Here is a 61,645-nt window from a genome sequence, read left to right on the forward strand (position 1 = left end):
AGAGAGGAACAGGAGCCAAAAACATACAAGCAAACAAAAAAGAATGCTAGGGGAACTTGCCGTTGGAGTGGAGAGATGAGAGCCTATGAAATGGAGAAAAACAGAAAGGGGAAGAGGAAGAAAAGAAAAGAATGAATAAATAAAAATCAGTAAGGTTAAAGAACTGCAAAGTTCCCAGGGATTCCACCGGTGCAGCTATGCGGTCTGGAGAAGTCACTCTCATGTGTTGCAGTACAGCCTGGCTAGAAGGCATAGAGGTATACAACAGCAGGTGTTCAGGGAACAGAAAGAGAAGGAAGATATAGAGAGACGAGAAACTGAGCAATGAAGAAAGACAAAAACGGAAAAAGAGGGAAAAGAAAACAAAACAAATTTAAAAAAAAAAAGAAGATAGGCCCCCCCAAAAAAAGGAAAAAAAAAAAAAACCAACAAAAAAAGAAACGCCCTCAGGGCTCCCTCTGCACGTCTGTGGAAGCTAAGGGTGAGTCTCCTTGCCACCCAGCTCCACCTGGCCAGAAAGGGCTCCCAACTCAAGAAAAGGAAATGAAAACAAACAAACAATTCTAAACAAAGAAACAAACAAAAGCCCTGGGATCCCACCAGCCTGTCAGCCCAGACCTGGAAGCAGCTCCACACTTGAACGGAGCTCCGCAGACCCTCAGGAAGAAGCAAAGATGGCTCACGGAGCCAGGTATTCGAGCGAAAAGAGGGGGAGGTGGCGAGAGGCAAGGAAGAAATCAAAAGAAGCAGAAAAAAGTAACACCAGCAGCCAACAAATGGCACTCAGACAGCCACCTGTTCGGGTGTGTGGAATCCAAGCAGCCAGTGTTTCCCGGTCAAGAGATTGTGGCCGCAGGAAACAGAGGAGGCCGAGTCGGGGTGAAGAAGGGTGGGGGGTGGGAAAGCCTATATTACAAATACTGGCTGTTTTGTCTCCCGCTGGACACTCCGTGAGGCTGCTTTCTCGTACCCCCTGTTTGCTGGTCTCTGATAGGAGTCCATGATGGCAGATCTTGCTGAGTTAGCTGGTAGGGGACCTCTGCATGAATCTCTCCTTGCTCTCCATTCTCTGTCAGTTTTCTCACTCCATTTGGTGCTTGGCTGAGTTCTTTATCTCTTCATTTGATGTTTTAGGGTTTCAGGATTGTTGTATTCTCTGTTCGGCTTAGTTTTTCAGATCTTTGCTGTGGAGGGACAGCGTGGTGCTTCTGCCTAGAGCGCCATTTTGCCGGAACTTGTCAATTATCTTTTAAAGAAATTTTATAATGAGGAAGAAAACTCTTTAATATTTTCCCACAGTTACTGGTTTTTGCTCTCTTCTTACCTTTGTATAGGCTAAAACAGATGTTAGCTGTTCTGTAGGCATATCTTTCTGGAAAGTTTTCATTTCTGTAGAGATGTTATTCTGCTTCTTATTCTATTTTTTCTGTATAGTAACTTTGTATGGGATATGACCTTTGTACTCTCTGTTGCTCAGTTTTTAGGTGAAATTGGCTTTTCTGAACTTTTAGAATAAGGCTGGAATCAGGAAGGGTTTTCTAACTTCACAGATGTCTGTCTTCTGTTGTTTTTGTGTAATGTTCAAAAAACATGGTGGCTTGCTTTCTGGGATTTCTTGGTTCTGTTTTCACCCCTACTTTGGTCTAGATATCTCTTTCCTTCATCTGTGTTACCCCTTCCTGCTCAGTTTTTATTTAAATTCCAGCGATGTGTCCTGCTCCACGTTGCTTCTTTGTATTGTGGGGCTGTTATAGTTACCCAGTGTTGTAGAGGGCAAAGCTCTCCCAATTTTATGTGTTCTTCTTGAATTGGTCTGCCATCTTTTCCAATAAGACACCTGTTTGGTATATTGGGGTCTCTTGTTCTTAGTCCCTTCAAATGATGCCCTCTTTCTCTCTCTCTTCTTTTCCTGAACAAGTACCAATACAAAGCAGTCTTGTGATCATTGGTGATTAAGGGAAATCAATCCAATCCAATTCTATCCTGTTCCACTTTTGTTCTGACACCAACTGCAAATTCAGTACTTCTTCCTCTGACCCTCACCACGAGAGCTAGGTCAGAGTTCACAAGGTAAAGGGCACAGTTCCCTCCAGACTGGCAAATTTGTCTAAGACTTGAGATACCAGCTATAAGTTTGGGGGCCTCCACAGCTCCCTCACTTCTGACCTGCTAGCTGTACATTTGAGGTTTTCCCACTACCCTTTCAGGAAGCTAGCCATAAACTCAAGGGTCCCCAGGGCCCCCCACTTCTAATCCGCTGGCTCCCACTACTCCCTTGGGCTTGATAAATTGCTAAACTGAGTCATAGAGCTTAGGAAAGTGCTTAACATACAATTACAGTTTTATTATAGCAAAAAGGATACAAGTGACCTGTAGGGCAAGGTCTGGAAGGATCCCTGACACAGAGCTTCCATGTCTAATAAAATGGATGTGCCACTTTCCCAAGCACTGATATCTTTCATCAATCAGGAAGCTCATGGAGATTCAGTGTCCACAGCTCTTATATTGGGGTCTCATTACATAGGCATGATTGATTGTATCTTTACTCTCATGGTTGAACCAAACCACCAGCCTCCCTCCCCTGAGGTTTGGTTGATATATTCTGGCCTGGCCAGCCCTCACCGAACAGTCACCTCATTAGCATAACCTGTTAGGTAGGTGTGGTTTGGAGCCGTTATAGATAACAAAGACACTTCCCCTTGCCATCTAGTGGATTCCAACTCATAGCAACCCTATAGGACAGAGTAGAACTGCCCCATAGGTTTTCCAAGGAGGGGCTGGTGGTTTCCAACCTACCTTTTGATTAGCAGCCTAAGCTTTTAACCACTGTGCCACCAGGGCTCCAAAGACACTTTAATCAGGCGGAAATTCCAGTGTTTTAGAGATTTTCTCTCAGGAACCAAGGACAAAGACGAAATTCTTTGGGTGAAGTTAATTGTAAACCCCAACTGGTGGCACAGTGGTTAAGAGCTTGGCTACTAACCAAAAGGTCAGCAGTTCAAATCCACCAGCTGCTCCTTGGAAACCCTATGGGGCAGTTCTACTCTGTCCTGTAGGGTCACTCGACTATGAGTCGGAACCTATGTGATGGCAGTGGGTTTGGTTTTTTTGGGTTTTGATATTGTCCCACAGGTCACACAGGCCTGCTCTTTTTTTTTTTCAGCCTTTTTACTCTCTTGTGCCTCAGTTTAGACAGTTTCTATTGCCTTGTCTTAAGGTTCACCAATCTTTTCTTCTTCAATGTCTAAGCTGCCGTTAAGCTCTTTCAGTACTTTCTTTTTTTAATTTCAGATGTTGTATTTTTCACACTAAAAGGTTCAAGTGGTTCTTCTATATATCTTTGATTTCTTTTCTCATTATGTTCATGTATTCCTTTAAATCCTTAAATAAGTATAAAGTCCTTCTCTGTTAATTTTATTATTTCTATTAAATCTGAGTCTGTTTCTAATGACTAATTTTCCTCCTGGTTATGTGTCACATTATCCTGATTTTTTTGCATGACTGGTAATTTTTTATTGGTTGGTAGACATTGTGATTATTATATTATTTGTGTCTCGATTCTTTTGTCTTGCTTGAATGAGCATAAATATTTTTCTGGCAAGTTATTTACTTGCAGATCAACTTAATCCTTCCAAGGTGTAGTTAGGCTTTGCTGGAGTGCATATAGAGTAGTCTTTACTGTAGACCTTCTTCCCAGCCCAGAATTCCATCCCAGGAGAGAGACATCAAGAAGGGGCTTGGGCTCAGGAGCTTCCTACCCTGGAGTTTCCCAGACCAGTGTCTCACTACTTCTGGGAATGACATTTTCACATCTGGTTCTGGGCCACTGGCCCTTCAGGCTTCCCTCAGAAAGCCAAAGGCCTGCCTATCCTTCATGCTAGGCCTTCTGGGAAGACTCTTTCCTGGAGTTTCAGCTGCTGCAGTCTTCAGGACAGAGGCCGTTGATGTTGATGGTCTCAGGTTTCTGCCAGGTAGATGGAGCAGGTTCTCCCACCAGGAGAGCCAGCTTTATAGTCTTGAGTGGCATAGGCCTGAGGCAAGAGCCTAGACACTCTGGTCCAACAGGGCCTTTCACTGGCACTGGGAGAGAGCTGCTGAATACACCATCATCACTACCCTCCCCGCCCCAATCCCCACCTCCCCAAATTCTAAGAACTTGGAAAGAAGGCCAGAGCAGATAATAAATATTTAACATAATATTCAACATATTTGGTATACTAATGGATCCCTTCAAGGATTAATAAAAGCCAGGGATGCTCACCATAGTGTCTCTCTCTTACACACACACATCTTTGCATACCTCCAGTTCATGATTCTTCTGCTGTCTCAGGCTGCCTTCCCCCAGGGGTGGAGTGGTGGGGATAAGGCTAATCTGTTTGTAGGCAGATGTTATATACTGCATTGTCAACTTGCACATATTTTATGTAAACGGCCTATCTACGGGAAACTTTCAGAACAAAACAACAAGTAAAAGGGTGAGATAATTCAATTGTAGAAAACAATTGGTTATATAGCTGCATAGGTCAGTGGTTTATTTGGACAGCTGAAAAACCAGTGGACTTTGCTCTTTTCTTCCCACGGAGAGCAGGGACATTAAGCAATGGCGTTTGCTATAGGGCCAAAGAGGGATCAGTGATCTGTTTGTTTTGGCCCCAGGAGCACTGAACTCTGCTCAGTTTAACCACCTGCCTTTCACGGGCCCTCCTGAAGATCTCAGGACTTGGCTTCTCTTGGTGAAAGATCATTAGGAAATGAAATTCCTAAATATCCTAGGAAGAAAAACAAGAGCAACACTTTTGCTGAAATGGATGGTGAAAGCCAGCTGTGTAAGGAATGGGCACAGGATGTTGGGGAGAGCTCAGGACAGGAAGGAAGTCCAGAACCTTAGGGTCTGGCTTTACCTGGCCATCTGGGTAGCCTACCAGTTATATCCTTTGGCCAGGCCTCAATTTTCCCATCTGTGAAATGAGATAGCTGCACTAAATAGTCTTTTGGGGTGTGTTTTGCTGAAGGGCCCATTAGCAATGGAGGGAGCCAGAAGGAAGTCACGTGGAGCCACTTCATGAACTCAGAGAGTGTGTATTCAGTACTTAATCCATGCTAACTGTTCTGTAATAATGGCGGACGTCATTACCGTTTATTGGCAACTACTGCATGTCAGGAAGGATCAGTGCTTTATGGCAATGTGGATAATCTTCATCACAGCCTGCAAGGTAGATATTTGTATTCCCATTACGAATGAGTAAACAAAGGCTATAAACAAGTAACACATCCAGCATCATGCAGCTTCTAAACCCGCTGCTGTCGAGTCGATTCCAACTCATAGCGACCCTAAGTGACCCTAAATGCAGCTTCTAAGTGACCCAGAATTCCAGCCTAGGAATTTCAACTTTAATTCCACACACATTTCATTAACCCACAGATTACATCTGATAATACTCAGTCCCTGTCCTTAAGAACGGACAGGTGAGTAGGAATGCACAGGTGATAATATACAGAGGAAAACACACTGCTGAATCTGCCTGCAGCATTCTGTACGATGCATTGTCAAGGATCCAGTGGTCAGCGCCCTCGCAGTGCTCCCTGATGTAGTGTGACCTGAGGGGCTGGATCCAGGGGGCTGTGTACACAGGACTGGAAGGGGGGAGATGTTGGTAGTGACACAAAATAGGAAGGAGAATAGTAATTTCCTGGGTACTGTACTAGGGGATTTACTTTAATAACTAACTTAGTTCTCACAATAACCCCATGAAGTAGGTATTATTCTTTCCATTTTCTAGATGGTTGTCACCATTTTACAATCAATATACTTATAATTGATTCAGGCAAGAATCATCAACTAGTGAGTGGAAATTAATTTTAAGAAGAAAATAGTAAATTTACACTGGAGAACTTGTCAGACACCCCCTTAACCAAGCAAACAAAGTTAACAGCACCAAAACCGGGTCAAATCAGTACTGTGCTCCTTTTAATATGACACACTGGGAAGAACACAGCATCACTTCTGCGATATTCCTGCCAAAAATGCACAATCTAAGTCTAATCATGAAGTATCAACACACAAAGCCAAACTGAGGAATTTTCTACAAAATATCTATCCTGTGTGCTTTCAAAGTGCCAAGGTAACAAAAATCAAGAAAAAGTGAAGAAATGTCTTGTTAAAGGAGATTAAAGAACCATGAAAACCAAATGCAGCATGCTGTCTGGGACAGAAAGAAAAAGATTTTTTTTTTTTTGTAATTAAGGATGTTATTGGCTTGACAGCAACCAAAAATAACAACAATTGGTAAAATTTGAGTGGAATACATGAATTAGATAGTAGTCATAGTAATAATATATTAACATTAATTTCCTGGTTTTATTGGTTGTGGTTATGTTTGACAGTATCCTTGTCATTTAAGAAATATACCCAAAGTATTTATGGGAAAAGGCGCATTGTGTCTATGTTTACCACTTATTCACAAAGAATTTCAAAAAATTATGTATGTATAAACATATATATTCAAAAAATTATATATATAATATGTATATACGGAGAGAGAGAGAGAAAGGAGGGAAGGAGAGAGTGTTAAAGCAAATATGGTAAAAAGTTAACAATTGCGGAACCTGGATGAAAGGAATATGGGTGTTCTTTGTACTATTCTTGCAACTTTTCATGTATTTGAAATTATTAAGGAAAAAAAAAGTCTTCAATACCTTCAAGCAACCCACAATCTAATTAGGAGAAAAGATATGAAAAGTGATATCTAAGTAACAGTACAAGAGCTGTCTTGAACTAGTTCATAACTAACAGCCATGTAAAGGAAGCACAAGTTTGAAGCTATCAGTCATCACGAGGGGTAGAAAGAGCTTTCTGGAAGAAGAGATTCTGGGTCTTAATGAAGGGGCAGGGAGCAGAAATCCCTGCTTCCTTTATCCACAGAGGCCAAAGTCCTGTAAATGGCCTCAAGGATTCCCACTGGTCCTCCTCTCTTTCTTGGTTTTTCTTTCCCCCCATCCAACTCCATCCATTCATTCCTTCCATAAACATTAAGTGTCTATTCTGTACCATGCACTGTTCTAAGCACTGGGGACACAGCAGTGAATAGAATAAAGTGTTTGCTCTTCATGGAATTCATGTTCTAGGTGGGGGGATAGTCAATAAAAAATTCATAATAAGTGAAATATGTAGGATATGAGGTGGCTATAAGTGCAATGGAGAAAAATAACTGAGTGAGGGGCTGAGGAAAATCTGTGAGAGAGTGATTGCAATTTTAAGTCAGGTGATCTGTGAAGGCCAATTGATTAGGTGAAAGACCTGCAGACAGAGAGGAGAAGGGCCTTGTGGAGAAATAGTGCTCCAGCAGAAGGAACCCCAGTGTAGAGACCTTGAAGTAGGATCATGAGCGCTGTGTACGGGCAACTGCTGGTGGCTGGAATGGCGCAACCCAAGGGGAGGGAAGCAGGAGAAGAGGGCCGAGATAATGAGGGAAAATATGGAGAAGTTGTACAGACCTTGCAGGACTTTGACTTTTGGCATAGAAATTGAAAAGGAAGCAGTAGACTCTTTCTATTTGCAGATGACATACTTGGATTCCTGACAGACTCAAAAGCAACAATGGAAAAATGCTTCAAACAATAAGAAAATTTAGTAATGTGTCAGGATATAACATTAACATAAAGATATTGATAGTTTTCATTTATAATAGAATATTTAATAGAAGATAAAACTCCATTTACAATAGCAACAACAGCAGAAGCAGCAGCAACAACAACAATAGTAATAGCACTTAGATATAAACTGAAAGAATGTGCAATCGTATTAGGAAAACCATAAAACATTGCTTAAAGATGCAAAAGTAAATTTTAACAAATTAACAAAGGAAAAGATATACTTCTTTTTAGCTAGAAAGACTCAACATCATGAGATACTGAATTCTCCCTAAATTTGACTTAATTCAATGTGCTATTAATAAAAATAATATCAGATTTTTGTTTTCCTGGGGCTAGACAAATGCAAAATAAACATTATATGAGAGAAAAAGCAAGCAAGAATACATGATAAAAATAGGAAAATCCCAAAAATAATAGTCAGGAAAACAATTTACAGGAGCTAACTCTATCAGATATTAAAGCTTATTATAAAACCTCAATAATTAAAACAATATGGTATTGATGAATGAAGCATCAGATCAACCAATGGAATATAACAAAAAAATCTAGACATACATACAGGCATATATGGAAACTTAGTATATGATAAGGTGGCATCTCAAATCACTGGGGAAAAAGTGAACTTTTAAATAAATATATTAAAAGACAAAACTAGGCATATTCTTCACATTAATTACCAGGATTAATTCCAAGTAGATCAGAGATCTAAACATATAAAATTAATCTAGTACATTAATCCATGTACTAGAAGAAAACATGGTGAATTCCCTCAATTACCTGAGAATGGAGAATCCAGAGTCAATAAAGGAAAGGATTAATAAAATAAATTACATAAATATAAGAAAACTTCTGCATAGAAAAACAAAACAAAACCAAAAACAATATAAATAAAATCAAAATACAAAAGAGGAAAAAATATTTGCAACTTACATCACATAGAAACAGTTACTATCTCTAATATATAAAAAAATTCTAAAAATGGAGACAAAAAGAATGACACCCTAATAGAAAAATGGGCATAAATATGAACAGTCAACAGGAAAAAATACAAATAGTCCTTAAACATATGAAAAAATGCTTAACATTTCTTGAAATAAGAGAAATACAAATTTAACTAAAAGACGATACAATTTCTTGCCTATTAAATTGGCATAAATCCAAAGATTTGGCACTTGTATTGTTGAGAGACTATGGAGAAAAAGGTACATTCATACATTGTTTATGAGAATGCCAAACAGTACAACCTCTATGAAGAATTCAGCAATATCTAGCAATATTATATATGCATTTACCAGTTGATGCAATAATTTCACTTCCAATAACTTAGCCCAGTAAACACAAGATTCTTTTCTTGGGGCATGATTTAAAATAACAAAAGAAACAACTGAAAAGGCCATCAGTGGGAGACTGGTTGAATAAACTGTTGTATTTCTAAACAATGAAGTACTACTGAACTCTAAAAGGAGTGAGCAATGCTTTTATATACTGATGTGAAATAACCTTAAGAATATCCTAAGTGAACAAGGCAGGTATAGAACAGTACATAGTATAGCATGCTATGTTTTGTGTAAGAAAAGAAGGAAATTTTAAAAAATGCATATATATCTATATATTTTTTTCAACAAGAATCACAAGGTAATCAGAAACTAATAAAGATGTTACCCATGGTAGGTGGGAGGGAGATAGGGTAGAGATGATAGGGATTGAATCTGACTGCTTTTCATATGACTTTTGAGCCATGTAAACGTTTTACATAACTGAAAAATTAAATTAAAAACAAACTGCAACAAATGAACCTAGCCATAAATCAAACTGGTGGAATAATCACACAGGAGAAACAATTATTTCCGATGATATTAAACACTGTATTTTGACTGTGCATCTCTGGTGGGATAGAGCCTAAGAAAAAAGAGTATCACAGAAAAAACTTACACTGCATTGCTATTAACGTTAGTATTAATATTTTGATACTATCATTTATATGCTATAGAATGAAGCCAATATGTAATTATATTAATATCACAAACTCAAATTTTCAGTAAGAGAGAGATACACTTAAAATAAAAAAAGTTAAATAAAAACTTAAATTTGAATTGGAAATGTAAGTATAAACTTATGATTTATTTTTCTCTTCCTGAAAAAAAATACATACTTCCTGTTTTTGTCCACTGAAGATATGAGCACCACAAGCCCAATAATTGTGGTCTCTAAATAGCATTTCCCATCTGAAGGAGCCAGAACTCCTTGGGAAAGTGCCTGATTCCAAGATTGGAGTAGAAAATGTGCTAGATGGGCCTGTGGTATTTTGTTGTGCAGAAAACAAGGTAGTGATCAAAGACTGCTAGGATCATATCAAACATACACAGGAGCCAACTTGAAGGAATCACTGGTCAAAAAGTAGAAAATTTAAGCATTAAAAAAGAGAAATTACTGACGTCATTTATTATGAATGATTTCATAATAAAACAATAGCAACAAAACTCACTGGTCACCAGTGGAAATTTCTAAGACATCATTCATTCTGAAAATTGATAAAGGGAAAGAATTGAAAATTTAGACAAGAATAGGTAAATATATAGACATTAATTGTTATTAGTAGTTAACGGGTGGGGGAGAGGGAGAGAGGGAATCATTCTCTGGAAAATAGTGAGGTTTTGTCTATGGTGATGGAAAAATTGACTTTGATTAAGGACAATGGTTCCACAATTTGACGGATGTAACTGGTATTACTAAATGGTATACCAAAAAAAGGGTGAAATGGCAAATGTTGTGTTACAAATAATTTTACAGCAACAATAGAAACAACAAAACCTAAAATGGGGGGTGGGCGCTGCAGCTGTTGATACTACTTAGGTACAATCAAACCTTTATGGGATTAGTTTTCTTGGTTCGTGGCTTAGGGTCATGGTTTTGTGGGACAATCTAGTCATTCGGCCTAATATAGTTCTTAGTGTTTCTGGTCTACCTCCTAGTTCTGTGAGTAGTGTCTGGGGTCTTAAAAGCCCATTCAAAACACAATTGGTCTCTATGCACCTGGAGCAGCAGTGAAAGAAGGAGACCCAGGAATTAGAGAAGGAACTGGACTGCAGATCTAATTACCTCTGAAAAACTACCTCCTTTGCCATGAGACCAGAGGAAACGGATGGTGGCTAGCTACTATTACCAAATATTTTTATCAAAGATTCTATAGAAGAATCAAAAGGGGGGAAATGTAGAACAGAATTTCAAATTCTCATGGATTCCAGACTTTCTGGACACAGGAAGGCTGGATGAACCCCTGAAACTATTGTCCTGAGATAATCTTTAAACATTAAACCAAAAATATCCCCTAAAGTCTTCTTAAAACCAAACAATAGTTCAGTAAAAAATGTCTACCTTGAGCACTATGCTCTTTTAAGAACGATCTATATGGGATCAAAGTGCCTTGAATCTATAAATTAATTTGAGAATTGACATCTTTACAATATTGGATCTTCTACTCTAAGTTCAGGGTAATAGCCTTCCATTTACCTAGAGTTTCTTTAATTTCTCTCAGGAATATTTTATAGCTTGCTGCATAAAAGTTTTAGACATCTTTTGATAGATTTATTCCTAGGCATTTGCTATTCTTATGCTATTTTACACAGTACTTTCATGTTTTTTATTCTGTATTTGAAATACAATTGATTTTTGTATATTTACTTTATAGCCAGCAATCTTTCCTAACTCACTTATTCTAATGCTTAATCTGTAGTTTCTTTAGGATTTTATACATATATAATCATATCATCTGTGAAAATGACAGCTTCATGTTTTCCTTTTCAAAGCTTAGGCATTTTATTTCTTTTCCTTGCCTGACTGAAATTGCCAGTAGAAGTGTTAAGTAGAAATTATACGAATAGACATTCTGGTTTTAGTCTTGATTTCAAAGAGAAAGCTTTCATTCAACATTCCACTACTGTTAAGACTTCTGTAGGTATATATATATATATATATATATATACACTCTTTATCAGAGTAAGGAAGTTTCCTAGGGTTTCCTAGGATAAGTTTGCTGAGACGTCTTATGAATGGATGTTGAATTTTTACCAATTGATATGTCATTTAATTGTTATGTTTACTGGTAATACTGTCCCTATATTGATTGATATGATCATAAAATTTTTCTCCTTTATTCTGTTAATATGGTCATTTACACTGATTGATTTTTCAAAAAATAACTTGCATTCCTGGAATAAGCCCAACTTGGTAATGGTTTATTATCTTTTTTAGTTATTGCTGGATTCAATTTGATAATCTTTTGTTTGGGATTTTTGCATATCTGTTCATAAAAGATATTGTCTGATAATTTTCCTTTGTCGTGGTGTCCTTGTTGATTTTTGCTTTCAAAGCATACAGGCCTCAAGAAAATAGTTGGGGAATATTCCTTCATTTTCTATTACCTGGAAGATTATGTGTAAGATTGGTGTTATTACTTCTTAAATATTTGGTAGAATTCACTGGTAAAGCTGTCTGAGAAGGATATTCTTATAAATTTCCCTGGGAAGAGAATGGGAACCTTGAGAATATTGCATTGTCAAGAATTCCTGAGGGGTGGAAAAGAGAGACAGAGGTGGTGTCGTGTGACATTTCAAATGGCCTGGCATTTTCCTAAAAGGACTCTGCCCTTAGTTCCCACCTACCTCGCCATTTTCCCCCTTCACCCAGCAGGCCTGGAGGTATCCGGCATAAGGAGCATCAGCTCTGAGGCTGCCTGGTCACATCCTCCTGATGATCCAGATCCGTGTTCAGAGGAGAAGGCCCTGGTGCAGGGCACAGGGTATTGAGGGTGCAGAGGGGAATGAGAGGCCAAGGAGGGGCTGCTTCAAGCAGACAGAGGCTTTTTGTTTAGAGGCTCTTTGTTTGCTCTGCTTCTTTGTAAGTTGGGCAATATTTGGAAACAAATATTGGTTCAGAGGGCCACTGCCTTCCTGCCCACCCCCTTTTGGCTAGTTTCCCCAGCCCCCCTGCACGTACACACAAGTTCAGCTCTTTCTACAAGAGGCCAACCCTGTGGCTAAAATTTAAGTTTCATTCTGTTTGTGGTGGAAGACGCTCAAGGAGATGGATTGACACAGTGGCTGCAACAATGGGCTCAAACAGCAACGATTGTGAGGATGATGCAGGACGGGGCAGTGTTTCGTTCTGCTGTACGTAGGGTCACTATGAATCGGAACTGACTTGACAGCACCTTATAACAACAACATGGTGGAAGATTTGGGTCATGACTTGGGTTTGTCTGGAACTGGAAGCGCTCTTCACTTCTCTCTCTCTCACTCTCTCTGTCCTCCTTCCTCCCACCCTCCTTCCTCTCCTCTTCTGAATAAATAAAGAGTAGATTGTTATCAAGGAGGCAGCTGTGGTCTAGAGAAGACTGGAACCCAGGAGATTTGAGTTCAGGTCCCAGAGCTCTGTGAAAGAGGACCCATTGTTTTACTGTGGTGTCCGCATCTGAAAGATGGAGGCACTGATCGTATCTTGTAGTGTTGCTTGTCAAGATCACATGCTGTGCTTTGGAAGAAAGCCTCAGAACAGTGCCTGAACATGGAAGGGGCTAAAAGCATGCTACTTTCCTTCTAGCTAGGTTTAATAAAGCCAGTCCATGCCTGAGGACACTCAGACCGCTTAGACCAGTTCCTCTGCACAAGGAAACCCCTGGGCTGAGTGACTATGGAGAAATGGCAGTGCTGGGATTGCTGGGTCTGCTTCTCTCTCAATGTGACCCCAGATCAGCCCCTTAGCCTGTGTGTGTAAAGGTTTACTAGGAGGGGCAGTGTCCCTTGGTAGATAGGTATGCACAATGTAGAACCATATTCTGAATCACTAGCTCACCTTTTAATCTTTCTGGGCCTCAGTTTCCTCATCTCGTCTGTAAAATAGGGATAATAATGCATCTACCTTAAAGGGCTGTGGTAAGCACTAAGTAAAACTGTGACAGCAAGTCAGTGCTAGCCATCATTAGCTGTAAAATAGAGATGATGTTTCCTGACTCCAGTGTCTCAGGTCTAGAATTAAGCACTGTAAAATGAAAGCACTGCTACAGGTGTCACAGGCCACCTAGGAAATGAAGCATTGTGTTGTTACCTCAAACTGAACAAAAAATAAAATGGCAGAAAGGACACTTGTCCTAGGCCCATCGTCAGCTAAAATATGAGGTAGAATCAATGACCATCTAGTCAGATTGGATAATAAGTAATTTTTGAAAAGCCCTAAAATTATCATGACTATTTGAAATATGGATTTACACCACCCACCAGGAACCCTCCCTTTCCCTGAGTGTACATTGTGCTTGAGATATTAATTTATGGCCTATCAGGCATCATAAGCAAAAGGACATTTAAATACCAGTCTATTTCATCTTTAGCTCATCCTTTTAATAATTTCTATTCCTTGTGCATGATTGAAATGTACACAATATATTAGTAAACAACAAAACACAACATAACAGAAGGCACAAGCTCAATATTTTTACTGACAAGGAAGTGCAATCAAATCGGTTTGGAGATCACTTGGCTGGAGGGGAGACAGGGATGACCAGGGGGTTGAGAACAGGCCACATCCTCCCCTGGTTCCTTCGTTGTGCTTACCTGGCACTTCGTTCTGAGTCTGTGTCTTGACACATTCCTCAGGGAACTCTTAGCTTCTTGTGGGAGGGAATTGTCTCTCCTGCGGCTCTTCCCGTAGCAAAGTGTCTGACACAGGCCTGTGGACAAGGAACGTTTCTAGGCCAAGGAGCCTTAGCTCAGGGGGTGCAAGGAGAGGGAGCTGCCCCTCATGACCGTTAAGAGTGGAGGAGCAGAATTTCCCAATGCCCAGGGAGGAGTGAAAGGTGTTGGGCCTGACATCCTTGACCTTGAACCCAGCTTTATTCTCCTCCCACATCTTCTCCTTGAAGGTCATTTTCAGGTCGGAATCAACTTGATGGCAAGGGGTTTGGTTTTTTTTTTGTTTTGGTGGGAGCCTGTGGTGCAGTGGTTAAGCGTTTGGCTGCTAAGCAAAAGGTCTGGCAGTTTGAATCCACCCCCTGCTCCTTGGAAACCCTATGGGGCAGTTCTACTCTGTCCGATAGGGTCTGATGGGTCATAATCGACCCAACAGCAACGGGTTTTATTTATTTATTTACTTATTTTGGTTAGTCCTCCCTGAGATCTGGGGCAATTAACTTTCCTCTCCGGTTCTCAGGGTCTCCATACGTGGAATGAGAGAAAGACTAGCTCTGGCATGCCGGGGACTCAGGAGCAAAGCAGCTGCTGCCGGCAGCTCGCTTTAGCCACATTTCTGGCACAGAGCAAACGCGCAGTCTCAAGGGGTTGATCTGATTTGTTTTGATTTGATTTTCCTTCCAGTCAGCATTTTTGATGGATCCCATCTGCGGGGCTGTCCCAGGGCTCAGGAAATGAGATGACCAGCGGGGGTGAGGAAGGAAGTGCGAGGGGGGTAGGAGCGATTGGGTAACCAGGCGGCGCGCAAACAAGGCGAGGTCAAAGAGTGTGCTCAGCCGGAGCCCCGACCAGATATAAAGAGGCGCGGGCGCGCAGGGGAGGCAGCACAGAAGCGGGGTCCATCTGTGCTCGCTGCTCAGCGTCGAAGACCCAGGAGGATGAGGCTCACCGTCAGCGCCCTGCTGGCCTGCGGGATCCTGGGTGAGTTGGGCAAAGGCCCGCAGACTTGCTGGCCCTTGGGCGCCCCTTGCTCATCCGCAGCTTGCGGGGCGCCCCTGTACCGGATCAGTGCTCTGCGTTGTGGCTGGAAGCCGGGTGCTTTTCATTCGTCCCTCGCCGCCACACCTCCACTCAGTCTTCTTTATCCGCACCTCGCAATACTGCTCTGAACTGCTGTACCCGTGAGCGCCGTTGTGAGCTCCACCTTGAGTCTCTTTACACCTTTTCACTGCTCTCTCCTCCTCCTCCTCCTCATTCTTGCCTCCTCCTCATCCTCCTCCATGTCCAATAAATCTTGCAGCGGTACAATGCAACAAATGAGAACAATTCTAATCACAGTTTATCAAATCCCTTCCAGCTGCCTCCGCAGTAAAGTCCACAGTCCTTAGCTTGGCATTCAAAGCCTCACTGATCTGACTCTACCTCCCGTGGCAGTCTGATCTCCCGTGGGTGCCCTTGGCACAGATGATGCCTCACTGAGGAAACAAGTGCAGCCAGGTGGTTCAGAGCATGGGATTTGAAGTCAGACTTCTTGGGTCCAAATCCTGAATCCACCACTTGCTGTGTCCCACAGGGTTGGGGCTTCTTTGTTCCTCCAGCCCCCACGAGTGAGAGGGATAATAATAGCACTCACCTGGGGTGGGGGTGGGGGTGGGTCAGGTGCGGGGTCAATGAGATCCTGGATGCCAGGCACTAGGGGAGTGTGCTGCACACACGTGCTGTGGGACTGGCACTGGAAGGCCTCTCCCGCCACCACCGCCTCCTGACATGGTCTCGTTCCCTTTTTCCTCTAACTTCTCCCTGCCACCGGGTGCATTTTTCACACGTTTGGAGCCTTCTGTGTTTAGTGATTTGCCTGATGAACTGTAAACTCCTTGAGAGATGGCCCCGCTTATTTGCCTTTGACCCCCTCAAGGTACCTCACAGGGCTGCTCAAAGGAAGTGCGTGACCAAGAGACAAATTCCTGCTGATGGACCTGGGAGGGGTGGTGTTTCTGAGGGTCTGCCACTGATTCAGGATGCCTCCTCTGATTTTCCATGGGACGAGGCCGGGTAAAGGGGGTTGGGGCAGTCAGTCCCCTGTGGGTCCCTCTTGTTCGCTCCTGGAGAACTCTTGGTCTCCCCCTTGCCCGCTTTGTGCTTTGTGGCTTTTTATCAGATTCCCTGAGTCAGCCCTGCTGTGAATGGGTTGCCTCACAGAGAGTGGAGATGACAGAGGGCTATGGGGACAGCACCAGTGCTCATGTGATAGGGAATAAATACATCTGCAACCACATGGATTTTAATAGCTATAGACATGGCTGGCTTTAGCCTTTTCTCTAAAGGGCAGCCAAAATGACTGGTGAAAACTGAGGGAGAGGTGGGTGGAAACGGAGAGAAGACCTTTGAGTATAGGAGTTGCTACTTATTCCTGGAACAGAAGATGACAGAGGATGGTCATAGGCAAATTCATGATCTTTCCAATCATTTATCCCCAACTAGGAGCCCTGGTGGCAGAGTGATTAAGAGCTCAGCAGCTAACCAAAAGGTCAGCTGTTTGAATCCACCAACTGCTCCTTGGAAACCCTATGGGGCATTTCTACTCTGTCCTATAGGGTTGCTATAAATCAGAATCTACTTGATGGTAACAGGTTTACTGACCAGGGATCCCTGGTGACACAGTGGTTAAAGTGCTCAGCTGCTAACCAAAGGGTTGGACGTTCGAACCCACCAGCCTCTCTGTGGGAGAAATTCCATAAAGAGTTACAGCATTAGAAACCCTATGGGGCAGTTCTACTCTGTTCTGTAGGGTTGCTGTGAGTCAGAATTGACCCAATGGCAATGGGTTTTACTGACCAGGGAAGAAAGTAACTTGGAATGTTATCTTCTTTTGTCCCTTGAGGATATCCTAGTGAACAAAGCAGCAGACCTCAAGTCTGGAGACCTGGTTTCTAGGCCTGGCTTGGCCACTAACAATCTGGGTGACCTTGGGTAAAGCATCAACTTCCCTGACCCCAGTTCCTACCCTGCTGGCTTCCTACCATTGTGGGATAGAGCCAATGAGTTGAGGCGCTGGAAATGCTGCATGCACGCCGAGGCTTACGTTCCATGACAGGCCAGGGGTATGATGGTGATGGGAGGAGGCAAGGAGAATCCAGAGGACCAGATTGTTGTCTGCAATTGAGAGCTGATGGTCAAGCCAGCATCCCTCCGGTCATCACAGGGTGGTCAGCTGGAAACTAGGAGGCCAATAGGGTGCCTTCCTCATGGGCCAGCCTGGGAATGCAGTGGAACTTGTGCCCTGCAGTGTTTGTGTATTGGGAGTGGGAGGAGGATGGGACAGAGGGGATGTGGCATCCTGGCAGGACCCTTCAGAGGGTGGTGCTGTCTTTCCCACCGGCACGGGGCATGGGTCCCTTATACCTCTGGCTTCTCTCTCCTAGGGCTGTGTCTGGCTTCCTCTGACAAAACTGTGAGATGGTGCACCACGTCAAAACTGGAGCATGACAAATGCAATGATATGAGAAATGTGCTTCCAGTCTTGTGTGTGAAGACAAATTCCTACTATGATTGCATCCAGGCCATTGTAGTAAGTAACTGCTGCCTAAAGGAAAGTGGAAGAAAATCCATAGTTTCTCTTTCTTCTTCACCTATCATTTTGGAACAATTCATTGCTCACTGGTAGGGGACTGATGTGTGGGGCTGTCAAACTCAATGCTAATAAAATCACTTCAAAAATAGAAATAGGAGAGATCTTTAATAAGTCTTACAGCAAAAGTCGACATAGTCTATGAGTTGAAATCGACTTGATGGCACTGGGTAATGAGTATGTTCTCCAAATTGAGGGGGAGAAAGCCCGAGCATATCTGCTATCAAAGTTATCATATAACATTACTTTGGAAGTTCTTGATACATCTTAGGAAAGTAGGATGGCGCAGGGAAGAAGAAGACCAAAGTGTCTAGTTGCAGGTGATGGCTAAGCCCTTTGTTTTCTAGGTTAATCAAAATACAATTCACTCACCCAACGTATCTGAACATGTGTCAGACTGTGCTAGGCAATGGGTCTGCAGTGGTGAATTTAAACATGCATGGTCCTTACACTCAAAGAGCATACAGTCTAGTCAAGAGAGAAGAAAAACACGCAAACATCTAATTTTAAATTGTGTGATGTACAATGAAGGGAAACAGTGGGGTGCTCTGACAGAGACTCACAGAGGGAACCTTTCTTGCCTAGATGGTCAGGGATAGGCTCTCTGAGAGGGCAGCAATTATGCTGAGACCAAGGCATGAGCATGGTTAGGCTCTGCAAAGAGCTACAGGGTAGAGTACTCCAGGCAGTAACCAACACCAAATGCAAGGGGACTGAGGCCAGGGAGAAACAAACTTATTTGTGGGGCTAGAGGCAAGCCAGGGCTATGGGAGCAAAATGAGCAAGAGACTGGCAGGAGGTAAGATGGGGAAGTAAACACAGCCAGATGGAACCGGTTTTACCTCAAGGAATCAATGCTTTGGTATAAAGAACTGGTCTGGAATGTTGTGTGTGTATGTTTTAATTGGACATCAATGCCTATTACAGCTTAATTATAACCCTTGATTCATTAAACACTTTCAACTTTGGTCCATGTATGCCACTCTCTTAATGTTCAATTTATGTTAGTATAAAATAATATTATCCATGAACTTACTGCCAAAACTTGATCATTGTCAATAGCTTACATCCAGGAATACTATGTGGCAGCATTGCATTCTACGTGAATGGCACCCCTTGGGGTAGTGTAACCCGTTAGTGATTCCAACTCACAGTGACCCTGTAGGACAGAGTAGAACTGCCCCATAGGGTTTCCAAGGCTGTAATCTTTACAGAAGCAGACTGCCACATCTTTCTCCCGCGGAGTGGCTGGTGGGTTCTAACCACCAACCTATTGGTTGTCAGCTGAGCATTTTAACCACTGTGCCACCGGGGCTCCTCTCCAAGACATGTATAATCAAACCCAAACCAAACTCACTGCTGTTGAGTCGGTTCCACTCATAGCGACCCTATAGGACAGAGTAGAGCTGTCCCACAGGGTATCCAAGGAGTGGCTGGTGGATTCAAACTGCTGACTTCTTGGTTAGCAGCCGAGCTTTTAACCACTGCACCACCACGCCTCCTAGGTATGCCTAAATGATTGTATAGTTAAAAAAAATTTTTTTATAAATGTGGCATATTACTATGTGTAGTCTTCTGAGACACGATTTTTCTCCTTGGTGTTATGCCACTAAGATTCACCCATATAACTGAATATAGCTATCATTCATTGGTGGTGCAATGGTTAGGAGCTCAGCAGCTAACCAAAAGGTTAGCAGTTCAAATCCACCAGACCCTCCTTGGAAACCCTACAGGGCAGTTCTACTCTGTCCTTTAGGGTGGCTATGAGTTGGAATCGACTTGATGGCAATGGGTTTTTTGGTGTTATTCATTGGAGCCCTGGTGGCACAGTGATCAAGAGCTCGGCTCCTATAAGGTCACTATGAGTCAGAAGGGACTTGATGGCAAAGGGTTTGGTTTTTTGGTTTTATTGTTCATTACTTCCCACAGCTATACAGTAATCCATTATGTTAATATACCACAATGTATTTATTCATTTTCTGGTCAGTGCCCATTTCGATGGCTTTTAGCTTTTTGCTTTTATAAGTGGGTCTGCATTTAATATTCTTATACAAATCTCCTGGGGCACAAATATTAAGAGATTTTGTTGGGTATATATGTAGAAGCAGACTTGCTGTGCGACAGGGTATGTGAGTATTTGACTTTTAAGACAATGCCAAATTGTTTTTCAAAGTGGTTGCTCCAATTTCCACTCTCATCAGTAGTTTGTGAGAGGTTAATCCATGTCGTTCTATGTGCATTGGGTATTTTGTCATTTTGAAATTGTCCTTTCTATCTCCGGCAGTGCTTTTTGCCTTACACTCTATTATGTCTGATATTGACATACTACACTGGCATTTTTTTTTTTTCCCCTCCTATATCTTTTTCTGTCCCTTTATTTTCAGTCTCTGTGTTTGTATGCTTTAGGTGTGTCTTTTGAAAACAGCATATTGCTGGATTTTATTTATTCAAGCAATCTCATTTATTTCATTTAGTTCCTTAATGTTTATTGTGATAATTCATAAATTTGTATTTGTTTCTACCATATCACTTTATTTCCTAGTCCTGATATTCCCATGTTTCTGGTTTTTTTTTTTTTTTTTTTGCTCCTTTCTTGCCATTTTAAACTGAGTGTACGTGTGTGAATTTGTATTTTTCTCCTTTATTCTGCTTTTCTTCTCCCTATTTGTTTTGGAATTAAACACTGTATATTCTTTAATGGTTTTCCTTAAATATTTACTATATATATTTAGCTTTACAGAGTCTTAAAGTAAAATATTCCTGTCCCCCTTTCCAAACAATAAAAGGGCTTTGGAATACAATATCTCAGACCTCCCCCTTCCCTGTTTAGAAATTATTATCATCCAGTATTTTATTTCTATCTTTTCTTATCCCCACAATGTAGCTACCTTATACATATCTTTATATATATGTAGACGTGTGTGTTGAGAGAGAGAGGAAAAGAGAAAGAGAATGAACTTTTGTTTGATTTTCTGACATATTTGTAGCTTTCTCTGTTCACCATTCCTTTCTATATCTCAAATTATCCTTCTGGGATAATTTTTCTCCCGAAATACATTCTTTAGTTGACCCTTTAGAGTCAATCTCTTGGTGTTAAACTCCCCCAGTTGTATTTTTTCCTTTGTAACTGCATTTTCTTCCCCTTATTCTTGAATGGGTGGCATAAACATTAAGCGCTTGACTATTAACTGAAAGGTTGGTGGTTTGAACCCACCCAGAGGTGCCAGGGAAGAAAGTCCTGATGATCTGCTTTAGAAAGATCACAGTCATGAAAACTTTATGAAGTGCAGTTCTACTCTGCAACACATGGGGACACCATGAGTTGGAAACAACTTGATGGCAGCTGGGTTGGTTTCCTTTTATTCCTGAATAATATTTTTTACTATATATGCAATTCTGAGTTGAAAGTTATGATCACATGACTTCAAAATATTATTCCACTGTCTTCTGGCTTCCACTGTGGTTGAGAAGCCTGGTGTTTGTCAGTCATTCCTTTTATCTTTTCCTTCTGTCTGGCTGATTTTGCAATCTTATTGCCTTGGTCTAAAATGTTCTACAGATTCACTGTGATCGACCCAGGTGTGGAAATCTTTGTATTTATCCTGCTTAGGATATATTGTTTTCTGGATCTGTGGATTCATGTTTTTCACCAGTTCTGGAAAATTTGCAGCCATTTTTTCTTTAAATACTGTGTCTTCTCCATTGTCTCCATTTTCTTATTCTAGGGTTCTAAAAAAATAGATGTTAGCCTTTTTTAGTCTCTTCTCCATATCTTTTAGCCTGTCTTTCATAATTCCCGTCTCTGCACTCTTTTTGACAGCATTCTGGATAAATTCTTTAGATTTACCCTCCAGTTTACCAATTCTCACATTCTGTCTAATCTGCTGTGTAACACATCCAATGACTTAAAAAATTTATTTTGTTGTTGTTGTTGGGAATATACAGAGGTAAACATAAACCAATTCAACAGTTTCTACATGTATAATTCAGTGACGTTGATTACGTTCTTCAAGTTGTGCAACTATTCTCCTCTTCCTTTTCAGAGTTGTTCTTCCCGCATTAACATACTCACTGCCCCCTAAGATTCCTGTCTAAGCTTTCAAGTTGCTGTTGTCACTTTAATCCCATATAGATAGTTCTTAAAAGAGCATAATGTTCAAGGTGGACTTTTTTTTTACTATTAAGCTACTATTGTTTGGTTTTAAGAAGACTTCAGTGGATATTTTTGGTTTAAGGTTTAAAGATTTTCTTAGGGCAATAGTTTCAGGGGTTCGTCTAGCCTCCATGTGTACAAAAAGTCTGGAATCCATTAGAATTTGAAATTTTGTTCTGCATTTCTCCCCTTTTGATCAGGATTCTTCTATAGAATCTTTGATCAAAATGTTTGGTAATGGTAGCCAGGCACCATCTAGTTCTTCTGGTCTGATAGCAAAGGAGACAGTTTTTCATGGAAGCAATTAGCCTCCTCCTAGCCCCGGTGGCATAGTTGGTTATGCATTCGGCTGCTAGCTGAAAGATCAGTAGTTTGAATCCACCAACCACTCCTTGGAAACCCTATGGGGCTGTTCTACTCTGTCCTATAGGGTTGCTATGAGTCAGAATCGACTCGACGGCAACTTTTTTTTTTTTTTTTGGTATTCTTGACTCTTCTTCCTCTGTTGCTTCGGGTGAATAGAGACCAATTATTGTACCTTGGATAGCTGTTTGCAAGCTTTTAAGGCCCCAGGCACTACACAATGAACTAGGAGGTAGAACAGAAGCACTAAACATGTTATTAGGCCAATTAACTGGGATGTCCCATGAAGTCATGACTCTATACCTCCAAACCAAGGAACCAAATCTCATGAGGCTTTTGATTGTACATAAACAGTGTCAGCAGCTACTCTTTTTTTTTTTTTTATTGGTCTTTTTTGTAGGTATATCTATCACACAACTTTTGCCAATTCCTTTTTACAGGTGTACAACTTATTGATGGCTATGCAACCCTACCCTTAATCAACGTGATTTTTCCATCACTGTTAACCCACCCTTTCCCTCTCCCTCCTGCCTCAGGTAACCACTAATAAACTTTGATCTGTATACTTTTGCCTTTTCTTGTCTTTTTCTACAAGTGAGGTCATACGATATTTGTCTTTTTGTGATTAACTTATTTCAGTCAGCATAATGTCTTCAAGCTCCACGCATATTGTAGCGTACATCAGACTTTGTTTCTTCTACTGGCTGAGTAGTATTCCATTGTATGTATGTACCATATTTTGTTTATCTATTCATCTGTTGATGGGCATTTAGGTTGTTTCCACCTTTTGGCTGTTGTGAATAGTGCTTCAATGAACATTGGTTTACAAGTCTCTGCTTTCAAGTCTTCTGGGGCATCTATTGACTTTTGATTTCAGCAGCTATAATTTTCATTTCCAGAAATTCCATTTTTAAAAGTTTTTCTTTTTATTTCTGATAATTTAGTGTTCTATGCTTATCTCTGAAATTACCGCCTTCATTTCATACATGACACTGAACATTTCATACATAGCTGTTCTCTATTGCGTCTGACAGTTCCAGCCTCCAAAATCCTTGAGGGCCCAGATCTGTTGCTTAGTTGATGCCCACTCGTTGTGACTTACCTTCTTTTGGGTTTGGTTATGTTCATCTAGGAGACTGAGCTTGGTTTTAATCTTCCCCCTCACTACTCATTGAGGTTCCCCTTTGAATTCCTTTTTCTCCAGCCCTGGATCTCATGTTTTAGGCCTTGGCTACTTAGCTTCCTGAGCCCCTCAGGCCTCAGGGTATTCCCGCTTACGCTTATGGTGTCTTGGGCCAGACACCCTAGGCTCTTAACCACTCTCCCTAGCCTCACTGTTATGGGCAAAGCTCTTGTCTGTTTATTTTTATTTTGTGGGGTGTGTGTGTGTGTGTGTGTGTGTGTGTGTGTCTATGTAGAGTCTCTGAAGGTTTCTCCTACCTTTTGTGAGAGCAGCAAAGCCACAAAGATAGTATCCTCTCCAGGATTAGTTGTTATAGAGTGGAAGGGTCCTTCATATCTCCTAGTTGTTCATAATACTGAAAGTAGATGTATCAGTCAATAAAAAAAATTCTGTGTTTTGTCATATTAAAAATATGTTTTAAAGTATCTATATAAAATAAAAAGTGGCTCTCTTTAAGAATTCAGGTAAAGAGAGGACAAATTCTAGACCTAGTGGGAAGGTGGAGCCCTGATGATGCAATGGTTAAGAGCTATGGCTACAAATCAAAAGGTCAGCAGTTCAAATCCACCAGCCATTCCTTGGAAACCCCATGGGACAGTTGTAGTCTGTCCTATAGGGTCGCTATGAGTCAGAATCAACTTGATGGCACTTTTTTTTTTTTTTTGGTTTAGTAGTAAGGCAGCTAAATAGAGTCTCTGACGGTTTCTCCTACCTTTTGTGAGACCAGCAAAGCCACAAAGATAGTATCCTTTCCAGGATTAGTTTTTACAGAGCGGAAGGGTCCTTCATATCTCCTAGTTGTCTATAATACTGAAAGTAGATCTATCAGTCAATAAAAAAAACTATAATATTTAAAAAAAACTATAATATTTCAAGAGACTCATTGACTTAAAGGTGAGGGGGTTCATAGAAGCACAAAATCAAAGTAATATAACCAGCAAGTAACAGTCTAATATAAGAGATAAACCTATATGACCTGAATTCAAATCCCAGATGAACTCAGGCTTTCTAAGAATTATATAAATCTGAGAAACTCTGACATAATGTTTTGTTCTAAGTATTTTCCACAAACCACATACTTCAAAATAATCAGGGTCCAACTCCACATCTATTGAATTAGAATCATGGATGGGGGTGGAGGTGACCTGGGAATCTGTATTTTTAAGAAGTTTCACAGATGTAGAGTTGCCAGATATAGTAAATAAAAATACAGGAATTCCAGGTGAATTTGAATTTCAGATAAACAACAAAAATTGTTTTAGTATTTGTTCCATGCAATATTTGGGACATACATGTACAAAAAAAATTATCCATCGTTTATCTATTTTAGCTTGCAATCCTACCTAGACGAGTCTATACCCACTGAAGCCACGTTAGTCACTAAACTAACAAGATGTCCATCTCCACTGTTGTATCTTCCTGATAGTGCCAATTTTCCAGACTCCTGCTGTTCTATGGTGACATCCTTAATCCTGGCTTCCCATTCTCAATGTTGCCTCATTGTCACAATATGGCTGCTGCAGCTCTAACCATCACCTCTGTGTTCAGGAAGAATTTTAAAACAATGTTGTTGTTTTTTTTTTATCATACATTAAAATAAATTCCAGATAGAATCAATAGTTAAGCATAAAATTATATTATTAAAATACTAGGATGAATAGAATAGATTATCAGATATATGGAGGAATGAAGACAGCAACTGTAAGGCAACAGGATACATCATCACAAGGAATAATTTGAAAAATAAATGAAAATAAAATATTTTAAAAGGTAAAATGAAATAGAAATCAGCAGACTAAAATATATTTACATAAATCATGAGAAAATATTAGTATCTACGCTCTTTAAAGAAATCATTCAGCTTAACAGGAAATGCCTAAGAAAAATAGCATGAACATATTATTCATACAAAGAAACTATAATAACAAGGAAATGTCCTTTTTCATTAATAATTGTAATTGAATTAAAATACTGTAAAATTTTAAAAGGTTTTAAAAATCTAATAAAATAAACCTGTAATTCCACCTTATCAGATAACTACGTTCACTTCTGCATAGCTGATACTGAAGCGTACATACATTTTTATAAGATTTCATTTATTTTACATGATATAAAATTTTCAATTTCTACAAATGTTATTATTAAGTGGCTGTATGATTTTCAAAAACCCTGGACAATCACTAAACTCCAATGGTCTTCATGTTGGACTGCACTTAAAAATAAAGCAAATTTAATATGGTAAAATATGCAGTAAGTACCATTAAGATGTACCCGTTGACTCTATTTTTCCACTGATAGGATACTATCTCAAGAGAACAGTTTATCAGAAATAAATATAAAGTCAACAATGTTCGTTGTTGTTGTTGTGTGTGATCAAGTTGATTCTGACTCATAGTGACCATATATGACGGAGTAAAACTGCCTGAAAGGTTTCCTAGGCTGTAATCTTTACAGGAGCAGATCGCCAGGTCTTTTCTCCTGTGGAGCCCCTGATGAGTTCAAACTGCCAACCTGCTGGTTAGCAACCATTGTGCCACTAGGGCTCCTTAGAGATGGTCATTAGAGTGATGTAAATTGTAGCAAAACAATTAGAACCAACCATAATGGTTTAAAATTTCTGGAATATTATGGGCATTTATATACGTATATTTATCCATAGTATAATGGGTATAAACCAAACTCATTGCTGTCGAGTGGATTGCGACTCATAGAGACCCTATAAGACTGAGTAGAACTGCCCCATAGGGTTTCCAAGGAGTGGCTGGGGGATTCAAACTGCTGACCTTTTGGTTAGCAGCTGAGCTCTTAACCACTGTGCCACCAGTGCTCCATAATGGGTATAGATAGGCATAAAATAATGAAAATTATAGAGCTACTTAAAATAACAGTAACATTTGTAGAAATGGACAATTTTATGTCATGTACAATAAATGAAGTCTTATAAAAATTTATGTACACTTCAGTACCAGCTATGCAAAAATGAACATGATTATCTGGATAGATAGGATTATAAGCTTAGTTTATAAACCTTTAAAAATGTTACAATATTTTCATTTCAATTTAAAACATCAAAAAGAGAAAAAAATAGGAAGGAAAAACAAGAAATACAGTTCTCAAAGATAACAAAATTATTTTAAATATAAATAAATAAAAAGAGCACAAACAGGGAAATTATTTATTTGTTCGGGATTACCAGGGTAAAGAGAAAGTAATCCAACCCTTGTCTATGCAGGAGGAATAGGAACATGGTGGCCAAGTGTCCTCTTGAGGGAGGCGGGGTCAGCTGAAGTAGGCAGTGTCATGTGTGGGCTGGCCAATTTGAGGGTTCTTTTGGTCCCAGTCCCACGAAGCCCTGCCAGTCATCCCCATTTGCCTGGGTTTAGGTGACCCTTTGTGCTTGGCTGCTTATCTAAAGGTTTAAACCTATTCAGCAGCACTGTGGAAGAAAGACCTGGTGACCTGCTTTCGTAAAGATTACAGCCAAGAAAACTCTATGGAGCAGCTTTACTCTGTGACACATGGGGTTGCCATGAGTCAGAAGTGACTCAATAGCAACGAGTTTAACTTTTTGGTTTGGTCCTTGGAAGCAAAGGTTTCATTGTAGTCTGGTCTGTCCTCTTTCAGGAGAAGCGAGCAGATGCTGTGACTCTTGATGCAGGTTGGGTGTATGAGGCAGGCCTGGCCCCCCACAACCTGAAGCCTGTCGTGGCAGAGTTCCATGACTCAAAGAGTAAGTTCTCCCTGGGAAACTAAAAGGGAGATTTTTCTGTGTGGTAGACACTGAGTCTTGTCCCTTTCTGACAGGTAATGGAGATTCAGTGCATGCCTCTCAGTGGAGATTGTGGGGAATGAGGGGCCCTGCTGGCTGCCATATGCATAAATCAAGGGCTCTGTTGCACCAGGGCGGGTTGAGGGATGGTGCTCCTGACACTGACACCCTGGGCCTGGAAATGTGCTCACTGGAGAAACAGCATGCCATGTGCAGCCTGACACAAAGGCCACCAGGGTTTAGTGATGTATCTGGGGTTTTGAAGCCTCCAGAACCATTGGTACCACACACACACAGAGGAGAGACCACCCAGGAGTATGCACTAGGAACTCCAATAGTCTTGCAACTCTTCTGAGACCAGTGCAACCCTTCCTGGACCTGTGTCAGAAGATAGAAAACAATTGCAGGGAGTCAGGGAATGTGGGTATTGCCACATCCCCAGTTTCTTGGTGGGCTTGGATTGGTAAGTGTAGGCTGAGACACTACAGGCCCAGGGTAGGTACATGTGCATGTGGCCTTCTGGCCTGTGCGCTTGCCTGGAAGGTTATTACAAATGTTCCCTTTGTGGCCTACGAAGGTTTTTCTGATTCCTCCCTCCTTACCATCCACCCCAATATAAGTATGGCTTCTGGGTTCCCTTTCTCGGCTCAGGAGTCCAGTAGTGATGATCAATGTTTCTCCATGGCCCAGGCTGAGGGTCTTTCATTTACTCTGTCACTTTGCAGATCCACAAACTGGGTATTATGCGGTGGCCGTGGTGGTGAAGGATAGCGGCTTCCAGTTGAAGGATCTCCGAGGCAAGAGGTCCTGTCACACAGGCCTAGCCAGATCCGCTGGGTGGAATGTCCCCATTGGCAGGCTTCTCTGTGACTTGCCGGAGCCACGTGTGCCAATTGAGAATGGTAAGCTGGCAGGAGTTGCCGACACAGGTGACATTGGGGCGACACAGTCACTATCAGGTGAACATGTGTGATGAACTCTGGAGGGGGAGTGTGGGGAGAGGGGCGTTAAGCAGTTTTAAGCAGGCAGGGTCGCTGCAGCAGCAGCCCTTGGGAGGTAGCAGCTAAGTCTTTTCTTCTCTGAGCTCTCAACACCCTGGCAGAGGCAGTTGTGCAGGAGTGGGAGGAAAAGGCATCAGGGTTCCACAGAGGGTTTCAGTCTGGGCTGCGGTTGCTGGGCCCTGTTGTCTATTTCCCTGGAGTTCTTTCCTGCCTGTAGCTGATGCGTGTCACATTCTGCTGCAAGTTTCTCTGGTGGCCGCGCTCTTGGCCTGCACCCCTCCAGGCCTGTTCTCCCACCTCCCGGGCGTGGCTCCCAGAGACGACTTCTCTCTTACAGGGCAGGGTGGTGGGTGGGCTGACAGCCAACTGAGACAGGCCTCGGTGGGTAAAAGCACAGGACTGTTTCTTGGGGAGGAGAGGGAGAAAGGACTAACTTGTTCCTATTTCAGAACCCTTGATCTTGATGAGTTAACACAAGTAAAGCATAGCTGGGACTGAGTTTCCTGGTTTTGTTTTGGTCACGCTGTGTCCCCTAATGAGCCCAGGCTGGGAGATGGAATTGGCTGTGGCAAGGCTGGCTCATACCCTGATGTCCATCTCTCTGTGTTGAGTAGCAGTGGCCAACTTCTTCTCCGGCAGCTGTGTCCCCTGTGCGGATCGAAATAAGTTCCCCAACCTGTGTCAACTGTGTGCGGGGCCAGACAAGTGTGCCTGCAACTCCCATGAACGTTTTTTCGGCTACTCAGGCGCCTTCAAGTGAGTGAGACTGTCTGCTGTTCCATGGTGGCCAGACTGCCACATGGCCTCAGGCTGAGAGACCTCCCTGGCCCAAACCAAAGTCCGGTCTGCCGACAGGGGTGTTAAAGAAACGTAATCCATTTGCAGGGAGTCAGTGGTACAGCTTGGGAATCCTGCGACCAGGCCAGCGTTTGTTCTATTTCATCCTACCCCAAGGCATGCTAGGCTTGCACCCATGCCCACAGCAAGCCCCTCTCTCTCTGCCCAGAGCCCCAGAGCCTGGAAGGACAGGCGTGTCCCTAGTGTCCGGGCCCATTCTTCATTGACCCTCTCTCCGTCTCTACTGCAGCAGTGCCCCGTGCTCCATGCTCTGGCCTCTCCCCAGCCTCCCCTCACTGTCCCTATGCAGACAGCTCGCTTAGCTGATTTCTTGCTCCCTCTTTTTCTGTTAGTTATATCCTAAAGTTTATAGACTAGAAGCCAGCCAAGGGCACATTTCTACCCTCAGGGGATGCTATGCCTTTATCCTCCATTTCAGAAGCTTAAATCTTTTCTGTATTAAAATATCTTCAATTGCTGTTTGCTGTTTGGGAACACAAGATGAGGAACCTCCAGCTCTTGGGAGCTCATCTCCCCTCCTCACTAGCATCCTGGATGTCAATACTCCCATGTGCTGGCCTCACCATGTGAATAAGGGGGCTGCACAGAGGCCTCCCCCAGGCTCTGCCTAGAAAGAGCAGCCTTTGCCCCAGGGCTGGAATGTACGATCAGAGCCTCCTGCCCTGCAGGACAGGAGCCCTCCTAGTGTGTTTCTTTCCCACAGGTGTCTGCAGGAGGGTGTTGGAGATGTGGCCTTTGTCAAGTATGAGACCATACTTGGTAAGTGATGGGAACAGAATCCCGCAGGTCCCATCTGTACAGCAGGCATTCTTTTTTTTGTGCCCCCCTTTTTCATGCTCAGTAGTCAGATATGAACATATAGTCCCCTTCCTTTGTCATCACTTGGGTTTCTTTCTGGCGCAGAGGTGGGCACCTGTGGGCTCTCCCACCTGAATTCCTGGGCCTCTTTCCGTGGTTCGACCTCCTCAACAAGTGGCTGCACCACTGCACTGGGCATCAGAGCCTTCCTTGCTGTTAACCTCTTTACTTTAAACTGGCTGTGGGTCTTGAGCAAGTCAATTTCCTTCTATATTCTCTGGCCCTTAATGATTGCTCTGGGCCCCCCAGCTCACAAATCCCGTGATTCAATAGGAATTGCAAGAGCGGGGAGGGGTTACCACAGCTCATGACTTCTGCCTGCAGAGAAGCTCATCTGGCTTTTCCTCCTCCAGAAACCCTCCCAAACAAGGCCGACAGGGATCGGTATGAGCTACTCTGCCCAGACAACACCCGGAAACCCGTGGACGAATACAAGGAATGCTTCCTGGCCCGTATCCCTTCTCACGCCGTTGTGGCCCGAAGTGTGGATGGCAAAGAGGACTTGATCTGGGAGCTTCTCAACAAGGCACAGGTATCCCCATCTCCCATTTGCTGTCCTCCCCTCCTGCTTTGTGGACCTGTTTGGATTTGGGGGTTTTCTTCCTTGCCTTCTTGCCACTGTAGAAGTTCTTCTGTGCTCAGGACACAGCAGGAACCACACCACACGTCACCTGTTTCTCTAAAAGTACTGGCAAGTACTCCTCACAGAGCAGCAGAGTCCTGCCCAGCATTACCATCAGCTAGGTCCCTTCTTCTTGGGCCGGTGATGTCTGAAGAGGCTCCTTATTGCTCTGTTCCATTCTTTTCCATCTAAACCAGGCCTTCATGGCCAAGTGCAAACACTCCCTCCCCTATAAAGCCCTCCAAAACACCCCCAGAAGGAAACAACCTCTCTCCCAATTTCTCTCAGCCTGATTGCCATGGGTGCTACAAGCGCAGCATGCTTTACTCCCCTAGAGCAGTGGACTGCCAGGCCTGAGCCAACATCCTCTTGAGCAGCCCACCCATCTGTCCATCAAGAGTTTAAGTGGCAAGCACACAGTGCCAGCCTCTGAATGAGACACACGTCTTGATCTCCAGGCACTCTCAACTCAGTCAGGGAGACAGGCCCAGAAACACGTTCAGGGAAATAGGATGTGGCATGGGTCTAGGAGGGTTGAGAGTAGAGAAGTCCCGTGTGGGCAAAAGCTGGTTGGCTGCCTTCTCTCCTGGCACCTTAAAAAAGTTTCATAGTTTTGAATTCTGTTTTCTAGGGTTTTTCTCTTCTCTTTGGTACCATTTTTCAGCCTCCCTGTACACTGTTGCCATTCACCATTGTGTTTTACCACGAACAGGAGCAGTTTGGCAAAGACAAGTCAGGAGAGTTCCATCTCTTCAGTTCCCCTCATGGGAAGAACTTGCTGTTTAAGGACTCTGCTGAAGGGTTTCTAAAGGTCCCCCCTGCGATGGATGCCTGGCTGTACCTGGGATATGAGTATGTCACTGCCATTCGCAATCTAAAGGAAGGCAAATGTAAGTACTCAGGAAGGACCTGGTGACCACAGGAGCTTGGGAAACCTGGCAGGGGCGGGGACCAGTGATAGAATCTTCCCAGGCTTCAGAGTGCCTCACCTGACATGACTTTATCTGCCCTGCCTGTGCAGTCCAGTGCTAGACTGATGCTAAATGGTGTTAGTTATTATAAGGTGGGCCTGGACATTAACAGACAGGTTTGGAGGAAATCCATATTTAAAATAAATTGAATTCAGACCAGCACTGTTTCCCTTGTATAAATCAGGGTCACCATGCTCACTTTGTGAAGCTGATTAGCCTCATCCGAAGTAAGTAAAATGGAGTGAAATCGCTACACACTTGCACAACTCCAGCCAGTATTATGGTCAGCCTGTGCCACAGAGAGAAAGGTTGATCCCACTCTTGAATTTCCTTGGGTCTTTGAGGGTTTGTTTGGTTGTTCATTTATTCCGTTCATTTATTGAACATCTAGTCATAAGCTGGAGTCCCTGGGTAGTGCAAATGGTTAAATGCTCGACTACTAGCCAAAAGGTTGGTGGTTCAAATCCACCTGGAGGTGCCTTGGAAGGCAAGCCTGGCGATCTGCTTCTGAAAGGTCACAGCCTTGAAAACCATATGGAGCAGTTCTACTCTGTACACATGTGGTTGTCATGAGTCAGAGCCAGCAATTAACAACAATCATAAACTGTGCTGGGTGCTGGGCATACAATGATGAGTAAAACATAGATTCTGCTGGAATGGAAATTTCAACTAGTAGGGAAGACAGATGTTTAATGAATAGTCACAGTATTGAGGAACCAATTACAAAATAAGATATCTGCTCAAAAGAAGAAAACAAAACAAACATCATGATCCTATGAGAATGTAAAACAAAGAAAAAACAGTTCTACACCTGGGGTTCACGTAAGGGTTCCCTGAAGAAGTGACTCTTGAGTTGAGTCTGAACAATGAGCAGGTGTCTGTTTATTCAGCAGACATTTGTTAAGCTGACCATGTGTGAGGCACTGCCCTAAACAATGAAAAGGCCATGATGGACAAGACAGACAGGGCCCTTGCTCTGTTGGAGCTGATGTCCTCCTTCAGGGAAACAAACAATCAATAAACAAGAAAAGAGCAGGTGTTTAAGTGCTAATTTAAAAAGAAGAAGAAGAAAAAAAAAAAAAAAAAAACCACCCAACAACAACAGCCTGAAGTGAGAGTACCCACAGATTGGGGAGGAAAGTTGGCTTCTCAGAAGAAATAATTTTAAGCTAAATCTAAATGATAAGAAGCCAGCTGAGAGATTTTGTCTTGACTTCATTTAGAGATAATTAATTTCTCAAATGGGATCTATTTGTTTATGGTTGGAAAATGCCAGCATTTGCTTGAAGAGAGTAGCATTAATAACCACCAAGCAACTTGGGCCTCTTCTGGTCTCTGACTCTCTGTCTTATGCCATAGGCCCTGAGGATGAAGGATGCAGGAAGGTGAAGTGGTGTGCAGTGAGCCACCACGAGAGGGCCAAGTGTGATGAATGGAGTGTTAACAGTGCAGGGAAAATAGAGTGTGAGTCAGCAGAGTCCACTGAAGACTGCATTGCCAAGATCATGGTATGTCACTCCTTTGCAGCATCCCTGTCATTGCTGCCTGCTTGTCCCTAACGCTCAGTGGGTGTTCCAGGCAATGATGTAGAAACCCTGATTCCCAGGAATCTGGCCCTCACTCAGGATGAGCAGACCCGTGTGGGCACAGCCCCACAGGCAGGCTCAGCACCTTTAAGCACGTGGCTTTCTAGGACGCCTTCAGGGCTCATTCTGGTATATTAGCATAAGATGGGCAGGCAATCTGAGCAGTGTTGTGCTTTGGAGAGTCTGGACCATGGTGTGGGTGTGCCTGAGAGGCAGCCGTGACAGTGTGATAAGGACCCATGTTGATTGTGAAAGAGGCTGAAAGTTTTGTTTCATTGATCAAAAGAGTATTTCATGCTTGCTTTTGGAGAATTTTGAAAATCCTGAATAATATGAAGGAGAAAATAAAAATCCTTTGTAATCTTATCCTGTTAATAGGGATCATATTATACAGACATTATCTAGTCAGCCTTTCCCAGGTCATAAATCATTCTTAGAAAATATGATCTTTAAATGTTGCATTGTATTCCATAGTGTAGAGGTACTACAATTTATTTAGCCATTTCTCCATTATTGAGCATTTTGCTTGATTCTATCATTTTGCTATTATAAGCCATTCTTGCACATTTTTGCCCACTTATACATTTTGCTCAAATAGTTGCCAACATATCTAATTATTCCTTTATGGTGTATTCCTAGAGAATCCATTACTATGTCCAAGGGAAAGCTTGGCAATCTTGTTGAATCTAAGCATCTCTGAAATTCAGGGCTTTTTAGCTAATCATTTGGGTGTATTTGATTCATTCATTGAGTAACCCATGTGTGTACCAGGCACTGAAATAGCCCTCGGCCAATGATGGGAAGATTGTGGGTTGGAGCCCCCGTCAGGAGGCACTCTATTCCACAGACACAGACTAGAGTCCCTGACTTCACCCTGTCTTTCTGTTGCACAAATTGAGTGTTGGTATCAAAAATGTGCTGTAGGAGCGTCTTTGGCAGTGTGTCCTGTGACAGGACAGAAGGACTGAATGTGCTGTGGGTCTCTGCTCTTGAATAAGCCAAGCATGTCACCTAGAGTTGATCACCAGTTTGTGATGGTTTGAGTGAAAATGAGAGTACATCTTCTAGTCTGGGTTGCTTGCCTGATCCTTTGGGAGGTTCAGTATAAACAACTACTATCTTCCTGGGCCTACATGACCTGTGATGTGAAGGCTGCTTCAAAGAAGCAGCTGGAAGGGTAGATGGGACAAGAACCAATCTCTTTTCATCTTTTGCTTTGTGTTTGCAGAAAGGAGAAGCTGATGCCATGAGCTTGGATGGAGGATTCATCTACACAGCGGGCAAGTGTGGTTTGGTGCCTGTCCTGGCAGAGAACTACAGTAAGTGGAGACGAGTGTCTCTGGTTTTATTCTCTCTGGGCCATAGAGTGAGAAGATGGGAAAATCACAGGCCTAATTCATACACAGCTGCCGGGATCACTCTCCCTGCTGCCTCCCAGGCTCTGGGTTCCACCATCTCTAATCCTTACAGTCATCCTCAAAGATGGGGGTTATTGTACCCTTCCACCAGTGAAGGAATGGGGGCTCTCTGCTGTTAAGTTCCTCCATAAATGTGACCCCGACAAAGAGGACAGCTGAGGTTCCCAGCAAGTTTTCCTGCTTCCAAAGCTCATGCTTTTCCAACCATCTTGTGGCAGGGATGCAGATATAGCTTGCAACAACCCCCTGTGGCCACAGGGTAGACAGAGCAGGAAACTTGAAATTCAGTTTGTGGCTAAATTCTAGAGGCAAGCTGAAATGAATTTGCATAATCCAAAGCCTCATCTTGTTGGGAATTGATGATATGTAGATAGCTTTCTCCTGGCTCTTTTTACTGTAAGGTAGCTGTAGTCTGAGAAAGGCATGATTTTTAATCTATAACTGAGTACTTAAGGGCTTCTTCATTTTCTTTTCTCCAGAAGGTGACCCTGGTTGTACGTTGGATGACTCAGGTGAGTTGGGACTGATAACATCAGGAGTTAAAAGGTAAATTCCTTTCACCTAAAACACAATTTTTTTTAAAAAAAGTAAATTCCCATGGTTGGGGAAGGGGATAAGGTAAGTTTAAAATTCAAATACAGGAAGATAGGCAATAGAAGAGATCCATTTTAAAATGCAAAAGAGTCATGAGAGGACAGTAATTAATAATGATGATTACTCTTTTAGACTTGCCATGATTTCTACACAGCGTTTCTCACTTAATGCTATAAAATAGGTATTATCACCTCTAAGGATGCATAAGAGGCCTCTAGGGCTCAGAGAGTTTATGAATTGTCTAAGATCATATATCCAGGAAGGCGACACAGGCCCTTTCCCCGCTGCCTTGCATTACATGAGACCTGCACATCATTAGATGAAACTTAGCACCAGCCAAGGAAACTTGCTTATTTGTACCTTGCATGACTGAGGGGAGAGCCTCACACAGGCAGGTATCTAGGAGCATGAAATTAGCCTGACCCCGCAACCAGGGCCAGGGCTGTAGCTGGGGTGGGTCTGGAGAGGTGGGGGGATCAGGTCAGGAAGTCTTACAACAAAGTGAGCCCTGGTCCCCAGAGTGCCTGTGCTCAGATCCCTGCAGGCCATGTTCCACACAACATCCAAGTCTGTCCATGTCACTTCTCCCAATTAAACCCTCCCAGCCTCTGCCCATCACTCCAGGAGCCAAGCTCTTTAGCAGAATATAGAAAGGCTTGTTCTTCTTCCATGGATAATAAGGCTTCTCTTTTTTTTCTATTGGAAACTGTTTCCTGAATTAATTAAATGGAAAACTGAAATCATGGCTTGATATCACATTCCCAGTTCTAAGGACTAGCATGTGTTTGCTGCTGAAGATGGCAGCTGACTTGATTTTGACATTTTCCACTTTGCGTATTTGTTTTGGTGCAAAACTATATTCTCCTTGTCAGAAAATGTCTGGCCCTCCTATTCCCTGTAGTTTATTGGTCTTTTACTACTCTATCTCAATACATGTTAACTTATAAAATGTTGGAGTTACATTTATTGTTCAGTATCAATTCCTCTGATATTCCACAGTGGCGGGAGAATTGCTAGTTTATATCTTCAGTGGTTTTATGCATTTGGGGAGGAGTTTATATACGAGCAATTGCTCTAATGATAATACCTTCTTCTTATTATTATTTTTTAAATTCAGATAAATCTCCCCCTGAGAGAGTGCAGCAGCTGTCTCTTTGCCTTTTATCTAACCTCAGTCAGTTATTGCAAGGGGCTACTCAAAGACAGAATGAAGAATTCAGAATATTTTTGCTTCTCTAAGGAGATAGTAGGCTTTACTTGGAGATAGACACCCTGGAGGACCCACAGACATTGATGCTTCGTTTTTGTTACCTTTCTTGTAAGGGTATCTTGCTGTGGCAGTGGTTAAGACATCAAATCCTAGTATCACCTGGAAGTCTCTGAAAGACAAAAAGTCCTGCCACACTGCAGTGGGCAGGAACGCCGGCTGGAACATCCCCATGGGCCTGATCTACAACGAGACCAAATCCTGTGCATTTGGTAAGAGAAGCTTGGGCGGGAGCTGTGGTCAGGGCCATTGATAAGAGAGATAATGGGAGGAGAGAGGTATAGTACTACATGGTGTGGGCCCTGAAGTAAAGATGGGGTAAAAAGGAACCTCAATGAAATATCAAAACAGGATGGGAAGTCTGGAGAGCTGTGGAGCTGAATCAGGATGGTTCATTTTGGTTGTACATAATGGCTTAAACGAATATACATTTACTTTCATCTCTCATGAAAATGACCAGAAGTGGGCAGTACAGGCCTGGTATGGTCATAAGAAACCTAGACTCCTCTCTTTCTGCTCCATCATTCTTAGCTGGAGGCATTCATCTTCAAGTCACATGATGGTTGCCATCATATCCATGTTCCAGGAAGCCCCAGTGACCAAGGCCAAGGGCAAATGGAAGTGTGTACCAGCTGCTGTCACTTTTAAAGGAGCTTTTCAGGAAGTAACCAGATTATCTCAAATAACTTGTAATTGCCCAAAGCTTAGATACATAGCCACACCTAGTTGTAAAAGGAGCTGAGAAATACAGTCTTGTATTTTGGTATGTTTCTGCCCCCAAATAAAACTAGGTTTTTTCTGCTAAGGAAAAAGAGGAAATGGATAATGGGTAGAGAGCTAGCAATCCCTGCGACTTAGTTTGTGTGATCCTCGGGTCTCTTTAAGTGTCTCAGCTCAGAGGTCCCTTCCAAGGGTGGAAATCAGTTTTTTCTCTGTGCCCTCTGAATATATCTTCAGGTATGAGCTTATTTCTACCCCCCTTAAAGCTCTAGGCATTAAGTTCGCCACAGATAAATGTTTTCCAGCTGTTTGGTTGTACGTTAGTTTCCTTAGTACTTCCTCTCTCCTACCTCCAAATTTGGGCAACTCTTTAAAATAGAGACCTCTAAAGCCCGTTATGAAGCGGTCAAGCCCTGTGAGTGCAGGGACCTGGAGAAAGCATATCTCTGCTGGGGGTGTTCTGTGACACCAGTTGGATATGAAGTCTGGTAGGGCAGACATTCAGAAAGCTCTGGCTCCCCACCAGCAGGGGGCACCACCTCTGCTTTCCTGAGCTTCTTGTTTTACAGCCCTGGGAGAGCAGCTGAGCTTCAAGGAAAATTCCCCATCCCTTTCCCAAACTTGGAGGAGGAGCACTGGTGCGCAAAGGTTAAAGTGCTCTGCTGCTAACTGAAAGGCTGGCAGTTCAAACACACCAGCCCACTATGAAAGAAAGAGTGGCAGTCTGCTTCTGTAAATCTTTGTTGTTGTTAGGTGCCATCAAGTTGCTTCCAACTCATAGTGACCCTGTGTACAACAGGACGAAACACTGCCCAGTCCTTCGCCAATCCTCACAATCATTGCTATGTTTGAGACCACTGTTTCAGCCACTGTGTCAATCCGTCTTGTTGACGGTCCTCCTCTTTTTCACTGACCCTCTACTTTACCAAGCATAATGTCCTTCTCCAGGGACTGGTCCCTCCTGATAATATGTCCAAAGTATGTGAGACAAAGTCTTGCCATCCTTGCCTTCTAAGGAGCATTCTGCCAGATTTGTTCATTCTTCTGGCAGTCCATGGTATATTCAATATTCTTTGCCAACACCATAATTCAAAGGCATCAATTCTTCTTTTGTCCTCCTTATTCATTGTTCAGCTTGTGCATGCATATGAGGCAATTGAAAATACCATGGCTTGGGTCAGGCACACCTTAGTCCTCAAAGTGACATCTTTGCTTTTTAACACTTTAAAGAGGTCTTTTGCAGCAGATTTGTCCAATGCAATGAGTCCTTTGATTTCTTGACTGCTGCTTCCATAGGCATTGATTGTGGATACAAGTAAAAGAAGACCTTGACAACTTCAGTCTTTTCTCCATTTATCATGATGTTGCTTATTGGTCCAGTTGTGAGGATTTTTGTTTTCTTTATGTAGAGGCACAGTCCATACTGAAGCTGGTAGCCTTGGAAACCCTGTGGGGCAGTTCTACTCTGCCCTATAGGGTTGCTATGAGTTGGAATTGATGGGAACGGGTTTGGTTTGGTTTTGGTTCCCAAGCCTGAAGTCCTAGTAGTGGCTCTTCTAATGAATAGAGGGGAAGGAGACATCTGAACTCAGGTGGTGTAGTCTCAGGGAGTGATGCCTTTGGTTTTCATCCGTTTTATGTCGTTTCCATTTTGTCATTTTTTAGGTTAAATCATGACACTATCAGGGTGCTCAAAGGAATCCCCTCCACCCTGAATTGTAATGGTCACTGACTCCTTTTCACACCTTCAATTCAGTTTGCTTTTAACGCCCACAGCCTGGCAAGTCCTGAGTTGGTGTAGCAGGTCACAGAATCAGTATGTTCTACCTCTCCTGGGCCCTACAGCCCCGTTACATGTTAGATAAAGGCTGCTCATATTGGCTCAGGTAGCAGGAGCTGACTTCTTGTTGTCTTTCTGCCCAGATAAGTTTTTCAGTGAAAGCTGTGCACCTGGCTCTGAACCAGATTCCAACCTCTGTGCTCTGTGTGCTGGTTCACAATCAAACAAGTGTGCTCCCAACAACAAGGAGAAATACTATGGCTACACTGGAGCTTTCAAGTGAGTCTCTTAATTCTGACATGAATATAATACCCCAGCCTTGATCAGATTTCTTTTTTAGGAACTGAGGCTGAGATTATTACGTTTCTAGCCTGTTGGTGCTACATGTGTTAGGGACCAGCTTTTGCAACCAAATGCAGAGATGTGTGTTAAGGGGTATCTGGCCTCTCCACGGCACAGGCTGCCAGGTCCAGCAGTCAGACACAGTGGAGATAGGCAGTATGGATAAGTTCAGAGGTCCTCAACAGGTGGCTCTCCTGAATGACAGATGTGTCACTCTGACCTGCTCTCTTCTTTCTCCCCCTGTCTGGAACTCCGCAGGTGTCTGGTTGAGAAGGGAGATGTGGCCTTTGTGAAGAAGCAGACAGTCCTGGATAACACTGGCAGTATGTGCATATGCTCCTCTTTCCCCGTAAAATCTGGATCACTAAGATTCAGGTCACTAGGATTCACTTGTATTCAGGGGTGACTTCATGAAAGTACTATGAACTCTGTCATGCTCCAGAGCCCTAATTCTCAACCTGTTTGACTCAGTGAAAAGAGAAGTCTTCATCTGCATAGGCAGAGTGGTGACGACTGTGGGGTTCACAGTGGCCTTAAATTCTCTCCCACGCACACTCCCAAAGCTACAGGCATTTTGCCCCCTTACTCCTTAATATTTCAGTGCATATTTCCTAAGAACAAGGACATTCTCTTATATACCTACTGTAAAATTACCAACTTCAAAAAATTTCATATTAACATTGATTTAATACTCATCAAGTCCACAGTCCAAATTCAAATTTTGTGAATTATCCTGATAAGGTCCTTTATAGCTATTTTATATATTTCCTGGCTCTGCACACTGAGGTGGCCTAGAGACAATGGTACACCAGTGAGAATAAGCACCAAGATTTTGGTTTCTAAATAACTTCTCCACTAAAAGGAGCTGGACTTCTTGGAAAAATAGTTGATTCCATGGCTGAGGCAGAAAATATATAAAGTGAGCCTGGATCATCATGTTGAAGTGCTCAAAGAATGATGGTGACATGTCAAAGCACACAGGAGCCAATCTGAAGGACCTCCCACTGGCCACATCTGGTACATTTTGAGCATTAAAATAAGTAGTAATAGTGGTGATAGATAATAACCCATTAGATAAAATAAGAATACCTGAGTCCATACTGATTGTCTTAGTGATCTAGTGCTGCTACAACAGAAATACCACAAGTGGATGGTGTTAACAAAGAGAAGTTTATTTCCTCATAGTCAAAGTAGGCTAAAAGTCCAAATTCAGGACATGCTCTGCTCCCGGCACTGCTTTCTTGATGGTATGAGGTCTGCCTGTCTCACTGCTCACTTCTGTCTTTTATATCTCAAGAGATTGCCTCAGGACACAATCCAGTCTTGTAGATCTGCGTTACTAACACAACTGCCACCATCCTCCCTCATTAACATCTTAGAGGCAGGTTTACAACATACAGGAAAATCACACAGTACCAGGAATCATGGCCTAGCCAAATTGATACACACATTTTTTGGGGGTCATAATTCAAACCACGACACTGATTAAACAAATGAGAGAGAAAGCTCTTGCTCATGGTAGAATGCTAACCAATAAATGTAGAAGGAATGACAAAGAAAATCATCATTTGGCAGCCAATGTAGTAATGATTGATTCAGGCAAGAATCATCAACGGGTACTGAAACTAGCTGGTGAAAGTTGGACAGCCATGACACTGAAAAAACTCAAAATACTAATCATACTGCACATCCCACATTCGACCCTTCAGAATTACTAGTTTCAGAACTAGTCAGTAGTTTGAATCCACCAGCCACTCTGCAGGAGAGAGATGTGGCAATCTGCTTCCACAAAGACTATTGTTGTTAGGTTCTGTTGAGTTGGTTTCAACTCATAGTGACCCTATGTACAACAGAATGAAACACTGCCCAGTCCTGTGCCATCCTCACAGGATGGCTTTACCAAGCATGATGTCCTTCTCCAGGGACTGGTCCCCCGATAACATGTCCAAAGCACGTAAGATGAAGTCTCACCATCCTCCCTTCTAAGGAGCATTCCGTCTGTACCTATTCCAAGACAGATTTGTTCATTCTTCTGGCAGTCCATGGTATATTCAATATTCTTCACCGACACCATAATTCAAAGGCATCAATTTTTCTTCAGTCTTCCTTATTCATTGTCCAGCTTTCACTTGCATATGAGGTGACTGAAAATACCATGACTTGGGTCAGGCACACCTTAGTCCTCAAAGTGACATCTTTGCTTTTTAACACTTTAAAGAGGACTTTTGCAGCAGGTTTGCCCAATGTAATATATCATTTGATTTGTTGACTGCTGCTTCCATAAGTGTTTACTGTGGATGCAAGTAAAATGAAATCCTTGACAACTTCAAAATTTTCTGTTTACTATGATGTTGCTTTTTGATCCAGTTGAGAGGATTTTTGTTTTCTTTATGTTGAAGTGTAATTCATACTGAAGACTGTAGTCTTTGATCTTCATCAGTAAGTGCTTTAAGTCCTCTTCACTTTCTGCAAGCCCATAAAGATTACAGCTTCAGAAACCCTCTGGGGTGGTTCTACTCTGTCCTATAGGGTCGCTATGAGTCAGAATTAACTCAACGGCAGTGGGTTTTTAATAGGCACACAAACTCTTTGAGCTCTTTTTTCCTCCTCTTATTTTCCCAGCACCTAGCATAGTACCTGGCACATAGTAGCTAAATAAATCTGTATTTGAAGAAAGGAATTTGGGTCGGCTAATTTTTCTTTCTTCCCTCCTTTTTTTTTTTTTTTCCTTCAGGGGCTCTCCTTCCTAATACCTGAGTGTACCCCTAAGCCTAGTTCTTTGTCACCCTTATTTCTTTTTATACATTCCTGAGTAGGGCTCCTCTCTCAGCTTCAACTCTCCACTCTTTGCAACGACTCCAAAATTCTTATCTCTTGAATAAAATTTAGATAGGAGATCTGACCTCCCATCTAAATTTCATTCCAGTATTTCCATTTGCCAAGTGGTCATTTTTATGTATAAAAAACATTGGTATTGTAAACTTAATTTGTTTAAATCCAGAGTCTTCATCTTTCTTTCAAAATCCACTCCTTTTCTCACAACTTCTATTCCTATTCTGGATCTTTTTACACTCTCTGCTGATCAGGCCTAGATTAGTCTGTGGCTTATTTTATTTGTTCAAAATAGGCCTTTGTTAAATGCTTATGGTATGTTATGATGTAGAAGAAACAGGATACAAAATCTCACTTGTGTATATACTTGTGTGCATATTGTGTGTATGTGTAGAAAAAAGTCTGGAAGAAATGCACCAATGTTGAAGGTATGTGCTATGAGATTATAAGTATTTCAAAATTTTCTTCCTTATGCTCTTTAGTATTGTACAGATTAAACGTGTGTTAACAATAATGCATGCACAACTTTTATTGCACACATAAAAAATTTTTAACATGATCTTCTAGATTTCCACTGCTACCCTCCTAACCCAGACTACATATCTCCCATTTAGTTTTCCTCAGTTGGATAATTTCACGTCCAAGCTCATATGGTAACACTGATTTCCATTTATATGTTCTCAAAGACCCATTTTTTCTTCCCACGTAAGCTCCACATTCCACTACCAGCACTCAGGGCTTATAGTGCCTCGGTGTGACTCACCTGTTCAGCCCCTTTATCTGCGAGTCTGCTCCAGTGGGACTGTTCCCCTCTCACCCATAGAGGTACCGGGGTATCTGTCCCTAAGTCTTGCCAGTGCCCTCTTTTCCTCCCCTAGAGAGGCATTTCTTTCTCCTCCTGTCAATCCTACGCATATTACAAGACACATCTGAAACGTGGCTTCCTCCAGCTAGCTTTCTCTTATTATTCCACCCTCACTGCCTTGGTTCTGAACTCACACAGCATTTATAGTGCATCCCACAAAATATAAATTGTTATTATCTGTGCCCTGAACATTTGCTTTTGTGTATGTGCTATTACCCTCCTCCAAAAAGATTGTGCTTAGCGGAAGGTGAGAACTTAGTATTGCTCAATAAACGCCTAAATTATGAAAAAGAATGAAATGAGTTTGCGAAGAAAGATGACGGATTCCATTTGGAAGGTGTTGAATTTGAGGGGCTGGTAAGAAAGGGAAGGAGAAATGTTAGAAGGTGATTGAAGATGTATGCTGTTACTTGGTGGGAGGAGGAGCAGGCAAGTTAGATCTTTCTATTGAAACTAAAAATGCAGATACCCTTTGAACTAGCTGTTCTATTTCTACTTGTACATAGTCATATGCAGTGATATTCACTTTAGCCCTCCTGTAGTAGCAAAGAATTGGAAATAACCTAAATACCCCTCAGTGGAGAAATGGTTTAAAAAAATACTGTGTTACATGCATACTATGGAATATTATACAGTAATTTTAAAAATAAGCTAGATTTACATACAATGACACAGAAGGATAACATGTTTTGTTAGCTGAATTAAAAAAAGATATGGAATTTTACATTTGTCAAGATCCAACACTAAACAAAATCATAGACATTCATATAGACACATATGTAGGAAAATGCATACAGCAAGACCTAGAAGGAAACACACAAATGTGATATCAAGGATTACCACTACAGAACAGAGTGGGATTTGGGAGTATAGAAAAAGAAGTATTTTTACTTTATGTATAAATATGTTTAAATTTTTGTAATGACTATGAACTCATATACTACTTATTCAATAAAATATGAAGGAAAATGTTGCAATCCTCTATTTTGGGAGAGAAGTTAAAGCTGACAAAACGTTTATGAGAATTTCCTCAGAAGGAAGTAGCAGAAACCCTGCGAATGAGTGAGATTTTTTCAGAGAGACTACAGAAAAGAATGAAGCAAGGGGCTGAGAACAGAGTATAGACCTGTGCCCACATAGGCATGTGTGCAATTTCATTTAGAACCAGTAAGAGTGAGTCAGATTTAAAACACTGGTGCAGCTTCCAAAAGGGACCTCAGGAGAAAAGTTCTTTTGTTTGGCCGTGTCAAATTGTAGAGCACAAAGATTTGAACAGCTGGCTTAGAGTGTTATGTTCTTCCTGTGCTAGAACAACATGCACAGAATGCTTTGGAATTTAGTAGAAAAGAGGATCTTTTTAAACAACATCCACAAAATGTAGTTAACTCAGTGAGAGGTTGGAAGGGGGTAGTCACTAGTAATTCCTGGTAAGTGTGAGTTGAATGTCACCTTGTAGACCACGTGGGTGTCTCTTTTCTTCTGCATGACTGTAACCCCATTGTGTGCAACGGGTTTGTCAAAGTTAGGCAGCTTTGGCTGATCCACCTTCTTTCCCTCCCATGTAATGACCCTGAAGCGGGAAAGGATTGGAAGGAGGAAGATTTTCAGTTGCTGTGCCTGGATGGCACCCGAAAGCCTGTGAACGATGCTAACTGCTACCTGGCCCGAGTCCCAAATCACGCTGTGGTCTCAAGGAAAGACAAGGCAGCTTGTGTTCGCCAGGTGTTACACAACCAACAGGTATGGACCAACCAGGGCCTCCCCACCCTTTCTTCCTAGATGAACAAGGGTTATTTGGGGGAGTTCACAGCTAAGTTCAAGGCCAGACTCCAGTATACTCTTTCTGGAAACTCGAATTGGGAAGCCCTGGACTCAACTCAAATAACTGGGTTCAAGTCTCAGCTTTGTGGCTTTCTAGCTGTGCCGTCTTAGGCGTACTATTACTGAACCTCTTTACACCTGAGTTTCCTCTTATTTATAAAATAAGAATGATAATTTTACCTACTTCTTAATTTTTATGAGGATTAAATGAGGTAGTGCATCCAAAGGGCATAGGAAAATGTCTGGTTTACAGAAAGTGCTCAGAACATGTCAGCTATATTTGTCTCCCAGTCCTGGACACTGAAGAAAAGTCACCCATCTGATCCACGTGCCCTTGGGACCAAGAATCTACATTGTTCCTCCCTAACATTGCTCAGTGGCACCCTCATTTCCCCACTTCAGTCTTTTTGAAAATGAAGACTGATCCCATTTCCCAGCATCCTGTGATACAAATGGTGAAGACTGGAATTCGTGTTTCTCTTGCTTAGGTACACTAAGTACTATTCTCAACAGCTAGAAAAAGACAGCAGCCCTACAACAAGAGAGCTCGCCGTCTGGGGAGAACAACCAACCCAGTCCCCGTCTTGTGGTGGACTGCCTTAATATTCTAATCCTGGAGACCTTCCCCTCAGGCACAGCTCACTGCCAGTTGATGCTACTATTAGTTGTTTATTTTTTAAAAAATTAAGATAGCATAATTCAAGACTTCCCTTAGGCACATGAAGGGATATGTTACTGTCCTCTTGTTTCTTATAAGCAGCCCCCCAGGGACATGGCCAATGAAATGGGGAAGAGATATCAAAGAAGTCAGAAGGGGGTGAGGGAGACCTCTGAGAGAAGGGTGGGACCAGGATGGACCCTACAAAGAGAGTTGTGGCTACAGGAAAGCATGGAGCTGAGTCCCATGGTGGGTAATGCCAGGCGAGGGATGTGGAAAGATCTTGAGGCTCACCCTGTCCGCTTACCTTTTTCTTCAGGGCTGGTTCAGAGCTTCAGCCTCCCATCCATGTGCTCCCAACTGCTTGCTGCCACAGTTCCTCATGCATTTTCTCTTCATTTGACAGGAGCAGTTTGGAAGACAGGGCTCTGAGTGCCTTGCAGGCAGATTTTGTTTGTTCCAGTCTGAAACCAATGACCTGCTGTTTAGAGACGACACAAAATGTTTGGCCGAACTTAAGGGCAAAACAACATATGAAAAATACTTAGGAGAAGAGTACATGACAGCTGTGGCTAACGTGGCACAATGTTCAACCTCAAGTAAGTAGGAGGAGCTCCAAGGGGGAAGTTACAAGCCAGGCACTGTGCTGGGTTCTGGGTGGTGGGTACAAAAGGAGGAGTAGGCTGTGGCCCCGTGAGATCACATGGACAGATACAATGGTAAGGGAAAAATGTAGTCCCAGCATGTCATGAAAGGCCAGCTTGTATGGGCAGATAGTAAGGGTGATACAGGGTCAGAGTGCTAGGGAAGTGAATTTCCTGGAGATGCAGAATTCCATTTTACTACTAATGAAACGGTTTATGTGCACGTTCCCATTTCTCTGCAGCAAACTCCTTTCTTTTTAGAGTTGTGTTGTTCAATATAGCAGCCACTAGCCACATGTAGTTAATTAAATCTGAATTAATTAAAATTAAAAATTCAGTTCCTCAGTCACACCAGCTACATTTCAAGTGTTCAATAGCCAAGCGTGGCTCCGTATTGGTCAGCAGAGTGAACATTTCTGTCATTGTAGAAAATTCTTTTAGACAGTGCTGCTCTAGAGGGTTTGAGCAATGACAAGTTCTGTTAACCAAAAGCTGCCATACATAGCACTCATGTTGAAGACCAATTTCCTAAGAGTCAAAAGACGGTAAAACATAGCTTTGCACTAGAACAGTGTTGGACTTAATTTAATCACTTGCAATCATTTTGAAGATGTGGGAGAATAATGTGTGGTTGCAGTCATTCTTCAACTTTAGTGTGCATATTAAAATAATGATTCCCAGGCCCAGGCCATGGAGACACTGATTCAGCAATAGGGTCAGGGTATCTGCGTTTTAACAGCTACTCCACATAATTATGATGTAAGGAACTTGCCTGTCCAGGGCCACTGTTGTGAGCACTCAAGTTATACTTACTTAAACTATAACCTCCTTGAGGGGAGGAAGTCTGGCTGTGCTCTTCTCTGCTCTATCCCCTGCCCCTAACAGGGAAACTAGAATATTCTAGGTGCTTAGTGCATCTTGCCATGCTAATTCCTCTCCTGCTGAAGAGGGGTACTATAGCAGAGGTCATACAGCACAGTCCCCTAGGCTACTTCCAGCCACATGAATTCAGGCGTGTGGGCCCCGCCAATAAGAATCAAGGTGGGGAGATGGTAAAGTGCAGAGAAGTCATGTCATCATCCTTGGGATGGGCAGCTCACTGGAGTTGGCACTTGAGCTGTGCAGGCAAGTCGAGAAGCTGTGCAGGCAATGTGAGAATGGTATAGCATGCCAGTCAGTCAGAAAAAGAGGAGGGTAGCATGTCTGAGTGCTTTTGTATCATGCCTAACTGTTCATTCCCTGAACAGTTAATAAATATAGGCAGATTTTCAATGTCCTACCTCTCTGCTCTGCACCACAGAACTCCTGGAAGCCTGCACTTTCCACAGAAGTTAAAACTCAAGAGGTGGGGCCACCATCCAGATGGAGATGGGAGCTTCACTGGCCCATGGGCTTTGTGCACCCCACCCCTGCTTTGTGCTGGGACCTCTCTCACTAGTCTGAGTGAAGTCTGTGCTAATTACATCCGCCTTCACAGTTCTCTGTTGCCACCTGTGCAGGACATGAAATAAAAATTATTATGGACTCTATATTTTTTTAAAACTTCAATCTTTCTTAAATGTTTCCCCTGGAAGGATTTATTTTATCCTATCTGACTAAATACCTATTCAACTGGGCCCTTCCTTCAGAGCTCACCTGATCTTCCCTACAGCCTTGGTTGTGGTGGCATAGCCACAACTCCTAGGTACAGTCCAATAGGAATGTTTTCTGAGAGGGGTCTGCATGGTCATTATAGTAGAGTCAAGTGTATAAGGCCGTGCGTGCGTGAGTGCGTGCGTGCGTGCGTGCGTGCGTGTGTGTGTGTAGTACTTATTGCTAGGGAAGGAGCAGGAAGGAGGACATATGCGGAGTGAATAAAAGAGATCAAGGGCTCAAGTGAGTACAGAAAAAGAATATAAAATATTTATATTAATTGAATTAAAAACAAATAGAATCATAAATGAGGAAAATAATTTGAGATATTAATATTTTTAAAGAATTACATCAGGCACAACAGAAGTATTGATTCTAAACCAGCTGGAAAGCATAAATCACTGAAATACCTTTTTGCTTAAAATCATAACTTGATCTCAACGACCACAGTAGTTACTGACCCATCTCCTACCCTTCTCAGCCAAGCTTCCTGAAAGGAGGTGCAGGCTCACTCTCTCCATGCCTTGTTTACTATTAACAGCTTAACGCATGAAAATCAGTCTTCTGCTCCATCCGCTCCCCTGAAGCTAACTTGGTGAAGGTCACCACTGACCTGCCAACTGCTAAATCCAATTTTAGTTTTTTTATGACGGAGCCTGTTTATTGCATGTCGTGCAGTTGACCCTTTGCTCTTCCTTGAAACTCTATTCCCTCAGCTTCTCTAACATAGCAGCTCAGCTTTTATTCCTACTGCTCTCTCTTCATTTTTTTGTCTCTGTTGTGGGCTTGTCCTATCAGCCCTGAAATCTTAGTGTTTCTGGAGTTCCTCTCTTGATCCAGTGCTCTTTTCACTTTCTATGTCCTCCTTAAATAATGATAATGACTCCTGGGCATCTATAGCTATAGTTCTGACACCAACTTTGAGTGTCCCTACACTCCTACCTCCTATTGCATAAGGATATATACTGTAGATTTATCACAACAATTAGAAATTCAGCAAATCAAAATCTGAAGAGATCATCTTGCCCCTTACCTCTCTTCCTTCCCTAACCCAACTGCTGCTGCCCTACATTTCACAGCAGCTAAAGACGTTGCCATCCACCCAGTCACTCAAGCCATAAATCAAGAAGCCAAATTTCACCTCATTGTTTTCTCTCACCGCCACAACCAGTAAGTCACCAAGTTCTGTTGATTTTGCCTTCTAGCTAGCTCCCCAGTTTGCACCTTTATTTTTCTTCCTACTACCACAGACTCAAGGAGCCCTGGTGGCGCAGTGTTTAAGCACTTGGCTGCTAACCAAAATGTTAGTGGTTTGAACCCACCAGCCACTCTGCGGGAGAAAGATGTGGCAATTGCATCTGTAAAGATTACAGCCTAGAAAACCCTGTGGGGCAGTTCTATTTCATTCTATTGGGTCTCTTTGAGTCTGAATCAACTCAATGGCAATGGGTCTGGGACAAGAGACTCAGTTTACAACTCAAGTGCAGACGACCTTCAGATGATGGGCTTCTGGACACAATATTCCACCTCTATCTGAACTTTATAATTTTCAAGGAAACAAGACCTTAATTCCACTTTGCAGTCTAGACCTGATCTTGACCTCTTTGCACACAGCCCTGCTTGCTTTGAGCCTATCAAAACTGCCTTATTTATTATTCACCTAAACTCCACACTTCCTACAAATCCTGTCAGCAGTTTGAATCTACCAGGCGCTCCTTGGAAACCCTTTGGGGCAGTTCTATGCTCTCCTGTAAGGTTGCTATGAGTGGGAATCTACTCGACGGCAGCGAGTCTTTTGGTTTTGGTGTATATACATATATATGTACACATACACACACATAGATACATATACATATTGTCTTAGGCTGGGTTCTCTAGAGAAGCAGAACCAGTAAAGCATATAAATAAATATATATAGAGAGATCTATATCAAGGAAATGGCTCATGCAGTTGGAGAGGCTGGAACATCTCAAGTCTGTGGGTCAGGACAGAGGCTTCCTCTGATTCACGTAGCCACAGGGGCTGGCGAACCCAAGGTTGGCAGATAAGACTGCAGGTAAGTTGCTAGCTCAAGTCCCAAGAGCCAGAGACCAGCTGCAGGATCCAGAGCGAGCAAAAGCCCACAAGCCTTGCCAGAATGTCCACTTACATTCGATGCAGGCCACATGCCCAAGGAAACTCCCTTTCAACTGATTGGCTACTCACAGCAGACCCCATCATGGAGGTGATCACATTATATCAAATCTCATCATGAAAGTGATCACAACATCATACGACTGCCAAACTACATCATAACTGCTAGACCACTGAGAATCATAGCCCAGTCAAGTTGACACACAACCTTAACCATCACAGTCCACCCCTTGTCAACTTGGCACCTGTACACATCTCCTTAAATCATACATAATCTCTGAATAAAGACAACTATAAAGTCATACTTGCACCTAACATGATGCAACGGACACACATACAACTGAAAATGCACTAGCCCTGTTCTCATCTTTTATTTTATAAGTGAAGAAAACAAAAATATTTGATGCACACATAGAAAGGAAAAATACTCATAACAATTACAGTCCTTGTTTCTGCAACTGGTCACATGATAGTAACCGGTATTTAGAACTACTTTCTTCCACTGCCCATTCTGTATTCTCTTTGCCCTCAGCAAGCACCTCAGCTGGTCGTGGTTCTTTGCCTGGCGGGATGACCCAAACCTTCATTCCTGAAGGGTCTGGGCCATTAGTAGTCATATCGGAATTGGGTTGCTGTAGTTTTCCATTGACTTAAATCACGGCATGGTAGTACTAAGAGACACTCTAAGGGACTGCCTGCATTCCAGACATAATCTTCTTTACCACCATTATGTAATTAATCTGATTTCCTCTTGGTAATCAGGATCAATCACACCAGGGGGTATGGTAACTCCCTTCTTTGTCTATTGATCCAGAGGCATAAGGATCCCAAAGTGGCCAGGTGGCATTCTTAGCTTCCAGTTCAATGGAATCAGTGATGTGTCTCCAGGTGGAAGCATTCCTCCATTTGGAACTAAGACCTCTAGACCTGCAGAGCACAAGGTAACAGGGACAGGAAGCTAAAATATTGTGAATGGGTCACTAGGGGTAATAGTGAGTGGTGCCACTCCCATTTCCACCCCTTGATTCCTGGACCCATGAATCCTGGCTTTGGGAGAAACTGCACAATATATTAGATGCTGGTTTAGAGCATATACAGCCTCCTGGAGAACATTGTCCCAACCCTGCAAGGTATTGCCACCTAGCTGGCACCATAATTGTGTCTTTAGAAGGCCATTCCATAGTTTTATGAAACCAGCTGCTTCAGGTAAGACCAGTGGATTCCGTGAGCATGGGCTCATTGTCACACTTCGTTTGCTGGGAAGTGAGTCCCTTGATCCTAGGTGATGCTGTGTGGGATACCATGATGGTGGATAAGGCATTCTGTAAGTCCACAAATGGTAGTTTTGGCAGAAGCATTGCATGCAGGGAAGGCAAATCCATATCCAGGGTAGATGTCTATTCCAGTAAGAACAAAATGCTGCCCTTTCCATGATGGAAGTGGTCCAATGTAATCAACTTGCCACCAGCTTGCTGGCTGATCACCTCAAGGGATAGTGCCATATCAAGGACACAGTGTTGGTCTCTGCTGCTGGCAATTTGGGCATTCAGCAGTGGCTGTAGCCAAGTCAGCCTTGGGGAGTGGAAGTCCATTTTGCTGAGCCCATGCATAACCTTCATTCCTGCCACCATGGCCACTGTTCATGACCCCACTGAGCAATGACAAGAGTAGCTGGGGGAAAAGGATGACTGATTTCCACAGAACACGTCATCCTATCCACTTGTTTGTTAAAATCATGGATTAGTAGTGCTCTTTTTACTACTGAAAGCAGTCATCATCTTTAAGACTAACCAGACTTGAGAACCAATTTAGAAAACTCATCCTTACAATTTTGTTTCTCTAGAACCATTCTTGATACCAAATGTCTTAGGCTGGGTTTTCTAGAGAAACAAACCCAGCAAAACATATAAACATATATATAGAGAGATCTATACCAAGGAAATGGCTCACCCCATTATATCAAATCTCATCATGGAAATGATCACAACATCATATGACTACTGAACTACATCATAACTGCCAAACCACTGTGAAACATGGCCCAGCCAAGTTGACACACAACTTTAACCATCACATATATGTATGTGTGTGTGTGTGTATATATATATATATATATATATATATATATATATATACATGCTGTTGTTGTTAGGTGGCGTTGAGTCGGTTCTGACTCATAGAGACCCTATAGGACCGAATAGAAATGCCCCATAGGGTTTCCAAGGAATGGATGGTGGGTTTGAACTGCTGACCTTTTGGTTAGCAGATGTAGTTCTTAGCTTTTAACCACTGTGCCACCAGGGCTCCTACTTATGAATAAATTGAAGCATTCCCACTGAAGTTAGGAATATAAGAACATTCAATACCACCAATCTTGCTATTTTAGAGGTCCTGGCCAATCCAATTACAAAAAAAAAAGAAATAAGATATAATATTTAAAGAGACAGCAAAATTACTGTTATTTGTAAGTGATAACATGGTATACCTTGAAAACACACGAGGAGCACATAAAAAATGTTGTTGTTGTTGTTGTTAGGTGCTGTTGGGTTGGTTCCAACTCATAGTAACCCTATGTACAACAGAATGAAACACTGCCCAGTCCTATGCCATCTTCACAATAGTTGTTATGCTGGAGCCCATTGTTGCAGCCACTCTGTCAATCCATCTTGTTGAGGGTCTTCCTCTTTTTCTCTGACCCTATACTTTACAAAGGAGGATGTCCTTCTCCAGAGACTGACCCCTCTTGATAACATGTTCAAAGTATATGAGATGAAGTCTCGCCATCTTTGCTTCCAAGGAGAATTCTGGCTGTACTTATTCCAAGAAAAAAAAAAAAATACTAGAAGAGGAAAAATAAAGTTCAGAAAGTAGAAGGATAAAAATTAAAATAGAAAATAAATAATTTTCCTTCATACAAATAATAGTGATTTGGAATGGTAATAATAATTAAAAAAATAAATAAATAAAATGTATCAGTTGGTAACCTTAGTAATAAAAGCTACATTAAAAAACTTTTAAACCCTACTGTCTTAGTTACCTAGTGATGCTGTGACAGAAATACCACAAGTGGATGGCTTTAACAAAGAGAAATTTATTCTCTCACAGTCTAGTAGGCTATAAGTCCAAATTCAGGGTGTCAGCTCCAGGGGAAGGCTTTCTTTCTCTGTCAGCTCTGAAGGAAGGTCCTTGTTATCAATCTTCCCCTAGGACAAGGGGCTTCTCGCTATCAGGACCCTGGGTCCAAAGGACACACTATTCTTCTGGCTCTTGTTTCTTGGTGGTATGAGGTCCTCATGTCCCTCTGTTCACTTCTCTCTTCTATCTCTTGTAAGATAAAAGGTGATGCAGGCCACACCCCAGGGAAAGTCCCTTTACATTGGATCAGGGATGTGACCTGAGTAAGGGTGTTGCATCCCACCCTAAACCTCTTTAACATAATCTAATCTTGCTTCATTAACCACAGGTGGATATTGGGATTTACAACACATAGGAAAATTACATCACAAAATAGAGAACAACTACACAATACTGGGAATCATGGCCTAACCAAGTTGACACATGCTTTGGGGGGACAAAATTCAACCCATAACACCCACTTAGCGACATTAAAAAAAAAATAGAAAAAAAAATATTGCTTTGGATAGGAAGACTAAATATTGTAAAGATGTCAATTCTCTCTAAATTAACCAATGTACAAATAAAAATTTTAACTTGACAAAATGATACTAATGCTCAACTGAAAAATAAAGCTAAAGTGAGAGACAAGAAAAATTCTGAACAAAAAGAGCAACAAGAGGGGTCTACCCTTTCCAGCTTAAAAAAAAATGCCTCCGTCCCCACAGATCTCCTGGAAGCCTGCACTATCCATGAGGTAGTGATGCATGAGGACAGGAACCAGCTGATCCCATCACCTTGTTGCTCATTCTTGAGAATGGTGGAGGCATCTCTCACTTGAGTGTGAAAGCTGTGCACATTTCTTCTGCCTTCATAATTCCCAGGAAATCGAAAAAAAAAAAAAAAAGACAGTGCCTTCTAAAACTTTTCTTTAATCTTTCCCAGATTTCACCACCACAGTATCAATCTCTGATATACATAGTTCTGACTCAAAATCCCTATACAGGTAAGAGAGTTATGGTCAGAGTTCTCTGTGTCTGACCCTTCCTCCCTTCCTGCATTTTTGGTTCCCAACAGGCAGGTTTAATGGTAGAATCCAAACAATGATTTTTCTGAAGAGGAATCAGTGGTTATTATAAATGAGCATGTGTGTGTGTGTTTGGTGGTGGATTCACAGCAGGGATCAGGAGCACAAGAAAGAAAAGAAATAAAATGTGAATAAGAGCTGTCATACAAATAGACATATACACACCCATGTTCATTGCAGTATTATTCACAATAGCAAAAAGATGGAAACAACCTAAGTGCCCATCAACAGAAGAATGGATAAACAAGTTATGGTACATACACAAAATGGAATACTATGCAACAATAAAGAGCAATGATGAATCTGCAAAATATCTCACAACATGGAAGAATCTGGAGGGCATTATGCTAAGTGAAATAAGTCAATCACAAAAAGACAAATATTGTAGGAGACCACTGTTATAAAAAACTAAGAAAAGGTTTACACACAGAAAAAAACAATCTTTGATGCTTACTAGAGAGGGAGAGGGGAGGGGAAATCACTACCTAGATAGTAGACAAGTGTTAACTTTGATGAAGGGAAAGATAACACACAATATAGGGGAAGTCAGTACAACTTGACCGTGACAAAGTCATAGAAGCTTCCTAGACACACCCAAACACCTTGAGGGACCAAGTTACTGGGGCTGAGGGCTGGGGACCATGGTCTCAGGGAACATCTAGCTCAATTGGCATAACAGTTTATAAGTAAAATGTTCTACATTCTACTTTGGCAAGTAGTGTCTGCGGTCTTAAAAGCTTGTGAGTGGCCATCTAAGATACATCTATTGGTCCCATCCCATCCAGAGCAAAGGAGAATGAAGAAAACCAAAAACACAAGGAAAATATTAGTCCACAGGACTAATGGACGACATGAACCACAGCTTCCACCAGCTTGATCCCAGAAGAACTAGATGGTGCCCAGCTACCACCACCGACGGCTCTGACAGGGATACATTAGAAGGTCCCAGACAGAGTGGGAGAAAAATGTAGAACAAAATTCAAATTCACACAAAAAGACTAGACTTACTAGTCTGACAGAAACTGGAGGAACATCTGAAACTATGGCCTCTAGACACCCTGATAACTCAGAACTGAAGCCACTCCTGAAATCCACCTTTCAACCAAAGATTAGACAGGCCTATAAAACAAACAATAACACACATGAGGAATGAGCTTTTTAGTTCAATCAAATATACGAGACCAAATGAGCAACACCTGCCCGAAATCAAAGACGAGAAGGCAGGAAATGACAGGAAAACTTGATGAATGGACACAGAGAACCTGGGGTGTAAAGGGAAAAGGGGAGAGTACTGACACATTGTGGGAATTGCAACCAATGTCACAAAACAATTTGTGTATAAATTTTTGAACAAGAAATGAATTTGCACTGTAAACTTTGACCTAAAGCACAAAAAAAGAAAGAAAGAAAAGAAATAGAATATGGTAAGATTACTGCCCGTTCTGATATTTTTAATTGATAATGCTAATTAAAAATAAAGTAATCGGTTTACTTACTTATTCCTCACACCCTAAACATCCTTCCTTAATCTGGAGTCCCTACTAGCTACCTTTATCAACCAAATGTCTTGAAAGTAAATCTTACTATGTTAGAGTATATGGTTAAGCATATAGCAGTCTGACTGCCTGAGATCAAATCCTAGCTCTGTCCCTTGCTGTGTAACCCTCGACAAATTCCTTAATGTCTGCCTCAGTTTCCCCATCTGTAAAACTGAGAAAATAGGTCATTGTGAAGGTTAAATGAATAGCACACTAAAAGAACTTAGAAGAGTGCCTGGCTCTAGCAAGCACTCATTAATCTCAGCAATTATCCTCATTCCCATTCTCTCCCCTACCCACCAGTCTGGCTTCCATTTCCTGCTCCCCCGCTGATCTTTCTGAGCTCACTCTCATTTAAGGCCTCATCAAAGAGCCTTTCTGCTACAAGTGATGCTACTGACCACTGACATGTTTACTCCTGTGTCACCCATTCTTTCTTATAACGCTTCTTTGAGGGTTCCTCTTCCATGCCCTTCTCACTCTTCATTCTCTCCATAACTTTAATGACCACTTGTTTATGTACCTATTGCTGACACTTTACATTTGTTTACTGTATCACCTGCAGGATAAGCTTTTATATTTTCCAGAGGCAACTGAAACTCGTCATATACAAAAGAGGGGCAATTTTCATTCTGGCTACACCCCCAGCCCAAAATCCCTCCAACTGAGTTCCCTAATTTACATAATGGCACAATGATCTTCCTTGTCACCGACACCAACCGCCTAGGATTCAGCCTTGATAACTCTCCTTATCTCACATATCCTTAATTCTTCATATTTAACTAACCACCACATCCTATATATTAAACCTTCTAAACATCTCTCAATCTGTGCCCTCCCTTCCATATCTACCCCTGTCCCTGGTTCAGACCCTGAGCATCTTTTTCCTAAACACTGCAACACCCCAGCTGGTCTCTCTGCTTCCAGTCTTTTCTCTCTCAAGTCATAGTTCTCCACAGAGATGCCAATTATCTGTCACCCTCAACCTAAAATTCTTACTCCATTCTAGACATAATCTAGGTCCTTCAGCCTAACACATAAAGCCCCTTCAGGTCTCGTCCCTGCCAGCCTTTCCATGTTTTTTTATTATTTTTTTTATTGTACTTTAGTTGAAGGTTTATAGAACAAACTAGCTTCTCATTTAACAGTTAGTACATATATTGTTTTATGATACTGGTTAACAACCCCATGACATGTCAGTAGTCTCCCTTCTTGACCTTGGGTTCCCTATTACCGGCTGTCTTCTCCCTTCCTGCCTTCTAGTCCTTGTCTCTGGGCTGTGGTGCCCCTTTAGTCTCCTTTGTCCTATGGGTCTGTTTAATCTTTGGCTAAAAGGTGAACTTCCAGAGTGACTTCATTACTGACCTAAAAGAGTGTCTGGGGGTCATATTCTCGGGGTTTCTCCACTCTGTCAGGCCAGTAAGTCTGGTCATTTTTGTGAGTTAGAATTTTGTTCTACATTTTTCTCCAGCTCTGGCTGGGACCCTCTACTGTGATCCCTGTCAGAGAAGTCAGAGGTGGTAGCCGGGCACCATCTAGGTGAATGGGACTCAGTCTGGTGGAGGCCATGGTAGTTGTGGCCCATTTGTCCTTTGGACTAATCTTTCACTTGTATCTGTAGTTTTCTTCATTCTCCCTTGTTCCCGAAGGGATGAGACTGGTGGAGTATCTTAGATGGCCGCTCACAGGCTTTTAAGACCCCAGATGCTACTCACCAAAGTAGAATGTAGAGCATTTTCTTTATGAACTATGTTATGCCAGTTGAGCTAGATGTTCCCTGAGACCATAGTCCCAACAGCCCTCAGCCCAGTAATTCCGTCCCTTGGAGAGTTTGGATTTGTCCAAGGAGCTTCCATGACCTTACCCTGAACAAGTTGTGCCAGCTTCCCCAGTATTGTGTACTGTCTTACCCTTCACCAAGTTACCACTTATCTAATGTCTATTTAGTGTTTTTCCACCCCTATCCCTCCCCTCCATTGTAATCATCAAAGATTGTTTCTTTTTGCATGTAACTGTTTCATGAGTTTTTATAGCAGTTGTCTCACACAATATTTGTCCTTTTGTGACTAACTTATTTCACTCAGCATAATGCCCTCTAGATTTGACCATGTTGTGAGATGCTTCACAGATTCATCATTGTTCTTTATCGTTGCCTAGTACTCCACTGTGTGTATGTATCATAGTTTGTTTATCCATTCTTCTGTTGATGGGCATCTAGGTTATTTCCATCTTTTTGCTATTGTGAACAATGCTGCCATGAACATGGGTGTGCATATGTCTTTTCTTCTGATGGCTCTTATTTCTCTACAATATATTCCTAGGAGTGGGATTGCTGGATTGTATGGTATTTTTAGCTTTCTAAGGAAGCACCATATCATGTTCCAAAATGGTTGTACCATTTTGCATTTCCACCAGCAGTGCATAAAAGTTCCAATCTCCACGCAACCTCTCCAACATTTGTTATTTTCTGTTTTTTTGATTCGTGCCAGTAATGCAGGGGTGAGATGGTATCTCACTGTGGTTTTGATTTGCATTTCTCTAATGGCTAATGAAAGCAAGCATTTCTTCATGAGTCTGCTAACCACTTGAATGTCTTCTTTAGTGAAGTGTCTGTTCATATCCTTTGCCCAATTTTTAATCAGATTATTTGCCTTTTTGTTGCAGAGGTCTTGGATTTTCCTGTAGATTTTAGACATTACACCTTTGTCAGATTTGTAATAGCCGAATTTTTTTCCCCAGTTTGTAGGTTCTCTTTTTACTCTTTTGGTGAAGTCTTTTGATGAGCATTTAAGTGTTTAATTTCTAGAAGATCCCAGTTATCTAGCTTATCTTCTGGATATGGTTTGTATCCTGTTAATACCGTATATTAGGGTCTCCAGTGTTGATTTTATTTTGTCTTCTATAATCTTTACAGTTTTTTGGTTTTATATTTAGGCATTTGATCCAATTTGGATTAGTTTCTGTGTATGGTGTGAGGTATGGGTCCTGTTTCACTTTTTTGCAGATGGACATCCAGTTTTGCCAGCACCACTTGTTAAAAAGTCTGTCTTTTCCCTATTTGATGGACTTCGGGCCCTTGTCGACAATCAGGTGACCATAGGTGGATGGATTTACATTTGAGTTCTCAATTCTGTTCAGTTGGTTAATGTATCTGTCGTTGTACCAGTACCAGGCTGTTTTGACTACCACAGCTGTATAGTAGGTTCTGAGGTCAGGAAGTGCGAGTCCTCCTACTTTATTCTTCCTCTTCAATAATGCTTTACTTATCTGGGGCTTCTTCCCTTTCCATATGAAGTTAATGATTGTTTTTTCTGTCTCCTTAAAGAATGTTGTTGGTATTTGGATCAGGATTGCAGTGTATTTGTAGATTGCTTTGGGTAGAATTGTCATTTTCACAATGTTGAGTCTACCTATCCATGAGCATGGTATGTTTTTCCATTTATGTAGAACTCTTTTGGTTTCTTGCAGTAGTGTTTTGTAGTTTTCTTTGTATAGGCCTTTTACATCCCTGGTTAGATTTATTCCTAAGTATTTTATTTTTTTAGAGGCTATTATAAATGGTATTGTTTTCTGATTTCCTTTTCATCATTCTCTTTATTGGTGTATGGGAATCCAATGGATTTTTGTATGTTTATCTTGTATCCTGCAACTCTGCTGAATCTTTCTATTAGTTCCAGTAGTTTTCTCATGGAATCTTTTGGGTTTTCTATATATAGTATCATATCATCTGCAAATAGGGATAGTATTACTTCTTTGTTACCAGTTTCGATGCCCTTTATTTCTTTTTCTTGCCTTATTGCTCTAGCTAGAACTTCCAGCACAATGTTAAATAGGAGTGGTGATAAAGGACATCCTTGCCTTGTTCCTGTTCTCGAGGGGAAAGTTTTCAGCCTCTCTCCATTAAGAATGATGTTGGCTGTTGGTTTTGTATAGATGCCCTTTCTTATGTTGAGGAATTTCTCTTCTATACCTATTTTATTGGGAATTTTTATCAGGAATGGGTGTTGGATTTATTGAATGCCTTTTCTGGGTCGATTGAGATGATTATGTGATATTTTTCTTTTATTTTATTTATGTGGTGGATTATGTTGATTGATTTTCTAATGTTAAACCATCCTTGCATACCTGGTATGAGTCCTACTTGGTTGTGGTGCATTATTTTATTGTTATGATGCTGAATTCTGTTGGCTAGGATTTTGTTGAGAATTTTTGCATCTATATTCGTGACAGATATTGGTATGTAATTTTCTTTTTTGTGGTGTCTTTGCCTGGTTTTGGTATCAGGGTTATGCTGGTTTCATAAAATGAATTTGGAAGTATCCCTTCCTTTTCTATGTTCTGAAATAGTTTGAGTAGTACTGGTATAAGCTCTTCTCTGAATGTTTGGTAGAATTCTCCAGTGAAGCCATCTGGGCCAGGGCTTTTATTTTGGGGGAGTATTTTAAAATTAACTTTTCAATCTCTTCTCTTGTTATGGGTCTGATCAGATTTTCAACATCAATTTGTGATAGTTTGTGAAGGTAATGTGTTTCAAGAAATTTGTTCATTTCCTTTAGATTTTCAAATTTGTTGGAGTATAGTTTATAATAGTCTGTTATGATCCTTTTTATTCCAGTTGGGTCTGTTGTAATGTTCCACATTTCATTTCTTATTTGGGTTATTTGCATCCTCCCCTGTTTTTCTTTTGTCAGTTTGGCTAGTAGTTTGTCGATTTTGTTGATCCTTTCAAAGAACCAAGTTTTGGTTTTGTTGATTCTTTCTATTGTTTTTCTATTCTCTATTTCATTTATTTCTGCTCTGATCCTTACTGTTTCTTCTGGTGGCTGTAGGTTTCTTTTGCTGTTCTCTTCCTATTTGTTCAAGTTGTGTAGCTAATGTTTTGATTTTTCTCTCTTTCTTCTTTTTTGATGTGTCTATCTATTGCTATAAATTATCCTTTGCTGTGTCCCAGAGGTTTTGGTATGATGTGTTTTCATTCTCATTTGATTCTAGGAATTTTTTTATTCCATCTTTGAATTCTTCTGTTACCAGTGGTTTTTAAGCAGGGTGTTATTTAGTTTCCATGTAATTCATTTTTTTCCTTGCTCTTGTTGTTGTTAATTTCTACTTTGATCAGAGAAGATACTTTGTATTATATCAATGTTTTGGATTTTGTTGAGAGTTGCTTTGTCATCTAAGATGTGGTCTATTCTGGAGAATGTTTCATGTGCGTTGGAAAAGAACGTGTACTTTGCAGCTATTGGGTGGAGTGTTCTATATATGTCTATGAGTTGAAGTTGGCTGATTGTGGCCTTTAGATCTTCTGTATCTTTGTTGAGTTTCTTTCTAGATGTTCTGTCCTACTATTATAGTGGAACTGTCAATTTCTCTTTTCAGTGCTGTCAAAGTTTGTTTTATTTATTTTGGAGCTCTGTCATTTGGTGCATACATGTTTATTATGGTTATGCCTTCATGATGGATAGTCCCTTTAATCATTATATAGTGCCCTACTTTGTCTTTTATGGTGGATTTTGTTTCAAAGTCTATTGTATCTGAGGTTAGTATTGCCACTCCTGCTCTTTTTTGGTAGCTGTTTGCTTGATATATATTTTTCCATCCTTTGATTTTTAATCAATTTATATCTTTGTTTCTAAGGTGTGTCTCTTGTAGACAGCATATTGATGGATACTGTTTATTTATTTATTCATTCTGTCACTCTCTGTCTCTTTATGGGTACATTTAGGCCATTTATGTTCAGTGTAATTATTGATAGGTGTGAGTTTACTGCTGTCGTTTTGTAATGCTTTTTTTGTGGTGCTGACTTTTTCTTTGTTCTTCTTACTCTCCTGTGCTGAATTCCTTTTGTTTGTGGATTTTTTTTCATTTCTTTTGTTTT

At 41.7% G+C, this 61,645-nt stretch overlaps 1 protein-coding gene across 1 annotated transcript; it reads left to right on the forward strand.

Moving 5' to 3' along the window:
- The first annotated feature begins 15,188 nt into the window (after positions 1–15,188).
- On the forward strand, positions 15,189–47,786 carry LOC101340471 (serotransferrin). The gene is made up of 17 exons (XM_023735973.1): positions 15,189–15,314; positions 17,756–17,901; positions 27,285–27,390; positions 28,155–28,331; positions 29,045–29,186; positions 29,992–30,047; positions 30,500–30,678; positions 31,481–31,658; positions 33,099–33,247; positions 34,554–34,644; positions 35,223–35,255; positions 36,661–36,816; positions 39,248–39,383; positions 39,705–39,769; positions 44,720–44,883; positions 46,029–46,221; positions 47,567–47,786. Exons 1-17 carry the CDS (start codon positions 15,272–15,274, stop codon positions 47,599–47,601), a joined length of 2,049 nt encoding a protein of 682 aa, XP_023591741.1. The 5' UTR covers positions 15,189–15,271; the 3' UTR covers positions 47,602–47,786.
- Positions 47,787–61,645: the final 13,859 nt, after the last annotated feature.

The sequence above is a fragment of the Trichechus manatus genome, unplaced genomic scaffold (genome assembly GCF_000243295.1).
Source record: "Trichechus manatus latirostris isolate Lorelei unplaced genomic scaffold, TriManLat1.0 scaffold00084, whole genome shotgun sequence".
In the NCBI taxonomy this organism is placed as follows: Eukaryota; Metazoa; Chordata; class Mammalia; order Sirenia; family Trichechidae; genus Trichechus; species Trichechus manatus.

Excerpts from the sequence above, each read along its gene's own strand:
- LOC101340471 (XM_023735973.1), top strand. The coding sequence starts at position 15,272 with ATGAGGCTCACCGTCAGCGCCCTGCTGGCCTGCGGGATCCTGG. Across the intron at positions 15,315-17,755 it reads GCTGGCCTGCGGGATCCTGG|GGCTGTGTCTGGCTTCCTCT; the intron begins GTGAGTTGGGCA and ends TCTCTCTCCTAG. Across the intron at positions 36,817-39,247 it reads GACCAAATCCTGTGCATTTG|ATAAGTTTTTCAGTGAAAGC; the intron begins GTAAGAGAAGCT and ends CTTTCTGCCCAG.